The sequence below is a fragment of the Pongo pygmaeus genome, chromosome 8 (assembly GCF_028885625.2).
Source record: "Pongo pygmaeus isolate AG05252 chromosome 8, NHGRI_mPonPyg2-v2.0_pri, whole genome shotgun sequence".
Classification (NCBI taxonomy): Eukaryota; Metazoa; Chordata; class Mammalia; order Primates; family Hominidae; genus Pongo; species Pongo pygmaeus.
This window is the reverse complement of record NC_072381.2, coordinates 54,124,194-54,195,450: the sequence shown is the minus strand read 5'-3', so window position 1 is coordinate 54,195,450 and position 71,257 is coordinate 54,124,194. Positions and strand designations below refer to the sequence as shown.

Below are 71,257 nucleotides of genomic sequence, written 5' to 3'. Positions count from 1 at the left end.
TCATTCAGGAGCAGGTTGTTCAGTTTCCATGCAGTTGAGCGGTTTTGAGTGAGATTCTTAATCCTGAGTTCTAGCTTGATTGCACTGTGATCTGAGAGACAGTTTGTTACAATTTCTGTTCTTTTACATTTATTGAGGAGAGCTTTACTTCCAAGTATATGGTCAATTTTGGAATAGGTGTGGTGTGGTGCTGAAAAAAATGTATATTCTGTTGATTTGGGGTGGAGAGTTCTGTAGATGTCTATTAGGTCCGCTTGGTGCAGAGCTGAGTTCAATTCCTGGGTATCCTTGTTGACTTTCTGTCTCGTTGATCTGTCTAATGTTGATAGTGGGGTGTTAAAGTCTCCCATTATTAATGTGTGGGAGTCTAAGTCTCTTTGTAGGTCACTCAGGACTTGCTTTATGAATCTGGGTGCTCCTGTATTGGGTGCATATATATTTAGGATAGTTAGCTCTTCTTGTTGAATTAATCCCTTTACCATTATGTAATGGCCTTCTTTGTCTCTTTTGATCTTTGTTGGTTTAAAGTCTGTTTTATCAGAGACTAGGATTGCAACCCCTGCCTTTTTTTGTTTTCCATTTGCTTGGTAGATCTTCCTCCATCCTTTTATTTTGAGCCTATGTGTGTCTCTGCATGTGAGATGGGTTTCCTGAATACAGCACACTGATGGGTCTTGAGTCTTTATCCAGTTTGCCAGTCTGTGTCTTTTAATTGGAGCATTTAGTCCATTTACATTTAAAGTTAATATTGTTATGTGTGAATTTGATCCTGTCATTATGATGTTAGCTGGATATTTTGCTCGTTAGTTGATGCAGTCTCTTCCTAGTCTCGATGTTCTTTACATTTCGGTATGATTTTGCAGTGGCTGGTACCGGTTGTGCCTTTCCATGTTTAGCGCTTCCTTCAGGAGCTCTTTTAGGGCAGGCCTGGTGGTGACAAAATCTCTCAGCATTTGCTTGTCTGTAAAGTATTTTATTTCTCCTTCACTTATGAAGCTTAGTTTGGCAGGATATGAAATTCTGGGTTGAAAATTCTTTTCTTTAAGAATGTTGAATATTGGCCCCCGCTCTCTTCTGGCTTGTAGGGTTTCTGCCGAGAGGTCCGCTGTTAGTCTGATGGGCTTCCCTTTGATGGTAACCCGACCTTTCTCTCTGGCTGCCCTTAACATTTTTTCCTTCATTTCAACTTTGGTGAATCTGACAATTATGTGTCTTGGAGTTGCTCTTCTCGAGGAGTATCTTTGTGGCGTTCTCTGTATTTCCTGAATCTGAATGTTGGCCTGCCTTGCTAGATTGGGGAAGTTCTCCTGGATAATATCCTGCAGAGTGTTTTCCAACTTGTTTCCATTCTCGCCGTCACTTTCAGGTACACCAATCAGACGTAGATTTGGTCTTTTCACATAGTCCCACATTTCTTGGAGGCTTTGCTCGTTTCTTTTGATTCTTTTTTCTCTAAACTTCCCTTCTCGCTTCATTTCATTCATTTCATCTTCCAGGGCTGATACCCTTTCTTCCATTTGATCGCATCGGCTCCTGAGGCTTCTGCATTCTTCACGTAGTTCTCGAGCCTTGGTTTTCAGCTCCATCAGCTCCTTTAAGCACTTCTCTGTATTGGTTATTCTAGTTATACATTCTTCTAAATTTTTTTCAAAGTTTTCAACTTCTTTGCCTTTGGTTTGAATATCCTCCCGTAGCTCGGAGTAATTTGATCGTCTGAAGCCTTCTTCTCTCAGCTCGTCAAAGTCATTCTCCGTCCAGCTTTGTTCCGTTGCTGGTGAGGAACTGCGTTCCTTTGGAGGAGGAGAGGTACTCTGGTTTTTAGAGTTTCCAGTTTTTCTGCTCTGTTTTTTCCCCATCTTTGTGGTTTTATCTACTTTTGGTCTTTGATGATGGTGATGTACAGATGGGTTTTTGGTGTGGATGTCGTTTCTGTTAGTTTTCCTTCTAACAGACAGAACCCTCAGCTGCAGGTCTGTTGGAGTACCTGGCCGGCTGTGTGAGGTGTCAGTCTGCCCCTGCTGGGGGGTGCCTCCCAGTTAGGCTGCTCGGGGGTCAGGGGTCAGGGACCCACTTGAAGAGGCAGTCAGCCCGTTCTCAGATCTCCAGCTGCGTGCTGGGAGAACCACTGCTCTCCTCACAGCTGTCAGACAGGGACATTTAAGTCTGCAGAGGTTACTGCTGTCTTTTTGTTTGTCTGTGCCCTGCCCCCAGAGGTGGAGCCTACAGAGGCAGGCAGGCCTCCTTGAGCTGTGGTGGGCTCCACCCAGTTCAAGCTTCCAGGCTGCTTTATTTACCTAAGCGAGCCTGGGCAATGGCGGGCGCCCCTCCCCCAGCCTCGCTGCCGACTTGCTGTTTGATCTCAGACTGCTGTGCTAGCAATCAGCGAGACTCCGTGGGCATAGGACCCTCTGAGCCAGGTGCGGGCTATACTCTCCTGGGGCACCGTTTCCTAAGCCCGTCGGAAAAGCACAGTATTCGGGTGGGAGTGGCCTGATTTTCCAGGTGCCGTCTGTCACCCCTGGAAAGGGAACTCCCTGACCCCTTGCGCTTCCCGAGTGAGGCAATGCCTCGCCCCTGCTTCGGCTGGCGCACGGTGCGCTCACCCACTGACCTGCGCCCACTGTCTGGTACTCCCTAGTGAGATGAACACGGTACCTCAGATGGAAATGCAGAAATCACCCGTCTTCTGCGTCGCTCGCGCTGGGAGCTGTAGACCGGAGCTGTTCCTATTCGGCCATCTTGGCTCCTCCCCCGGTTAATGGTGTTTTTCAAGTCTTCTATATCATTACTGACTTTCTGTCTGCTTGTATCAATTATTAAGAGACTGATGTTGAAATCTTTGTGATATGGTTTGGATCTGTGTTCCCACCAAATCTTATGTCGAGTTGTAATCGCCAGTGTTGGAGGTGGGGCCTGGTGGAAGGTGATTGGATCCTGGGGGCAGTTTCTCATGAACAGTTTAGCACTACCTTGATGCTGTTCTTGGGATAGTGAGTGAATTCTTATGGTGTCTGATTGTTTAAAGGTGTGTAGTACCTACCCCCAACCTTTCTATTGCTCCTCTCCTGCCATGTGAGACATTTGTTCCCCTTTGCCTTCTACTGTAACTGGAAGCTTCCTGAGGCCTCTCCAGAAGCAGAAGCTGCTATGCTTCCTGTACAGCCTACAGAACCATGAGCCAATTGAAGCTCTTTTTTTAAAAAATAAATTACCCAGTCTCAGGTATATCTTTTTTTTTTTTTTTTTTCTGTTTTTTTGAGATGGAATCTTACTCTGTCATTCAGGCTGGAGTGCAGTGGCACAATCTCGGTGCACTGCAACCTCTGCCTCCTGGGTTCAAGCGATTCTTGTGCTTCAGCCTTCTGAGTAGCTGGGATTACAGGCACATGCCACCACACCCAGCTAATTTTTGCATTTTTTTTTAGTAGAGATGGAGTTTGGCCATGTTGCCCAGGCTGGTCTTGAACTCGTGGCCTCAAGTTATCTGCCTGCCTCGGCCTCCCAAAGTGCTGGGATTACAGGTGTGAGCCACTGTGCCCAGCCTTCAGGTATTTCTTTATAGCAGTGCAAGAATGGACTAATACACTTTGACTACACTTTTTAAAATTTATCCTTGTCATTCCATAAGTTTTCACCTCATGTATTTTGAAGCTTTGTTTTTACTTAGGACCTCTATAACTATATTATCACCTTCACTCTTTGTAATATTTGTTTCTCTGAAGCCTGTTTGTTCAATTCTGATGTAGGCAAGTTAGTTTTATTTTTATTGGTTTTAGCATAATATGTCTTTTTCTATGCTTTTACTTTTAAAACTGTTTGTGACTTTACATTGAATTTGAATGTCTATTGACAGGTTATAATTGGGTTTTTCTTTTTCAATCTAATCTGACCATCTCTGTCTCTCATTTATATTTAATATAGTTGTCTATTTTGGATTTAAATCTACCATCTTGATATTTGTCTCATATCCTCTTTGTTTCTTTTTTCTGTCTTTCCCTCTCTTCTTTTGGAAACATTATTTTCTATAATTTCATTTCACTCCACTGTTGGTTTAATCTCATGTTTTTTTTTTTTTTGTAGTTTCTGTAGAATTTACAATTTAATCCTTAATTTAAAACAACCTTCCAATATTATCATACTTCTTATAGAAACCTTACAACAATATTTTTGTCTACCTCCTTTTATCCCTTGTGCTATTGTTGACATATATTTTGTTTCTGTTTACATAAATCCCACATGCGTTGACATTATTTTTGCTTTAAACAAATATCTTTAAATATGCTAAATGTAAAAAATGGCTGTTTTACTTATCCACATATTTCGCATTTTTATGGTTCATTAATCTCTAGAGTATATTCAGATTCTCAGCTTGCCATCAGATATCATTTTCCTTCTGCCTGAACAACTTACTTTTATATTTCTTGAGGTACATATCTTCCAGAGATAAGTTGTCCTAGAATTTTTTGTCTGATTTTATTTAATCTTTATTTTTGGATGACATTTTTGCTGGCCAAACAATTACACATTGGCAGAGTATTTCTTTTAATACTCTAAAGATGTTGCTACACTGTCTTCTTACTTGCATAGATTCTGGTGATAGGTCCGTTGTGATTCTTATCTTTGATCTTTTGAACGCAACATGTCTTCTTTTCCTAGAGCCGCTTTAAAATTTTTCTCTTAATCACTGGTTAGCATGGTTGTCTTCAGATTTATTCTGCATAGCATTTGTCGAACTTCTTGGATTTCTGGATATATATTTATTACCAAATTTGTGTTATGCCATTCTTACATCACTATAAAGAAATACCTAAGACTGGGTAATTTATAAAGAAAAGAAGTTTATTTGGCTCACAGTCCTGCATGCTGTAAAGGAAGCATGGCACCAGCATCTGCAGGGCTTCTGGGGAGGCCTAAGGAAGCTTATAATTGTGGTGGAAAACAAAAGGTAAGCAGGCACATCACATGGCGAGAGCAGCAGCAAGAGCGAGTGGGGGAGGAAAGGTGCCACAAACTTAAACAACCAGATCCCATGAGTACTCACTCACACTACTGTGAGGATGGCACCAAGCCATGAGGGATCTGCCCCATGATCCAATCACCTCCCAGCAGGCCTCACTTCCAACACTGGGGATTACAATTTAACATGAGATTTGGAGGGGACATCCAAACTATATCACCAAATCTGGAAAAAATCAACCATTATTTCTTGAATTTTTTTCCTTATCTCTTTCTTCCTCGCTTTGATTCCAATTAAGTGTATATTAAACCCATTGACATTGTCCCACAAGCCACTAATGCTATTAACTTTTTAAAAGTTCTTTTCTATGTGTCTTATTTTATATCGTTTCTCTTGCTATATCTTCTAGTTCACTGGCATTTTCTTCTAATTGTCTAATCTGCTGTTAATTTGATCCAGTATATTCTTCATTTCAGATATTGTAATATTTATCTCCAGAAGTTACATTTGGATTATTTCTTGTATCTTACATTTGTCTCCTTACCATGCTCATGTTTTTCTCTACGTTCTGGAATGTATAGAACATGTTTATTATAGTTGTTTGAATGCCTTTGTCTGGTTGTTTATTATTTCTTTCATTTAGGGTATGTTTCTATAGAGTGAATTCTTTTACCTGATTATGAGTTGTGTTTTTCTGCTTTTTGCATGCCTGGTAATATTTGATTGTCTACTGAAAATTGCTGGATTTTGTTGTATTTTTCTAAATGGAGTCATATTTTGTATGGTGAACAACTAAGTTACTTGAAGTTAGTTGGATCCTTTAGAACATATTTTGATAAATGTTCTATAAACTGTCCAGAAGGATAGCCACTACTCACATGTGTCTTGTGAACACTTTTTATTTAGCTAGTACAACTGAGTAACTAAACTTTGAATTTCATTTAATTTAAAACAGCCACATTTGGCTAGTGGCTACCCTATAGGACACTGCAGATTTCAAGCTTGCTTTCAAGCTTTCTAAAAGGTAGAGCCAGTGAGCCTTTATTCTAAGACTTCTTTAGCTTCATTCCAAAGTGATACCCTTCTGAAGATTCTAGCCAATGACCTGTGTCTTGTGAGGTATTTCCACTCTGATGGGTGGGACGTGAACTATTCCCAGCTTTGTATGAGCCCTGGGGATTATTCTGCATATGCATTACTGGTACTTCACTTCCTAGCAGTTTCTTCTCACATATATGTATAACACTACTAAGCCCAAGACTTGAGAAGACCCCTCTGCACATTTCCAAGGCTTTCCTTCTGGGACGCTTCCTTCTCCCCAGTATTCTGCCCTGCAGATTCTGGCTTTTTGGGTCTCTTCAAACTCTGATCTCTGTGGTTACAAAGACAAACCACCAGGCTCTTGTTGGGTTTCCCCTCCCTGCATCGCAGCCTGAAAATTTCCTTCAGATAATAAGCTGGTAAAATCCTGGGACTCACCTTGTGCTTGTGCCCTCTCTTCAGGATTCCAGTCCTATGCTGCCTATTGCCCAATATATAAAAATTGTTTAGTTTTTTCATGCAGAAGGAAGGGAAGACAGAAGAGACATGCCTTTATGATGTATAGTTCAGTTAGTTTTGGTGGTTAATTTTAGTGACTGGTAAATTCAGCTAAGAGCTTATTCATGGAGTATGATAAAATTATTCATATCCTTTTGATACAAAATTCCCATTAAAAATTGAAAAGGCTTTTGGTGTAAATCAGAATGACCCAATTTTATGGGTCTACTGATGATGATACCTTGAAAGGACACATCTCACCTGGGTTGCTGGAGTCCCTGCCTAAGTGGCAGAGAGGAAAGACTCATACCTAGTAAATCCTCTCTACAGCCATCAACATGGGGCTCAGGTTAACTTAGAAAAACCCTTACCCTTAGCTTCTTAGTCCATTTTGTGCTGCTATAACAAAATACCACAGATTTGATAATTTATAAACAATAGAGTTTATTTGGCTCATAGTTCTGGAGGCTAGGAAGTTCAAGATCAAGGGGCTGCATCTGCTGAGGGCCTTCTTGCAACATCACAGCATAGCAGAAGGCATCACCTGGCTCAGGGGGCATGTATGTAAGAGAGGAGAGGGGGCCACACTCATCCTTTAATCAGGAACCCACTCCTGAGGTAACAGTATTAATCCATTCATGAGGGTAGAGCCCTCATGACCTAATCACTTCCTAAATATCCCACCTTTCAACATAGTTGCATTGGGCAATAAGTTGCCAACACATGGACTTTGGGGGCCATAATCAAACCGTAGCCTTTAGCATCTTCTGCCAAATCCTGGGGGACTGAGACTAGATTCTAATATGATGTGGGCATTTTTTGGAGGGAATTTCTTCCTACCTTCTCCTCGCTTCTGGTGGCTTCTGCCCCACCCCTGTCCCTTGCAGAGTGTGGGAGCTGGGTAGGCCATCCCTGTCAGCAATGATAATATGCTGTAGGAACACAGAGTGGTCTGGGTTCCTTCAACAAATTCATTTAGCTGGGTCAGCTGGTTTAAAGTTTTTGGAGCCTCAAGAACATGCTCAAAGGAAGCTGTTGGAATTTTCTGGGACATTAAAAAACTCTTAGTGGCTAATTTGACTTCCTAAAAGCCACCCGATTTGACCTTTAAAGCCACCTGTTTCAAAAACTCATAGAAAAATTGATTGAGATATGAACATGTAAAGCATCCTTTAGATGCTCTAGAAGTTTTGAAAGCTCCTTTGTGCTTCATAATGTTCAAATTCTACCCACAGATTTAAACATGTATGTGTGGATGTTTTGGGTAGTGATGCTGTTTGCCTTTTGGAGCCATTTTTCCTGTGGTAATATTTATTTCTCCATCTATGAAACTAAAATTAGACAGATTCTTTGGATTGAATGCAAAGAGAAATAAAATAACTATCTTAATTTACCCTCCTGGTCCTGAAGAATAGCACTCCTATTTTTTCTTAGGTGACTTAAAAGTTAAAAGCACATCTGTACTAACTTGGCTTTCCCACTTGGTAAACAAACACAATGAAGACTGTAGTCTGAACCTGAATTATCCCTGTGGTAATAAACACAGAATTCAGGCATATCCACCACTTTCACTTAATACAATTTGCCTAATGTCTTCATCATTTCATCATAACAAAACCAAATAATACTTTAGTTTTAATTAGAGCTTTGGATGTTGTTGTGAGTGCTGGGCAAGACTTTTGGCTTCCTTTTCTTGGCAGCCATGACATTTCTCATCAAAGAACATTAGTTAGATGTAAGCACTTACGTAGGGGTTACATTGCAGGACGCCTGTTCTTGGATACCTGAGATCCCATCTGTGGGGTTCAGTCTAGAAACCACATGGGGGTTTGGGGGAAAGCACTCACTGTGACTTGGAACCAGAGCTCATCTACATGGTGTCCAACAGCTAGTTGGGAAAAGTGAAGAAACACAATCAACATGGCATTGGTTGCTCTTCCAAAAAATTCTTTTTACTGGCTTCAACCCAACAATTTAAAATAAGAAAATAAAAACTCAACATAAGAGTTGAAAGATGTTTACTAGTTGCCTACCTTGTACCTGGCACTGTGTTAGCCTCTGGGGATACAACATGATGTGGATAGGCAAGATTTCTCCCTCCAAAACTGACCATTGCCTGAGTTAGGAAGACAAACAGTTAAATAGGCAATGACAATATGTCCAATGATGGGAGAAGTACACAGTGCTGGTGGACTAAGAAAGTGAGGTGCATGGTTTGGAGTTAGGGCATCAGAGACAGCCTCCTAGAGGGACATGGCATCTAATTAGGGTACTTTAAGGTACATAATAGATATACAAGAGAAGGTTATCTGTTTTGGGTCTCTAGAAATTAGAAAAGACTACAAGGTTAAACTCTGGAGGAATTAGACAAGAGAAGGTTATAAGGTCGGGATCTGTAAGAATTAGACCAGAGAGGGCTGTAAGATTAGGATCTGTAGAAATAAGACATTAAAGACTGTAAGGTTAGGATGTGTAGAAATTAGACAAAAGGAAGCTGTAGGGTTAGGATCCACAGGAGGTAGAAAAGAGAGGGCTATAAAATTAGGATCCTTAGGAAGTAAATAAGAGAAAGAAAGTTGTAAGATTAGGATCCATAGAATTTAGAAAAAAGAAGGCTGTAGGTTAGAATCCAGAGGGAGTAGACAAGAGAAGGCTGTATGTTAGAACCTACAAAAAGTGAACGAAAGAAGGCTGTAAGTCATGACCCACAGGAAGTAGTCAAGAGAATGTTGTAGGTCAGGATCCACAGGAAGTAGTCAAGAGAAGGCTGTAGGTCAGGACCTACAGGAAGTAATCAAGAGAAGGCTGTAGGTCAGAACCCACAGGAAGTAGTCAAGAGAAGGCTGTATGTAGGTCAGGACCCAAGGGAAACAGTCAGGAGAAGGCTCTATGTAGGTCAGGACCCACAGGAAATAGTCAAGGGAATGCTGTAGGTCAGGACCCACAGGAAGTAGTCAAGAGAAGGTTGTAGGTCAGGACCCACAGGAAGTGGACAAGAGGAGGCTGCAGGTCAGGACCCACAGGAAGCAGACAAGAGAAGGCTGTAGGTCAGGACCCACAGGAAGTAGTCAAGAGAAGGCTGTAGGTCAGGACCCACAGGGAGTGGACAAGAGAAGGCTGGAAGAGGGTGAGGTTTCAGGGCCTGTGTGAGGGTAGAGAGGGAAGGGAGACTGGGAGAAAGAGAGGGCTCTGGTTATCTGTGGTTATCTGTTGCTGTGTCATAAGGCACTCCAAAAACCTAGTGGCTTAAAATAAAAATAACAACAATCTTCATTGCTTTTCACAGCTTTGTGAGTCAGGAACCTGGTCTCTGTCAGCCCATGGATGGAGCTGAAACAGTATGGATGAGAATGCCAAACTGGCTGGCCACCTCTCCTTCTGATATGCTTTGAATATATGTCCCCACCCAAATCTCATGTTGCATTTTAATCCTCAGTGTTGGAGGTGGGGCCTGGTGGGAAGTGTTTGGGTCATGGGGGCAGATCCCTCTTGGCTTGGTGTTGTCTTCATGATAGTGAGGTCTTGTGAGATCTGGTCACTTAAATGTGTGTGGCATCTCCCCCTCCACTCTCTCTCTTGCTTCTGCATTTGCCATGTGACGTGCCTGCCCCTGCTTTGCCTTCTGCCATGATTGGAAGCTTCCTTAGATCCCACACCCCGCTGTCCAGAAGCAGAAACCACTATGCTTCCTGTATAGCCTGCAGAACTGTGAGCCAATTAAACCTCTTTTCTTTATAAATGACCCAGCCCCAGGTATTTCTTTATAGCAATGATCACACCTATAATCCCAGCAATTTGGGAGGGTGAAGCAGGCAGATCACTTGAGATCAGGAGTTCAAGACCAGCTTGGCCAACATGGTGAAACTCTGTCTTTACTAAAAATACAAAACTTACCTGGCCATCGTGGCTCCTGCCCGTAGTCCCAGCTACTCGGGAAGCTGAGGCAGAAGAATTGTTTGAACCCAGGAGGCGGAGGTTGCAATAAGCCAAGATTGCACCACTGCACTCCAGTCTGGGCAAAGAATGAGACTCCTTTTCAAAACAAAAACAAAAACGAAAACAGAAAACCGAAAAACCAAAAAAAACACACACATAAAACCAGCCTAGTATAACCTCTCGTACATACAGTCCCAGGGTCCCTCCAGACCATCTCTCCATATGGGCCGATGTGGCTTTCCTTATGGTGGAGTGACCTAGGATACACAGACTGCCTCTGTGGCCACTGGGACTTCAGGAGTGTGTATCCCAGAGGACCAGCAGAAGTGGCATGGTGTTTTCTCACCTTTGACGGAGGGGGTCAAAGTTTCTCACCTTCTGAGGCAGGGGGAGTTTAACACAGCCGCAGAAGAAAGGGCATGTGGAAAGGGCTGGAAATGGTCTGTTTGGTCATCTCAGAGAACTGGGAAGCTGAGGTGTAAAGAAGCTGTAGGGACAAGCAGGCGATGAGGCTGGAGAGGTTGGAGACTCCAATGCATGATGACCTTGCACGCTGTGCCCTGGAGCCCAGCTCTATCCTGAGGTGAGCAGGAACATTTTGGTGCTTCCTGGATCAGGAAGGTGCATTAATCAGGACCTCAGGCTACCCTGTGGGAGCAGTTGGGAAGGAGGTCATAATAGAAGAGGGAGCAGTGAAGAGATGCCAGCAACAGTCCTGTGAGGGATGATGGTGGGTGCAGATGGATGATGGACTGATAAATACCTGGAGGTATAATTGACAGGTTTGGGGCCTGACTGAATTGGGAGCAAGAGATTGGGAGCAGGTGGGATGGCAACCAGGACTATGGCTTGGACCACCAGGCAGTGTACAATTTCTCTACACTCTCGCCAACACTTGCTATTTTCCATTTTCTTTTTGATAGTAGCCATCCATTGGGTATAAGGTGGTATTTTATTGTGGTTTTGATTTACATTTCCCTAATGATTAGTGATGTGGAGCATTGGTCAAAAGGTTTCAATCAAGAGGTATCTGCCTTTTGGGAAACCAGCACATTGGACAGTGGAGATGTGGTAACTGTGTGTGGGTCAGAACAGATGGGGACGCCCACTGAGATCAACTTGCCCTCTGCATGGAGATGTAGTAACTGTGTGTGAGTCAGGACAGATGGGGGGTGGGGGCACTGCAATCGCCTTGCCCTGTGCAGGGGTCACTCCTCACACAAGTACATGAGGACTACAAGTGCAAGAAAGCAGCAACGAGGTCTCCACTTCTGTCAGCACTGGCTGGCAGTCTCTGCTAGAAGCCAACTGTTCGATTAACTATTGACTTGGCCTGCTGACTCTTTCAGGCTACATCAGTGAGGAGGAATGGGCTGGTGAAAGCACGGGAATGCCGAAGGAGACCGACGACATATATGGCCTTTGTAAATGGGAAAGAGGACCACATGAGCCAAAAGTTTCCAAATTCGGAGGAAAATAGAAGAATGATCACGAATGACAGGAAGGCAAGTGCTGACAATGTTCTCATGAAGGGGCCTAAGGGAGGGCTCTAAAGCTCAGGAAGGATGGCCACAAGTGATAGGAGTTGAGGCTGGGACCCAGGAGCAGGAGTGATACCAGACAAGGACCCAGGGAAATGGCATCCATGTGACAGTGCCTGGAGCTAGCTGAGGCTCGAGAAAAATTCTGAGACAGTGCAAAGACTTAAAAACTAAACCACAGTTTGGCAAATGATAAGCACAAGAAGGTTAACTCCCTGTTTGGGGATGGTGGTCAGTGGAGCACCTTCATCCTCGGACATCTACTTGCATTGGTCAGAGCCCCAGGCTTCACCCAGTTTAAAGTGTTACCCTAAAGTGTGGTGCATCGACATGCTGAATACTTTGAACTGAAGAAGCAGCCCCAGAACCAAGGTCCCTCTGACCTTCTCTAGACCCTGTCCCACACCTCTTTGCCTCTCCCGAAGGGCAAGGAGGGGCTTTCTTGACTAAGGGAAGTTCCTCCAGAAAGAATGCAATTGTCTTGAACTCCCCTCCCTAGCTTGTCAAACAGAGATGAACTTACAGGAAAGAAGGCTTGGAAAGAAGACTGGAGTGGATACCACACCCAGGACCCAGGGGAACTTTGCTCTAGGCCATTGTCTGTTCTTTGGGCCCATTTATCTTCCCTAAAAAGTCATTTACTCTTCCTCAGAATTGCAACCCCCAACTCCCTCTCCTCTACGAAGAAGATATTTAAGTTTCAACCATCTGGTTCTTCTTAGAGTTGCACACTTTGTGCAACTCCCCTGGGCTTACATGTTAATAAATTTGTAGGCCTTTTCTCTGGTTAATCTGTCTATTGTCAGTTTATCTCAGCAGATTCAATTATGGAACCTTCAGAGGGAAAGTTTGAACTTTCCTTCAAAGGGAAGTCTTTATTTCTAACAATGCCCCTCCTCCCTTCTGTGGAAGAGTAGCCTCCTGATAGAGCTTTGGGGCACACCTGGAGGAGGAAATGAAGGTGTGGCAGCAGGAAACAGGCCAGGTGGCTCTGGGCAGGGCTGGAGGCTGCACTGGCTGGCCCTCGAGGGCTGTCATGCCTTTCCGCGTTCACCGCTTCCACATGGAGAAAGTAGTGCCTCTGAGTTCTTGCCCCAGGTCCTACCTCCACATAACCTTCCACAGGAGGGTGTCCCCTGAGCAGAACTCTGGGCCTGGCAGCGCCTGGCCAGTATGTGGGGCCCAGAGGTGGAACTCTGCTCTGGAGTGGCATTTGTGAGACTGGTTGAACCAGAAACTCCCGGGAACTTGCACCTCTACAGTGACTCTTTCCCATACTTGGAGAATCTGATGAGGTGAATTGGAAATAGGGCTGGGATGAATAACAAGTGTTAACAAGTGCACAGATGATTCTGAGGCCCAGGCAGGCTGGAGCATTCTGCTAGAAGCCAGCAGCTAAGGGAGGAGCCCACCCATCCACCTGGTGGAAGGGAAGAGCCCTCTGCTCGGGCGGCTCTGTGAGGTGACACTGAGGAAGCCTAAACAAGATTCTGGTGGTGACAAGCTCGGGGATGTGGCTCCGAGTTTGCTCCACTCACTTTGGACTTCACATCTGAATGATTTGGAAGACCTGTACAAACAGGTGTGTTCAACTTCATGCATGGTGTATCTGGGCCAAAATGTTTCCTAAATGCACAGAGTTCAGGTTTTGCCACAGAGCTCCCCTTTTGTATGCAAATGTTTTCCATCGTGTGCCTATGGCCACCCCTTGTTGAGACCTTGCATCCTTGCCGGTGGCATACTGGAGCCCCAAAATCAGCCTGGGGTCCCAAAAGATAGTTAGGTCCCTTCTAATACCTGAATCCATCCTTGTCTTAGGAAAGGGGTCATCAGCTTCCATTGTACATTTCCACTGGCAGGGAGCTCAGCTATCCCTAGCAGTTGACGTAATGTCAAGACGATGCTAGTGGCTGGATGTGGTGGCTCATGCCTGTAATCCCAGCACTTAGGGTGGCCAATGTGGGCGGATCACTTGAGGTCAGGAGTTCGAGACCAGCCTGGCAACACGGCAAAACCTCGTCACTACTAGAAATACAAAAATTAGCTGGGTGCGGTAGTGCACACCTGTAATCTCAACTACTCAGGAAGCTGAGGCAGGAGAATTGCTTGAATCCAGGAGGCAGAGGTTGCAGTGAGCTGAGATCGAGCCACTGCACTTCAGCCTGGGCAACAGAGTGAGACTCTGTCTCAAATAAAAAAAAAAAAAAGATGATGCTCGTCCTCAGAGATGCCTTTCTCACATTGAGTGTCAATCAGCTCCATGAAACTCCCCCACCTAGATGTGCTGCTCTCTTCGTTTGCACAAGACATTGCTGTGGAGACATGAAGACATCCAATGCACCTCCCCAAAATTTATACAGGCTAAGCAGAGGCTGACAGCACCTAGAATTCAATGCACAAATGGATCAACCACCCAGGGAAGCTTGTGAAGATGGCGATAGGGATTCTGGACTTCTCACAAGCCCCTGGTGATGTGGAGGCTGCTGCTCCAGGGATCACACTTATGAAGTACTGGTTGAGTATTAAAGAGTCCACCTAGAAGTAAGAGGGGCCCAAGCCCCTGGCATGGCCCCTCATTTAGTGGCTCTGTGACCGTGGGCAGTTACATCCCATCCTGGCACCTTTGTTTCCTTTACAATAAAATGAGGCTAATGAGGGCCTCTCTCAAGGGTTTGCTGGGAGGACCAAGTCCAGGCTCAAGCTCCCCACTCATGGGCCAGTGCATGGTACATGCTTGACAATGTGAGCCCTTGGTCATGTTTAGCTGAACAACCCGGGACCTTCAACTGTTTCCTGGAGGTACTCCACCCCCATGTCCTCTCCCCAGGAGACATTTAGAGGGGTCATACTCATAGAAAAGGGCCAGGGTACTACACAGTTGATGCAGACAAATCTGTAATTTCCACAAACAACATGTTCTCATAAATCTCACCACTGTCCTACTAAACACAATGGCAGAAATAGTGGTTTTGCTGGGCAACCCCTGTGAGTGAAATATCAATTCAGAAGCTGAAGGACATATCAACCAAGGTGTATCCTGTGAGGCTACACTGGTTCAGCTTTTGTGCTGATTAGAAATGCTGATGAACAATTAGCTAAATTAATACACTTTGATATGGCAAGACAAATCTATTAGTATTTAATCAATGTCATCTTTGATAGATTAAAGCTGGGGAAATTCTGAATTTTTTCATAAATTAATGCACAGCTTTGTGTTTCTTGACTTGGCTCAGGTGCCAACCCCTGAAGCCAGAGCAAGTTAGGTGTTCCTCAGAGAAACCTATTAAATTACGTAACATGTGGGATTGTAATTGTCTTTCTTCTCTGTTAGATTTTAACTCCTTGAGTGCAGAGACCAGATCTTATTGTCATGGTACCATCAGCGCCCATCGAAGTGCCTGGCACAGTGCAAATGTTTGTAAAAGGGAGGGAGGAAAGAAGAAAAGAAGAGAGAGAAGGAGAGAGGGAGGGAAACAAGGAAGGGAGAAAGAGAAGGAGGGAGTGAGGAAGGAAGGAGGCATACATGACCTCCCTCAGGAGCAAATGGAAAGAGGAAAACATCACTGGCTAGTGAGTTGGGCTTCAGTGGATGGAGATTCTCTGCTTGTGTTCCCTGGAGGCATTATCTGCTTCAGGAATACAGGCCCATTGCTGTAAGGGAGTGAGGCGTCCTTCTAGCTGACTTGCTGGGACCAAGTCTTTATGTGTTCAGTTCTACCCACAGCCCTGCCAATATCGGTTCTAAGGAAGAAGATTGCTTCCCCAAAATAAGTTCCCCAAAATAATATTTTCTCCTGTGGGGACATAGTTACTATAACCGTGGTTCTTATTGAACAGAAGGACTCTTCCTTTGTTAGACAATTCTTTTCCTCGGGCCCTGAGAATTGCAAAATGAGATATTCCTTCTCATGTTTTAGTGAGAGGAAAACAAAATGGAGAGGATGCTTGAGGTGATTTGGAGGCAGGCCAAAATGCAACTTTGTTCTTGTCGCTTGCACCCAGTGAGCGACTCATGGGAACAAGATTTTGGGATAGTGATCTGCCTGCACTCCTGGCTGGTTGCCTGGCTGGCAACAGGTGTGGCCAAATTGAATGGCATTGGTTGGGGGGAAAGGAGGGGGCGTTGTGTAGTATTTTCACAATGAAAATCAGGTGTGGCTGCACTTGTTGGGAAAACAAAAAGATATAAAATCTTGAATCCAAATCAAAGCCCCTGTATTTGTGTGAATCTGGGACTTGGTTTACTGAAAGCCTCCCCATCCTCCCAGTGTGGAAATGGCGCCTTTGCCAACAGGACAAGGACGATGCATCTTGCATAGTCCCCTGGGCCCTGGGCAGCATAGTCCTGGCAGCTGCTGAGGTTTCTAAACAAAGAGGGAGGCACGTTTTGCCCCTGTGTTTCCAGTAGAACAAGAATTAAGAGGCTTCTATAGAAGCCATGGCGTGGAAACCTATCAGTACCCTGGGTGCTGGTTTCCTTCCTAGCTGGCTGCCTGCAAGAGGGCGCCTGCTGTGAAGATCGAGCAAGGACCCCTCCCCAACCATGGAAATACAGGAAAATCTTGACTTCCTTCAACTGAAATTCCAGGCACCTAGCTAGCCCTGAGAAGCCAATGAGCAACTTGATAAGCAGGAAGGTAATAGTAACCTAAAACAACAGCTAAGGAAGCCAGAGTCCTGGGGTGCTTGGTTCCCTCTGGAAATTAAAGAGAACATCTGAACTTCTGACTCCGAGTTGTTTTTCAGAAACCCAGACCCCCACCAAACGGATCCACTGGCACAGAGACCTCAGAGAAGAGGGAGCTGAGGACTGAACTCTGAGCACGGCTCTTTGTTCTAAATTTCTTCCTGGGAGGCCTGGGGGAAGTCCCACCCACAAGCCAGAGCTAACATTCCTTTCTGCTAACCCAAATTTTAAAACAAAGCTTCTCTTTCTCAACTAATTGCAATTCAGAAAATGTTTGACTCCACCCTATGACCCGTAAGTCCCTGGTTCAAGATATCCTGCCTTTTTAGGCCAAACCAATGTGTACCCTCCATGTGTTGATTTACAATTTCACCTGTAACTTCAGCTTTCCTGAACATTTCCCTTGCCATTAAAAATCCATGCTTGCAAGCCACGGGCGAGGTCGGGTTTTAAGCGTGAGCTGCCTAATTCTCCTTGCTTGGTGCCCTGCAAATAAACACCCTCCTTTCTCCCAATGCAAACCTCAGTGTGGATTTTGGCTTTACTGTGCTGGGCCAGTGGACACGTTTCATTAGGTAAAACTCTCAAACTCTTCAGTTAATCCTGACACTTCCCCCAAATCCCCAAAGGTCAGGAACTGACGGGGGGTGAGGGTGTGAACACACTTTCTTTTTGAGTGGAGGGCACAGGTACTGGTCACTAAATCAGGGCAGTCAGGACCCACTGGAGGGCCTGGCCCTGCGAAGGCATGGACAGGTGTTGAAGGGACAAGGTGGGACGCCAGACTGTGGTAGACAGGGAGGTGGCTCTGTCAGCTCTAACCCCCACTGCCCACAGAAGGAAGACAGGAGTCCAGGGACAGAACCGTATCTGCAAACTTGTTTCACTTTTTAAAAAGTGGGCCGTTTCTTGATCAGAAAATAGCTTTCGGAGGCAAGTTTCTCCCTGTGAAGGAAACCCATTCTATGCAAATGATCATTTCTGCAAAATTGCCCTGGGCTGGTCCTTAGCTAGTCTGCCTGAGTTGACCTGAATGCCTGCTGGGTCTGAGCTGGGGGCCTCAGGGGTTTGCTCATCAAGGAGCCTACAAGTGAGTGGGTGGGTGTGGGTGCAGAGGGACCCTTGGGACCAGGCGGTGCCCTTGCCACACCCACCTGGTTGGCAGGGCCAGGAAAGAGCAGGGCAGGCCAGGAGAGGGAGGAAGGGAGGGAGGGAGAAGGGCTGGAGTAGAGTGCACCTGGCAGGGAGGGGACCCCGCCAAGCAAGCAGCGCCCCTCCATCAGAAGAGAGCCAGGGAGCCCTTTGGGTGAGGTCGTCTTAGGATCCCTACTGCCTTCTGGACTTTACGGATCTAAAAAGGCTAAGTATGTGTTGACGATCTTGTGTGTGTATGTGTGTGTGTGTGGGTGTGTGTGTGTTGCTTGTTCTGGGGGAGGGGGAAGTAAGCTCCTCTGGGTTCATCTGGGGGTGGGGGACAGCCTGCAGTAACTCAAGAAATGCCTTCTGTGGCAAAGTCCTCTAGGTCGTCAGTGGAGATGATGCCCAGGCCTGGAGCTTCTGCACCCTCCTCTCCTGGGCTCTGGGGAGGACCATGAGGGCGCTGGCCTGCAGAGTGCGGGGTGCAGTCACCGTGAGGCCCTGGGTCCAGCTGCAGTCCAGACTCGTGGACACTTTGGGGCCTGGCGCGGGCCGCGGAGGCACGAGGGCCGTGCCTGAGGAAGGTGGGCGCGGAGAGCTGAGAGGAGCAGCGCAGCGGCATCAAGGCCGTCACGGGCACTGGCTGGAAGCCGGGGTACAGCACATAGGGAGCGGCCAGGGTGTCCGGTGGGGGCGGCTCTGGGGAGGCCCCCTCGGAGGACGGGATGGAGACCTTGACATACTTGCCCGTCTCTGGGTCGTAGAAGGTCTTGATTTTCACCTGTAGTGGCAAGTCGAAGACAAAGTACTCCCCGGACTGTGGATCCTGGAGGACCTTCTGGGTGGCGGGGTACGCGGACGGGGGTGTGAGGGACTGGGGGCCCCCGGGCCGCCTCCCGACAGGCTCCGAGAAGCCGGTCACGGAGTGGCGGTGCACGGGAGGGGGCAGGGAACGGACCACGGGGAAACTGTGTCGGAGCCTCTCTCTGGGGCACAGTGGCCTTTGCTGTGTCTGCTCCAAGTCCTCCGGGCAGGGCTTTCCCTCCTGTGACTCGCCATGCTTCTCCTGAGCCTGATCGGTCTTCCTCCTCTTACTTGCCAGCTTCTTTGCCCGCCGCAGGGCTTTCTCTGTTTTGGGTGGGACTGCAGGTGGCTTGCTTGCTGTCCTCTCTAGCTGTGCAGGAAGCTCAAGTCTCCCAGGGGTGCCTGCTGGGCTGTTGGCCACATCCAGCAATGAACCTCTTGGAGAGAGGGTCCGGAGGTCTTCTGCCGACAGCTCAAGTAGGGGGTCAGAGCCGCCCTCCCACACGAGGGCGTGGGTCAGGTCCTCCCTCCGGGTGACCCTGGCAAGACTGGAGCTGGCCCAGGGGCTGGCTTGGGGAGGCTCCTCGCGCAGCAGCTCTGATCCTCGGGGGGCCTGGGAAACCTCCTCCCAAATGTTGCTGGCAGCAGGGGAGCAGGCACTGCTCTCCCCCGGGGAGCTGGGGTTGGGGGAATTCGCGGTCTCACTGGGGACCAGTCTTCTGCCAGGGGGCCCTGCTCTGGATGTGGACAAAAAGTGACTCTTGAAACCTGGTGTCTGCTCTTCCCAACAGGTTTCAGGCTGCCATGGGGGTGGCTGGTCTTCTATGTCGCCCTCGGGTAAAGCAATGGTGGGGATGTGCCATGGGGCTGCCAGCTTCCCTGGGTCTGCAGAACCGCTCTTGCAATTGCTTGCCACAAGGCCATGTGCAGCATCTGGTGGTGGCTTCACCCTGTCCCCCCCTCCCACCAGAGGCATAGATGGGAAATTCCCCTTTGGGGCTGGCTGAGAGGACTCCATCCTGGCCATGCTCGACCCCTGCCCAGGGTCCTCCATGACCTCGCTGGCCATGCACTTCACACGTGTGCCCCGTGTGTTAGTGGGTGTTGATGTACCAAGAATGTCCTGGTTTTCGGGGGCACAAAAACCAGGATCCTCACCCCATTCTTGCCTTGGCAATTCATCCTCTTTGCGGCCACTGCTGAGGGAGTCCTCCAAGGACATGGTCCTCAGGAGAGGCAGCATGATAGGTTTAATTACGGGGGTGGCTCTGAGGGTGTTGTCTTTAATCGTAAACAGCATGTGCCTGTTTGAAGCAGAAGATGGTGAGGAAGTAAGGTCTTTGGCCTGTGAAAAGGTCATACCCTTATGGTCCCCAATCCGAGAGCCTCTGAAATTAGCTTCCTCTGCTGATGCCTTCCTGGTTCTTCCTCCAGACACACTTTTCCCTTCTCTTTGCAATGCTTCCCCCTGGCTGCGGTCTTCCAGGCATGCGTGCCCATTGCTTAAGGCACAGTACTGCGGCTCATCCTTCCCCATCACGTTCTCCTTCTCATCCTTCTGACTGTCACCTGCACTCATGTCCTTCCTCCTGTCTTCCCGCTGGTTCTCAGTAAGCCACATCTTCTGCTGATCATCAAATGAGGCAAAGGATTGATCTGAAGAGCTGGTGCTGAATTTGGCCTTACCTTTGAGGCTTGGCATAAAATCGGATTGGCTGTCACTGTAAAACACATCTTCCTCCTCAGGAGAGAGGGGCCCTGGGGAGAATTTCTGGTTCAAATGTGTGTTCTGAAGTCCTGCCTCCCTCTCAGGTTCTGTCTCTTGGGACACAGATCTGGAGAGCCCATTCTCTAGCTGGTGGGTCTTCATTTTCTCTGTAGCCTCTCCAGGCTCAGGATCCCTATTGCAAAGCCTCAGGGAGAGGTGTTTCCTGGGGCGGTGTTCCCTGGAGTCTGGACAGCAGCCAGATCCGGCAGGACCCATCTCCAACTCTCCTTCCACCTCCTTGTTCTCATAACTGCTTCTCTCAGCAGCCTCCCCATTGACATAGAAGGGGGCTTTGGCGATGGTCGGAGCTGTGCTAAGAGTTAGACAGCTGTCTGCAGAGGGCTCACTGGGGTCAGCTGTAGGGTCCTTCTGGGGATTGATGTGTGATGCAGTGGGGTCATCAGCGGGTCTCTCCTTAGAAAGCTCATTTGGAGGGCTTTCCTCAAGCCCATTGGGGAGGATGACACCGTTGCTCACAGATTCTTGCTTTCCATCAACCTTACCTCTAGTTTTCTCATCAAGCCCTTTCAAGAGAGGTGAGGAACTGTATGTGCTCTTAACACGCTTCCGCACGTCCTTGAGGTTGAACAGCAGGCTAGGGGCTTTGGACTTGTAGCTGTCTCGAGACTGACATTCACTGGGCTCCTTCTCTTGGTATCCGTTTAGCTGTCCTGGGGGTGATGGGGTTCCCTCTGCCGGTTGGCTCTCTGCTGAATCCAGGGCGTGCTTGTTGGGTATGATGGGGGTCAGGAGCTTACTGATGTTAAAGGGGGGATCATAATGTTCATTGGGTTCCACAGGAAGGTCAAGAGCATCATTTTCTGAAAACTGTCCCTGGGGGTTGTGTTTTGTATACAAAGGTTGGCCTCTCCTGTTGGTCTGTGTCTTTTCTTCTGAAGTATCTTGTAGACTTTCTTTCCCTTTTTTGCCAGTCTTTGGCTTCCTCCATGGGGGCTGGGCTGGCTTCTCTTGAGAATCAGGCTGTGAGCTGGGAGCTTTTCCTTCCACAGCAAATACCTGGGCTCCTGGATCCCTGCATCCCCAGGGTACAGATGTGGACAGAGCCCCTGCTGCAAGTCTGTTCTCTTCCTGACTGCAGCTGGCCTGGACCTGGCAGGGAGAGACTGTGCACTCAGGAGGACAGGGTTCTCTTAGCAAGGTTGTGTCCCCATAGTGCTTGGGAGCTTTGCTTTCTGGGACGGTTCCAGCTGTGTCCTTTCTCTCCAGCAGCTTTGGTTGGTGGGCATTCCATGACTTGAAAGCACTATTTTCACTGTGCAGAAAGGTGCCTTTGCCTCTCCCAGGCTCACCTGTGGCTGGCTTGTGGTGTGGAGAGGGGAACTTTGACTCAGATGAGGTGGCTGTGTCATTGGCTGCTGGGAGGAAGCTGCTGGAGCCGTGACAGGCCATTTCTGGATTCTTGGAGGACTCCTGTTCTCCGTGCTTCCTGCCTGGCTGGTGGCTGTTCTGATGGGTGTTGGAAACTTCAGCGGGCACCCTCCTGACTGTCAGAAAGGCAGAATCGAAGCAGAAGTTGACACTGTTTTCTGGAAGAGGAGCGAATTTGGGGGGATTTTTCAGAGCCGGAGGCTTGCTGGCAGTGGGCCTGCTCTCACAACGTTGGCTCTCGGTCCTGTCGAAAGATTTAATTAGTGTTGATACTTTGGAGACAGGCTTGTTGCTGCTCCTTAGGCCGGAAACTGGCACCTCCAGTCTCCTCTGGACTGGCGTTGGTGGGGGGCTGGTTTTGGGGTACTTTTCCTCTCCCTGAACGTACTTGGGTAGCTGTTGGAAGGTGGCCGCCCAGCCCGAATGTTCCGTGCCCTGTGACGGTAACTGGCTCCAAATGCCACTTTTCCTCTGGGTGTGGCTTACTGTTCTCTGGCGAAGAGTCCCAAACACCTGTCGGGTGATATCCGGGGACACGGCCAGGTAGGAGTCATGGAAGGATGTGTCCTCGGAGATGCACAAACTCCGGAATGCCCGGTCTGTTAGGCTGCTCACCTCCCTGTCTGCATCATCCAACACGCTGCCGATGCTGGAGGAGTCGCTGAACCCGTCTGTGCACTTCTTGTTTCCCTGCATCATCTGTTGGCTCCAAGAAAGCTGTCCTCGTCAGCCGGCAGGTGTCTCTGGTGATGATTCTGTCAAGGTTAGGTGTTTCCCTCTTCCCCAAAACTAGAGCCTCTCATTGACCAGATGCAATTGCAAAGTGGGGATTTTTTTTTTTCTCTGCAAAAGAAAAAGGTGCAGGGTGTGAACAAAGTATATGGCTCTACGCAAGAATATGTGCTGGTCCAGGTGAAAAATGGTGCCTGTGAGGGTTAATTTTATGTGTCAAGCTTGGCAAGCTTGCTATATGTCTAGACTGTAGACCGGTCTAGCTGTTTCTGTGAAGGTATTTTTTAGATGTGATTAACACTAAAATCAGTAGACTTTAAGTAAAGCAGTTTATCTTCTATAAGGCAGGTGGCCCTCATTTAATTAGTTGAAGGCCCTAAGAGTAAAAAGACTGAGTTGACAAGCAACACAACAAAAATAGACAAGTGGGATTATATCAATTCAAAAGCTTCTGCACAGCAAGGGAAACAATCACAAAAATGAAAAGGTATTCTACGGAATGGAAGAAAATGTTTTCAAACTGCGTATCTGATAAAGGGTTAATATTCCAAAATACATGAGAAACTCCTACAACTGAATAACAAACAAAACAAAATGAAACAAAACCCCAAACCCACTGATTTAAAAATAGGTAGAGAAACTGAACAGATATTTCTCCAAAGAAGACATAGAAATGGCAAGCAGGTATATAAAAAGGGGCTCACCATCACTAACCATCAGGGAAATGCAGATCAAAGCCACAATGACATATCACATCATGCCTGTTAGGATGGCTATTATCAAAGAAAGAAAAGATGACAAGTGTTGGTAAGGATGTGGAGAAAAGGGGACCCCTGTACACTGTTGGTGGAAATGTAAATTGATGTAGTCACTTTGGAAAACAGTATAAAGATTCCTCAAAAAATTAGAACTAGAACTACTATATGATCCAACATTCCCATATCTGGGTACAGGCCCAAAGGAAATGAAATTAGGATCTTAAAGTATCTGCACCCACATGTTCATTACTCACAGTGGCCAAGACAGAGAAAGCGAACAAAATTTCCATTGATGGATGAATGGATAAAGAAAATGTGGTATATGCATACAATGGAATTATTCAACCTTAAAAAAGCAGAAAATTTTTAAATTTGTGATAACATGGGTGAACATGGAGGACATTTTGTTAAGAGAAACAACCCAGTCGCAGAAAGACAAACACTGCATAATGTCACTTACATGAGGAATCTTAGGCAGTCAAACTCATAGAAGCAGAGTAGAGTGGGGGTTGTCAGAGGCTGGGGAGCAGGGAAGGGGGGAGTTATTTGTCAAAGGACATAACGTTTCAGTTATGCAGGATGAATTAGTTCTGGAGATCTGATGTACAGCAGGTGTCTGTAGTTAACAATACTGTGTTATGTGCTTGAAATTTGTTGAGGATAGATATTATGTTAAATGCTCTTATCACACATACACAAATAATAAATAAAAAGGGTGGGAGGAAACGTTTGGAGGTGATGGATAGGTTTATGCATGGATTGTGGTGATGGCTTCACGGGGTGCATACTTATCTCCAAACTCATCAAACTGTACACGTTAAATATGTATAGCTTTTTGTATGCCAATCATACCTCAATAAAATGGCTTAAAAAAAGACAGTCCCTTGAGGAAGAGGAACTTCTGCCTTTGGATCATCTTTGGATTGGAGCTGTGTCATCAACTCTTCCTGGGTCTCCAGCTATTCCCATTTTGGACTTGCCAGCCTTCACAATCACTCCAGCCAGTTCCTTAAAATAAATCACTCCCTCTCTATAGCCACATATCCTATTGGTTCTGATCTTCTGCAGAATAAGACCCATACAGTGCCGGAAGTTCAGTGGTGTTTTTGCAGAGTCCTTCTCTGACATTCCATGGGTGTTCCCTCCTTGCTCATCTCTCTCACTGTGCATGGTACCAAGCACGATCAAAGATTAAGTTTACATCTTTGTGGCCTATCCCATGATTAGACTGTCAGCGCCAGGCATGTGGGGACTGCTGGGTTGTCTGTTTGCCAATTGCCCCTCATCCCAGAACCACCCTAAGAGGATATGATCTCCAGAGTCTGCATCACATGGGCCCCTTACCTCTGGGACCAGCCCGTGGGGATGGCCAGTAGAGGTGCTGGCAGGAGCCTGGAGGGAGGGGAAGCCAGTGTCCCTGGCATTTCTCCACCCCTCCTGCCTTGTGACATGTGGACCACAGTCCTCTAAAGCTATGGCCCCTCCCCCAGTCTCTGGGCTCTGGCGACATGCCCCTTGTGCCCAACTCTACATCCCTGGGGTCTCCCTAATTCTCTGTTACCTCTGTTATAGCCCTTTCCTTTTTTTTTTTTTTTTTAAGTGGCAAAATACACATAATATAAACATTTCATTTGAATTAATTTTTAGATACAGCTCAGTAGTGTTAAGTATATTCGTATGATCATGCAATCAATCTCCAGGACTCTTTCATCTTTCAAAACTGAAACTCTTTACCCATTAAGCAACAACTTCCCATTTCCCCTCCCTGCTGGAAGCCACCATTTGACTTTTTGTCTTTATGAATTTGATGACTCCTGGAAGCTCATAAAAGTGCAATCATATAGTATTTATCTTTCTGTGACTGGCTTAATTCTCTTAGCATAATGTCCTTGAGGTTTATCTGTGTTGTAGCGTGTGCCAGAATTTCATTTTCAAGGCTGAATAATATTCCACTATATATGTGTGTGTGTGATATACATATATATACACACACACATATGTATGTGTGTATATATATATATATATATAGTGTTTGTGTGTGTGTACATATATATACCACATTTTGCTTATCCATTCCTCCATTAATGAACACTTGGGTTGCTTCCAAATTTTGGCTATTGTGATTAATGTTGCTACAAATGTAGGTGTGCAAATATCTCTCAAAGACCCTGCTTTCAATTCTTTTGGGTATAACCCCAGAAGTGGAATTGCTGGATTATATGGTTGTTTTATTTTTAAATTTTTAAGGAACTTCTAGACTGTTTTCCATAGTGGCTGCACCAATTTTCATTTCAACCAAGAGTGTGCAAGTGTTCCAGTTTCTCCACATCCTCGCAACACTTGTTATTTTCTGCTTTTTTTCTTTCTTTTTGATAGTACCCATCCTGGTGGGTACATGGTGCTACATGGCATTCTCTTGTGGATCCTGTCTGAGGATGCTGCTTCCTTCTGGAATACTTACGGCTTCCCCTGGGACACACACCTCCCATTGCCTAGACCATTGCCTGGCCTGGGGGAGGGGATAAGAGAATGGGTACATAAAAAGTTACATAAAATAGCAAGTATTGACCCCAGAGTGGATGCAAGTGAGGGGTGTCTAGAAGAGTGGACATCTGGCAGGGTGCTGTTAAGTGTTCAGCTGGCAGATAAAACACTGCCAGAGAACTCCTATTCACAGCAGCAGAGCTGAGCAGGCTATGCTCTGCCCTCCTTGCTTGGCTGGCCTTAGTCACTGCCAGCGCTCCAGGGGATGGATGGTGAAGGCACTCCCATCAGGGAGGCCTGGCCACATGTCAGAAGCCCCAGATCCTGCCTGGCTCTACATCCCCTTGCTGAGTGACCATGGGCTGGCCACCAGCAGCCTCAGTGCATCTCTCTCATCTGTATCTGTGCTGTGAGATTGCAACCATTCTTTGTAGAGTGGGGATCATGTGGCCTCACTGCAAGGTTCCAGGAGGTTAGGGGTAGCATCCTGGCATAGGCTCAAAGCTGCTGGGCTGTCAGTAATATTTGTCTTTCATCCTGGAGGCCAGGCTTCATTGGGGTCTGTTGTTTCCATCTCTTGACCACAACACTCTGGTGAGTTAGCAATGCTGATTCATCGGCAGACTGACTGGTTTCTGTGAAAGACAGAACTAAGCTGGAGAAAGGATGGGACCTGAGTTCTAGTGGACTGAATGAGCTGATGAGTAGCTACTGACCTGCTCTGGGAAGGCCTCTCTGCACATGCTCCTCAGCCCTACCTTGAAAGGCAGGCTGCTGGCTCCCTGGAAAGTACACACTCATGACAGCATATGCTTTTTAGAAGGCTGCATACAAGGGGAGAGCATCAGCCCACGTGATGGGTGGGAGAGACCCTGAGGGCTGGCCAAGCCCACGCTTTCCCCAGTAGAAGACACACGCTCTGGTCTTCAGACTCCCATGCAACTAGCATGGCCAGAGGACATGGCTGTGGTCACAGGGATGGAAGCAGCCAGCAGTCTGTGAAAGTTTCTGCCTTTCCAACCAAAGGAGCAATTCCTGTTGTCTCCGCTCTGTCAGTGCTCTTCTTCCTGCCTTGAATGCAGACAAGAAGCCAGAAACTGCTTGATTTCTTTGCTGGGGCTGCCGTAACAAATGATGGCTCAAACATCGAAAATGTATTGCCGCACAGTTCTGGAGGCTGGAAGTCCGAAATTGAGGTGTCGCAGGGTTGGTTCCTTTTGAGGGCTATAAGGAAGAATCGATCCTAGCCTTTCTCATTGGCTTGAGGACACCCGTCTTCTCCCTGTGTCTTCACATCATCTTCCCTCTATGCTTGTCTCTCTGTCCACATTTTTCCTTTTTAAAACTTTTTAAAATTTCCAATTATTAAAAAATTTTTTTTCATTCTGTCACCCAGGCTGGAGTGTAGTGGCGTAATCATAGCTTACTGCAGCCTCAACCTTTTGGACTCAAGTGATCTTCCCACCTTGGCCTACCAAGTAGCTGGGATTACAGGTGCATTACACCATACCTGGTTAATTTTTCTATTTTTTGTATAAATGGGGTTTCACCATGTTGCTCTGGCTTGTCTTGAACTCCCAGGATCAAGTAATCTGCCCACCTTGGCCTCCCAAAGTGTTGGGATTATAGTCATAAGCCACTGCACTTTGCCCATATTTTCCCTTTTCATAAGGACACCAGTCATACTGGATTAGGGCCCACCTTAATAACCTCGTCTTTAAGTACAATATGTCTGTAACAGCCTTATTTCCAAAAGGTCATACTCTGAGGTAATGAGAGTTATGATTTTTTTTATGGGGTGCATGATTCAACCATAATATTGAATTCACTTTGCAGCCCTGAGAGACAAGCAATGGCCACTGAAGGCCGATCTGCAGAGGATGGCAGTGTGGACAGGTGAGGAGCTCAGGTCCTGGCCAGCACTGCCAAGCCATGAGCCCGTGGCTGCACCATCCCACTTGAATTCATGTTATTGAGGCTGGTGTGGGGTTTGATGGAAGCTGAGTGGCTTTGACCACTATGAGTCAGGTTTTCTGTATCCTGAGATCCTATCAAAATGGTGAGGAGTCTCCTGATGTCCTAAATGCTGGGATTCTGATCTTGGCAATGGCTGAACTCAGTAATATTGGGGGTTTCTACACTTTGAATGAAAATAAGATAGTTTTCATTAAGATGAAAATCGGTTAGTTGGAGACCTAAATTTAGAAGCTTAGATAGAGTCAACCAAGCAGTCTCTACCCAATTAAACACACCCTCGTATTAGTAGGTATTCACTATTTGTTTTTTGAATACTCAGCTTGCATCCTCTGAGAAAAAACACTTGGCACCTTGTGGGAAATTTCCTCTCCCCTTGGTTTTCAGTCTTGGTGGGGCGGAAAGTCAAGGTGCCTGCAGAGGCTCCCGAGGGCCAAGAGCAGGTGTGAGACCGAGGACAGGCCCATGGACTGTAGCAATTCTCCTGGAGCCACACGAGGATGGAAGTGTGCTCAGGCTTCCTTGCTGGTGGTAGAGCTTTCACTACGCTCTGGGACATGCCTGGCCCCTGACATTTCCTGGCCTGGAACTTTAGCCGTCACCTTGAGGCTACAAGACCTCCATTTTTCTTTTAATACATATGAATTTCTGCCTCATTTGTTGAGTTTCTGCTTCTGTTGCTTGTGGCTGAAGAACCCTACCTGATCCTGGGTTTATATCCTCATTCTAAACAGTGGTGAAGGATGTTCATTGATCTTCAGAGCATTCAGAAAATAACCACATTACTTCTGCCTCAGGAAAAAGAGAGACTCCCTCCCCACCTTGCTAGCTTTATTCAGATAATTTCTTCAGTTCTGATTTGATATACCTGGGGTCAGATGGAAAGTCACAGACTTGACCTCATTCTCCCCCAACCCCCAGCCCCCATGGTAACTTTCAGCATAATGGCCAAAAACAGAAGGTGTTTCTAGATGCCTGCTCTTAGATTAGTTCCATACCTGTTACAGCACTGGAAACTGCAGGTGCCTGCCGTGCTGGGTTTCAGGATCTGTAGTTTTAAAACGTCTTTTTATGCTTATATTTGGTGTCATCACTGCCCATCTAGAAAGAAGAAAAATAATTTCAGTGGAACCCAACTGACCAAAGGGCCAAGCGCAAGTTTATTGGAAAAAGTATCTTTTATATTTTTTGAGACAGGGTCTTGCTCTATTGCCCAGGTTGGAGTGCAATGGTGTGATCTTGGCCCATTGCAACATCTGCCTCCTGTGTTCAAGCAATTCTCCTGCCTCAGCCACCCAAGTAGCTGGGATTACAGGTGTGCACCACTATGCCCAGCTAAGTTTTGTATTTTTGGTAGAGATGGGGTTTCACCATATTGGCCAGGCTGGTCTCGAACTCCTGACCTCAAGTGATCTGTCTGCCTTGGCCTCCCAAAGTTCTGGGATTACAGGGGTGAACCATCATGCCTGACCCAAAGTATCTTTAAATGTCAGTTATACAACGATGTAGTTGGCCTTCAAAAATGAAAAACAATCCATACTTGAGCTCAACAAAGTTCCAAAAATAGGCATATTTGACCATAAGGTCAATTTATATCCCTTCTAATATCCATTCATTTGTCCATGGCCCAAGACATTTTTAGAAACCTCTTTTAAGCCTTTCAGTTTTCTAATATGATTGACCCAGTTGTGAATTATTTTTTGCAAATAAAATCTGACCCAAGGCCCTTTTCCCACTGAACTGGTAAGTTGGGTTTTGCAGCAAAGAGAACTGGAGCTGTGAAAGTCAAGTCCACTCAGCAAGTGGCAGCACAGTGTTGGATTCATTGTTGGCAGGAGGCTTGAGTCTTCTGACAGCTAAAAGAACCAAAAAGCTGCCCAGGAGGATATTCAGAATGCTCAGAATGAAGAGTGAACTAATTAAAATGAATCCGCTCTGCACATTTTAAATGCAGACCTTTGGGGTTTCCATAAGACCTTTCCCAGCTTGTAGCTCCTGGATATTAATCTAGTTCAAGGTAGTTTATTAATAATATTAATAATCATAATTGCTTGAATTTGTGGTGTCTGTTTCTTTGGAGAATCACAGAGGTGCTCTGTGTCTACCACCATACGGCGAGGCCCCATCTCTGACTCCCCAGGCTGGCTTAGATGGGCCTCCTTCGTGTTCCCAAAGCATACTGGGTTTACCTTTTCCATAGCTCAGCCGTGTTGTCACTTCATACATTGTGACCCATATGTTTCAGGAACTGATGATCGCTGCTTTCCCTCCTCACTGGAATGGAAGTTCCTTGAACCAAGGAAGGGAGTCTTGTACACTGAGCTCAATAAATAGAAGCTCAATCACTGTTTGTGGTAATGCTCTGCTCAATCACTGTTTGTGGTAATGCTCTGAATTGGGTTATCTTTATTCTGATTTTTTTCCTGGAGGGCAAACTGAGGCACAGAAAAGAAGCGAAAAGATAATAGGAATTTTGTTGAGAAAGACTCCTGGCCTTGGGTCTTATGGCCTTCTAAAAAATTCAGATCAGTCTATTTGCATCTCTAAATAATAAGGCCACTCCCCTGCCCACAGCTCCACTGAGATCTGACTTAGGCATGAGGATGAAACCCATCTGCTGCCACACATGGATGAGACGGAGGTGCAGAACGACATAATGGCATTTATTTTGTGAATGGTTAGGGCACCCCTCACCCTGTGCTTGGGCTTTCCCCCTAGGCAGTTGCCTCATGGACTCACTGACATTGCTGCTGGAATGAATTTTCCAGACGCCAGTGAAAAAACTCTCTTGCTCACCACTTTGAACCATTTGAAGGAAGCCACTCTGAACTGGTGAAAATTCTTGCTCATAGAGCACTTTGCCAGTGAAAAGGTGTGTTCCCTTCAGGCAGCATGACGGAGGATACAGTGCACATGGCAGGGCCATGCTTTAAACAAGGTCTTGGAACCTGGTCATGAATGCATAGAAATAAACATCGATATTTAATCATGACCTGGTCAGTTCCTATTTATGTCTGTGGCCTTCAAAGACTGTTCTCTTAAATGCTTCGTATCTCCTCCCCACCTCCATTATTTCCTTACCCATTTCACTCGGCCTTTAATGTCTGGCCCCCACCCCTTCCTGATGGATGTTCTGATGGCATTTTTGCTCTTCATCTGACTGAACTTCTAGGCTGCAATCTAGACTCGTGGCCACTGTCTACTTAAGATACTCTTTCACTTTGACTCTTTCCTTCTCCCCTCCCTGTCTGGATGTTTAGTCTCTTCCTCTCCTTGACTGCTGGATTTCCTCTGCTCCCAGCCCTGGAGCCTCTTCTCTTCTCACTCTACAGTCACCACGCAGGCGATTGTCCCCACACCATGGTCCCCGCAAACATCCACACACTGAGGCGGCGTCCAGGCGAGGCCATTTGCCTGGCTGCAGTCCACGCCTCTGCCCACCCACCAGGCAACTCGGTGCACCTGTCTCACAACCCTTCCAACCCACATGTTTAAAGCAGAGTCCATGAGCCTTCTGCAAGCCAGCTTTCTCCCTGGGGACCTCAGAAACCTGACGTCACGTTCGACTTCCTCCTCCTCCTCCTCCCTGTGCCTTTCCCTATGACATCCATTTCCTAGTCCCATGAGTTTCATCTCTGAGGGTCTCTTCCTTACACACCAGTCTCCATCTCCATGGTCACTGTGGACCAAGCTGCCCTCTCAAATCCTTGGGCCACTGCAGCAGCCCATTCCTGCCCTGCACCAAGAGGCAGCTTTCAACACTCAAACTTGTTCATATCAACATTTTGCTTAGAATCTCTCGATGGCTTTCCAGTTTTAAGGAATGAAGATCAATCTCCTTAACACAGATCCTCTCTTTCCAAACACACCTTGCGCCATCTTTCCCCTCATGCTTGGCTTTCCAGCCACCCTGGTCTTTTTCCAGCTTCATGCCACCCTACTTTCTGCCTCAGGGCCTCTGCTCATGGTGTTCCCTCTGCCTGGACTTTTTTACTTCCATCCTTTCATCATTACCGGGTTAACTCCAACATGTGCTTCAGAGCCCAGTTCACATGTCCCTTTGATGATGCAGCTTCTTCAGGCTATTCCAAGTCTGCCTGTTACATCCCTTTATCATAGGCTATACCCATCATTTTGTAGCACTTACAATAATTATAATTAAGCATTTAACTGGGTGATTTGTTGTTAAATGTTTGTCCCTCCTGCTAGCCTGAGTGTTTATTTGTGGCGGGGTCCATGTCTGTTTCTTTTTCACGCAGCATAGTGCACAGTGCAAGCAATATCTGTTAAATAAATGAGAAAACCCTTCCACCTGTCATGATATTACTCACACTTTTGACAGGCTTAGCAGGACTTATTTTATTGACAGTCAATTATAATCCTATAATCGCAGAATTATCACAAGTTTCAAATTAGTGAATTTGAATCCAAGTGGATTTTATTTACTTTTTGATTCAAAACCCCTCAAATATGTAAAATTCCCCCATGGTAAGAGATGGAAGCAGGTGGACGGGATTGTTCTTAGAGACTGTTGACAAGCTGGCTCCAGGGAAGGTGTCCCTCAGCAGCATGGCATGTACTGTGTATGTCCAGATTGCGTTTCTACAGGGGGAGATGAAAAGAGACTTCATCGTGACTTCGCCATTTCCCAATTGGTCTCTCACACTGCTCTCAGTGCTCTAAGTTGGGGAGTGGCTTTGATGCCTCCGGGAGGGCCAGCGTCCAGCAAACTTTTATTGAGTACATTACCTGGGGCTCTGTTTACAGCCACAGTGTGAATGGTCATTAAGTGATGCGTTATCTAAATTATAGTGTCAGTGGATGAAATGCTGGCTTTGCCCTCTGCCTCCAGGCAACTGTGCAGGACTCAACAGCGCTGTGTTCTGCAGACCTCCAGCACTTCCTCCACTGACCCAGGCCAAACTTGCATCAGGTGGAGAAGGTTCTGCAAAACACCAGAGCACACTAGGGGAAACAGGATCTCTGGGCAGGAATTTAAAAATGGACTCTCCATTTGAGCCCCTGGAGAAGAGCGAAGGGTCTGCCATGCCCACTGTGAATATGCGCACGGGTGAACTGGTAGTGCCCTGTAGCCTTGGAGCCCTGAGAATTACACTTAAGGATGTGTATTTTCTTCTCCTTATTGTAGGGTCACCTTTTTGAATCAGAATACATCAAACAAACTCAATCTGAACATGTATCCCCATGAATCAGCTTTTCCTTGATATAAGCACCGAAATACCCTTTGCACAGTCATTGCTAAATTCTAACTCTTCCAAAATGTTTTCTCACATGATGCTTTTTTTTTCCATGCCACGCCTCATGATGCTGTTATTATTGACTGGGATGTGCTGCTTTTTGCGGATGCAATTCTCTCTCCCTCCTAATCCTTTACAAATGCCTATGCGTGACCCTCAAGTCCCTCTTGGCAGGGGAGCTCTGCCTGCTCCCACACCCTCCTTCCTCCAGGCCTGTGGTGCCCTGTGCCAGGGAGGGGCAGGACCCCATGTGTCCTGGACTAGATCCCTCAAGTAGTAGTCCCCCTGCCTGGAATGTCTCTCTCTGTCCTCGGCCACAACTGCTGACAACTTCCTCCTCTGTTCTGTTCCTCGTAGAATCTTTTCTTCCCTTTTTATCACTTACATTGCTTTATTCTTCCTGCACTGCAGTGAATCTATCTCTCCCACTAGACTTTGAGATCCTTGGTGTGAGGTCCCTGACTTGGTTCATCTTTTACCTACAGGGTGCCTGGTGCACCATGGTTACTGGGAAATGTTTTCAGCTCTGGTTGTTGAGTGTACTTCTTGGACCCTGGGATGTGATGACAGAGGTTTACTGTGGTGTGCAGAGGGTCAGAGGTCAATGTTGCCCTTGTCTTCCTTGGGGCTCCTGGCTGGCAGCCAACCCAGGCCTGAGAAGGTCATGCAGTCCAACTTCTGCTGATCTATCCCGGACCCTCATGTGTCCCAGGTTGTAAGGATGGCAAGTGTACGGGAGAAGACTCACAATTCCTACATGCCAAGTTCTATTGCAGGTGTTCTCCACATAACTGAGAAGCTTGTCAGGTCCACAGGACCAGAGCCCCACTTGGTGACGCTGGAGGGCCCAACTCAGGGACCACAATCACCCATGAGGTGAGACAAAGCGCCCTCAGATGGAGGACCCAGATATTCCATGTCTCACAGCTGGTGAGTGACAGAGTGGGCTTGGGGCTGGGTCTTGGTGGTCCTGGGGACACTGCACAGAGGGAACAGTTGGTGATCTGGCATGGTCAGGCTGCTAGATTGAGCAAATTAAAAATACAGGACACTGAGTGAAATGTGAATTTCAAATAAACAATAAATACTTTTTTAGTGTAAGTGTATCCCATGCAATATGTGGGATACACTCATACTAACAAAATTATTCATTATCTGAAAATCAAATTCCACTGGACGATGACTTCTTCTTCTTCTTCATCATCATCATCATCATCATCATCATCATCATCATCATCATCACCATCATCACCTGGCTACCTGAGGGTCTCACCAACTTTTAGCACTCAAAGTGGATCACAATCAGAGGAAGCCAATGCAGTGAGTCAATACTGGGATGACACAGTGACAGTCACGGCTCATGTGTATGCATCACCCTGTAGTTCATGACACATTTCAGCATTCGTGATCTTGTTTGATTCTCATCACTCCTCTGAGGCAGGTTGAGTGGCCTTGTCACCATCTTCTAGGTTGAGAAACAAAGGCACAGAGAAGTGCAGGATGTTGCTCAGTGCCACACAGCATGTAAAGACAGGGAAGAACTGGGGATGAGTCAGCCTGGGCTCACCACCTTACCGCCTTCTGCTTTCTCCAGGATGAAACCCCGAACCTCTGGCCTGTGGACTCAGGCTTCCGTAGGCATGTCCTGGGAGGTGTTGCCAGCCCCACTTATGGCTCATGGGCTGGAGTTCATCAGAGAATTGGTGGCTCTGGGGGAGAAAACGAGGGTTTCATTTCACTTTCACGTCATGTCCTAAGGATCTTCTCAGCTGAGCTCTCCCAGACATCCACAGAAGTGAAACTTTTGATTCAGCCTTTAAACATGAGTCCTTCCTGTTTGGGGAGGGCTCTGGTGCTGTGGGAGGCTCAGGCAGCTGGGCTTTGCAGAGCTGGGGGCTCCCCTGCAGGCCCAAGGTGCACCTCTGAGCTGCTGAAGATATGTTCCATTTTCCTCCTCATCCCTGCCCGTCTTTCCACAGGAAGCCATTGGTTTTTGCTTTGTTGCTGGGTTTGACCACTTGCTGGTAGTGTGGTTTTTGAGCCCAAGATCTTCGGGTGAATTTAATTACCTTAATTGAATGGTGCTTTCACTTCTTAGAGAAGGGGAAACAGGAAGACAGTGGAGATGGCAGGGGTTGGCTTTATCACACCCAGAAGGCTCTAACAAATTGGAATTGATTCCTCTTGCTCTTCTTTCTGGGTTGGTTTTCTGAGCCATCGACTCAGGCATGTCTGATGAGCAGTTCAGTGGAGTGAAGTGTGACAACTCCTCCCTGTCTATGCACAGCCTGGAGCCCTGCTCACAGATGGTCCTCCACCCGCAGATGCAGAGCACACACAGCCTCCAACACCCCATGCCTTGCTCTGAACCTGCTCCTTGCTGGTCAGTTTTGGGCCAAGCTCTTAACCTCTCTGTGCAATTCTAACAGCCCTCTTGCTTTAGAGGGGAATGTCCTTGTCTATGGTCTATGCTTTACAAGGAGAATGTCTTAGCTTGGACTAAAATATCATAGGCTAGGAGGCTTAAAATCGACATTTACTCCTCACAGTTCTGGAGGCTGGAAAGTCCAAGATCAAGGCACTGGCAGACCTGGTTTCTGGTCAGGGCCCTCTTCCTGGATTGTAAATGGTCACTTTCTTGTTGTATTCTCATACAGCAGAGAGAGAGAGTGAGCGTGCACATGTATAAGCAAGCCCTTTTGTGTCTCTTCTTATAAGGGCACTGATCCTATCACAAGGGACCCCACCCTCATGACCTAATTACTTCCCATAGGCCCCACCTCCTAATACCATTCCACTGGGGTAATCTCAGTGGATTTTGGAGCATGCACATTCAGCCCATAGCAGCTAACAATGAAATGGCAAAATTTACTTCCTCAGTTGAAACCTTTCAGGTGAGGGCAGCAGGCCCGTATTGAGTGTCTGTGAAGCAGCAGGTCAACCCCTGCACCTGCCTGTGCTCACTTATTCCTTGATAACACTTGGCATGATAGACTCCCCTCATCATCTCACAGCTGATGAAACTGAGCTGTGACTGGCTAGGTAAATCGCTGGTCCCTTGCTTAAGGCCTGGGAGTGCTGGGCAGGGCCTCACCCAGTCCTCGGCCTCAGTGCTCTGCTCTCTGGCCCCAAGATGATGCCTCCTCAGCTCCTCCCATGTGGGGCTTGCTGTGTCTTTGTAACCCCTTTTGACTTTTGGAAATCAGAAATTATAAGTTCATTTAGACTCCTAGAAGAAAGCCTAAGATCTCGTAAGCATGACTTGAAGCTCATTTATGTATTGATCCATTCAACAACTACTCATTGAACACCTGCTTCATGTCACCAGTTTTGGTGCTGGAGATATAGCCATGTGCAGGGCTGACCCAGGCCCTCTCCTCGCGTAACTGGATGGATCCTGGGAAGTTATTGCTTTGTAAAAGCACAATTACCTCTGCCTTAGATTGGCTTCCACTGGGCAGTACCACTTATGCGTGTAAAGCAGAGATTTGATTTGCATAAGGGTCATTGTACATCCAGTCTGGCCATTTTGGCTCCACTAGCCTGATATTTGGCACATGGGAGAGGGGTGTCAGCCTGCAGCCTGGCCTGGCTTGACTGGACCCAAACTCAGGTTATAGACTGGGAAAGCCAAAGGCTCTCAAACTGACTCTGAGGCCACTGTGCCCTGGGAGAGAACAAGTTTGGCTTTGGCCAGCCCCAGGAACATGATGTGGTTGGGTGCCATGATGGCAGTGTTGGCCTGGTGGGAGTCTGAATCTTCTACAACCACATTACATGTGCAGGGGCCTCTAAATCTTGTAGCAGGTAGAAGTCCAGGATGCCCCAGAGGTTGTGATTGAAGAAACCAGCTTGCCTGGGCTTGTCAAACCCACAGAACTGGATATGAGCAGGGGATAGCAGGGGCTGCTGCCCTCTGGGGAGAGACTGGAGGAGAGATGCTTTCTCTGTGATCTCAGCCCAGCCTGAAGCTGACTTCTGGCCTGGGTAGCCAGTCTGCCGTGTCTGGATGGGTCATTCCCCAGAAGCTTCCACGTGCTGCTTAGACCCAGGGCTGTGCCTACAGTTAGAGGCCAGGGAACAAGGCACAGGGAAGGCCGGGCTTGGTCTAACCCAGGACGTGAGGGTGACCAACACCTGGCATCACAGACCCAGGGAGGGACCCTTATGGCAAGAGAAATGAGAAGTCATAGGAGAAAAGAAGAGAGGAGGAGAATGGGGCTGGGTTCAAGCAGTCTCCCACAACCTGTCCCCTCCTGGTTCCTGTTCCCTGATGACCAGGGCTGACCAAGCAATGTTTAATAACCAGCTCTCTGGGGCAAAAAGCACTGTATTTGTAGCACTGGCTAATTTCTTGCTGCTCCCCTGACATCCCAGGTAGAGTTGGGACGAGGTGTGCTCAGTGGGCCTTGCAGGGTGCAGGGGGCTCTGGTAGGCCTCTGCTTCCCAGCAGGCTCCGGAGCTCGCACTGCTTAAACTTGGGTAGAGTCTCACTCCACAAAGGCTAACCTGCGAGGTGTCAGCAGCACTTCTTCGCGCAGTTTCTGACTGCTTCTGGAGGTGGAGCATTATGGAGGATCACACCTTGGAGCTCCTGGTGGCCAGATGGGCTGGACTCAGCCAGACACAGTCTCTGGGCAGTCCCTTCCACTAGGAAGGAGCTCAGGCCTGGCACTGCCAGCTGCTCCACGACACTCTCTCAGGTGTTCTTTGCAGACCTCAAGGGGCCCAGCCTCAGCAGCCAGATGATCCCTGAGCAAAGGGCCCTTGGCTTCTCCTCGTGAGCTCAGAGGTGCCCTTGGCTTCTCCTGGCGAATTCAGAGGTACCCTTGGCGTCTCCTTGTGAGCTCAGAGATGCTTTATAGGAGCAGCCATGCTGGCATCACAGGTAAAAGTAGGAGCAGAAAGATCTGGAAGGGACAGCATGTGATCCCAAACAACTCTGTTCACCCTGTCTTCCTCTCCCAGGGCTGGGAGAGTGCCAGTCCTGCTCCACTGCCCAGGAGGGGAGTTGCCTGAGGGGCAGAGATTTTGGGAGAAAGCAGGGTCAGCCTGGCAGCCATGGTTCTGCTGCTCATCCTTCTTACCCTTGCACCTCCTTGTTGTACCCAACCCAAACTGCAGGGCCACCCCCACCGCCAGGCCAGCCAGGGCAGCTGCTGGAGGAGGGACACATGGCTCCTTCAGGAGCGCAGGGGCCATGTGAATGGTGGGTCCCCCTGGGATCTGGGCACAGGTCCTCGTGCTGCTCTGTGCTCTTTAGCCATGGTTGCTGAGTACAACCGTGCTTGAGGGACATGGCATGTGAGAGCCTGTCTCATCTGCAAGTGGACCCCACGCCATGCACCTGGCACAGGTGCTCCCAATAGACTAAGTCCCCACATCACTGGTGCTGCCCAAGTCTCTGGAGAAAATCACCCCTGGCTGAGAACTGCTGTTAGAGAATCAGGGAGGGAGCACTAGCCCAGCACTAGGCTCTTCCTGCCTTCACTCATTCATGTATTCACTTGCTCTTCCCCTCCACATTTCCTAGGAACATCTTGCCCTGGATTCTGGAAATGGCAGGAACTGACATGACAGTCATCAAATAGGCAGTACCGGCAGTGGGGAGAGCGGAGACCCAGCTCTAAAGTGCTGTTGTCATGGGTGTCACTTAACTGCTACACCTGGAAAAAAGGGATAATAAAAATCAGCCCGGCTGTGCCCACCCCTGGGACTGCCCACTCCCAAGGTTGCTCCGCATGCTGGACACAGGAATTTTCATGGAATTGGTCCCTGTGGCAGGCACTGCTTGAGAGTCTCTCGATGCTGGAGTCAGCCAAACCACCAGGTCCTGGATCCCCACCACAGCAAGGAGGACGCCTGGACTAGAAGGAGGTTCAGAAAGCCCTGACCATTGAAGCCCCATGCCTCACCTGCCAGGTCGACAGGGAGCGAGTGAATGGCATGCACATCCTCCTCTCCGTGTCTCCACAGAGCAGAGGTTTCTCCTCTACACGTAGTAAGAAATGCATTTACATCATGGCACAGAACATGCTTGGAGACATATGTATCATGGAAAACTGGACAAAGCAAAGCTTACCCTTCTTATATGTACTGCTCCATCCTAATCTAATCTATTCTAGTCTTTCATTTAAAAATCCTCTTCACAACTTAGTAAGTGATTTCAAGACTCAATAATGACTTATGATCTATAGTGATTTAAAAAAAACTCTCTGAGACCAGAAATTTTAGGCATCCCTAATTATGCCCATCTTATGGGTGCCCTGTTTCTGGTAATGCTAGATTTTCATCGGGATGGAGAATTGGAGACCCAAGGCCCAAACACAGTGACTGATCAGATTCACTTGGGGAGGGGAGGAGACCCCACCCCCTGGTGGCGGGTCCATGGGCTGGGCCTTGCCTTTCTGCTCTAGGTTATGTTTCCAGTCTCCACACAGTGCCTGTTCCTAGCATGGGGCCATTTATTTGCTAAACAAGTGAGTGAATGAGTAGGTGAGAGAAATTTCTCTTATCCACTGAGTGGGGAATGAGCACCTGGTATAAAGGTACTTTATAACCTAGTATAATTAATATTTATTATTTAATTAGTATTCACAACAGCCTCATTACACAGGAGTTACTCTTGTTCTTTACAGAGGAGAAACGTGTGTAGTGCAGAATTTAATACCTGGTGGTGTGGGGCTGGAACTTAGGGCTGCCAGAGAAGTGGTCCCTTTCACCTGTCTTTAGAGAGCCTCCTCTAGCAGCTTCTAGAATGCCAGCTACAGGTTAAGAGTCTCTGTTGAGCACCACACTGTGCCTTTGGGGCCCCACCTGCCCCTGGCTACCTTGCAGCCTCCATACTCCTGGTTCTTACCCACAGGTCTCCTTAGAGCTCATCTTGAGACCTATGGCCATAGGATGTCCTTCTATTCCCCATACCACATGACACCTGGGATTCCATAGCATGGGGTGCAAAGAACTTGAAACCCTGCCCTGGCCCTTACTTACTGGGGCACATAACTCTCCAGTTAAGAGCTTCAGAATCAGACAGCTATAGGACTTGCCACTCAACTTGTGTGAGCCTCAGTCTCACTTTGGTGACCTTGGGGCAAATGGAAAGGCAGACCCAGCAGCTTATGCTTGTGGAAACCCCTTATGGATCAGGAAGTGGGTGGTGAAGGGACAACTGTAACCTATGACCAGATTCCACCTTGGAGAGCCTTGTCTAGACAGAAGCCCACCTGAGGGCTCCTGGAGGAAGAGACATTTGTCTTTGCTGGGATGGGGGTATCCCCTCAGGAACCATCCTTTCTCCAGCCCCTAGGAAGGGAGCCAGGCACTAAGGGGAGGGGAACCCCCTGAAAGCAGCCCTGGAGGGTGCCATCCTTGGCAGAGAGAGGAGGTTCAGGCAGGACTCCTGAGAACTACGGGAGGGCAGGGTTTCTACAGAGTCCATCGCATTGTCTATAGACCAGGTTCTCCATATGTAAACTGGTGCCATGAGGTTGCATGACACAGGCGGAGAAGCAGAGCTGGAAGAGCTGTCACCAAATGTTAGCCCCCTGGCAGTCCCAGGCACCCATCCTGTTGATGGAGCTCCTGCCACCTGTCCCTCACTCTGTATCCATGGCCTCACTCAATGGGCGCAACAACTGGCAAATTGAGTAGGGCTGATGAAAAAGGAATTTTAGGTGGAGAAATTGAAGGTCAGAGAGGTTAAGGAACTCACTTAAGGTCACACAGCCAGAGAGCAGCAGAGCCAGGATTCAGGGCCAGGTCTCTGCAGAATGCAGTGAGGCAGAGAGTCAAGAGATGAGATGGTCTTCTATCTGCCACAGGTTCGTGCAGGGCGAGGAATGGGTAGCAACCTCTCTCCTAGCAAATTCTCAGCTATCTCCCTCTGCATCTGGTCCCGCCAGGGAGCATTTGTTTTAGTAAAGCTAGAGGAGACCTGGCTCTCCTGCAGAGGTCGTCTTCCCTGGCCTGGAAGCCACGAAGCTGCGTGCGTCTGGGATAAGGAGAAGGGGGCCTCACACAGAGCACCCCTGGGAATTCCTAAGCCTCCCACATAGGTCTGAAGCTGTGCCTGGCCTTCTCCTCATGTCTCTACTGGAGGCTGGAAAGTAGCTGGTAGATGACCGCTGTCCTTTCTCCAACCAGCACAGCAGGGGTGAGGCAGCTCGGCCAGGGGAAGGAAAGGGGAGAACAGGCTCCTGCAGTGCAGTGTAAAGAGCTGACCAGCACCCAACTGCTTCATGGAATTCCTCGTGGCAAGGAAAGCCATTCAGATGTGGCCAGCCTGGTTCTCCTTTTCAAATTTAAAGCTGAAAGATGCTCCTCTAACAATCATGTTTATTTCAACCTATGGCTGTGTTGATGTGAAAAACTTGGCTCCTTGGAGCATCTCCTGTTGTGTCTGAGAACAGTGCCAGCCCCTTGCCTCCCTTTCCCTTCTTAAGGAAGCATCCTCACACTTTTCAGAATGCCCTGGGGGCTGGCTTAACAGCGCTTGATCCTGCTCAGGACCCAGGAGATCTGCTGGCCCTGAGACCACACCTGGAGAAAGCTGATCTGGGTCTTAAGTGATGGGAGGTTGCCCCTGCTTCAGGGAGGTTGTACTAATAAGTCCTAGTCTCTTGGGCCACTCGTGTCTGATGCTTGTCAGTGGCTGTGGTTTGTGCTGTGTCTGCCCTTGTCGTGAGCCTGGTTCAGAGGTGGGAATATTACTTTCCCACTCAGGCTTGACCTCCCACCCACCCCATGTGCTGAAGGTGCTCAGATCCATGACCTCTTCTGCACAAGAGGGGAGGTGGTCACCATGTGTGGTCACCATGGGGCTGGGGTCAGTCCTGTATGGTGCCAGCTGCTCTCCCACTGAGTTGTGAGCATGAACCAGCTGAACTCTGAGGCATAGGACTTTCTCCTTGGTGACTCTGGAAGGTATAGGCCCAAGCTGGAGTTTAAGTGGGAAGGAAAAAATCTCTAAATAGGACAGTGGGGTGAGGAGAGCAGTTCTTGTATTTCTACCACGTGCTGGGAACTTTTCATACATTTGCTCAGTTAATGCTCTCAGGACTGATGTGGGAGCTGTTATTATTCCCATTTTACAGAGGAGAAAGCTGAGGTCCAGGGGGCTTGCCAAGAAGTGTCAGGGCTGACCTATGAACCCAGATTTGCCTGTCCTGTTGCCCCTTCAGAGCCACAGGCTTCCAAGCACAGTGTGGAATTCCTGCAGCACCCTGGGCAACTTCCCGAAGTCCTGAGGAGCTGGGGTGAAGCCTGTGCACCTCTCTAGGTATACTCAGCTTTCCTAAGGGAGGTTTTGTCTCTGGTGACAGGATGGCCTCCTTTCTAGAGAATCTATTGGGAGCTCTGGGTATCAGGAGGCCGTGAGTACAAGACATGGGGGTTGCATTCAGATCACAAGCCCCTCATTCACGGTGCATCTTTGAGCAAGTTACTTAACCTCTCCAAACCTTGGTGCCTGCCTCCATGAGGGGGCTCACAAGACCTATCATGCTGGATGGTTGAGAATGAGACCAGATACTCCAAAACTTTGCACACTGGAGGTTCGCAGCCAATGATTTCCACAGGGAAAATGGTGGGCAAACTGAGGGCAAGAAATGGCTCGCATCTAGGGGGTGTAGCCTAGGGGGCCTGAGCTCTTACCCCTTGACCTCTTTAGTCTTCGGCTGATCTGCCTCTGAGGGTGGCAGACAGAGCCAGGTGAAAGGATGAGCTGGTGGTGCTACTGTGGCCTGGCAACCCGGGACAGGGCAAGCCAAGGGGCAGCTCCAATGTGACCTGGCATGACCTGGCCCTTGCAGGCAGGCTCAGTGGTGCCAGGTCTGGAACCAACCTCCTGACACAGTGGGGAGTAGGGAGAGAGCCTCAGAAACTCCTTCAGAGGCTTCCCAAGCAAATTGGAGAGCCTCCCCTTCCCCCTGCCCTCCTCAAGCTTCAGGTGAAGGCTTTGAGGTGGGAGATATCCCAGATGAAATCCTTCCCTCCAGCCATCCTTGCAGCCCCTCAGCAGCTCAAGCCCACCTGGGAAGGGGGTTAGTAGTGAAAGAAGGGACCAACCGAGGCAAGGGAAGACATCCCAGAGTGGGGTGGGCCAAAGGAGCCCCTGGGATTGGCCAAGCAGAGAATGGAGGATGCAAGGAAGGCCTGCCCATCTGCCATGTGTCATGGCCCAGAACAACGTCCCTTTCCCCTTCATCTAAGACAGGGAGGTCTCTAAGTCTGGAGAGGAAGCTATTCATGGTTGATTGGTTGTTGGGATTTTCTTTCTGTCAGACTTTCCCCAGGCTGTCTGACCTGGGCTTGGAAGGGAATGCACTTTGCACTGAGCTGGCTTCAGTTTTTCCCCTGACAACCCAGGTCAGCTGAGTTCTGCTCTTGCCTCCCCTTGACTTTAGGAGGCTGTGGGTTAATCACACTGTATTCTTCCCACAGGGAGCCCCTTCCAGGGAATGTTCCAGAGTGATACCAATAACTTACATTGGGGGTGACACATCTGAGCATCAGCATGTGCTCTACATGCTCCATGTTTGGGTCTTGATAGGCCTCCACTGATCCCTTGTCCTTCCTGCTCTGTCCCATCCACTAGCTCATGCCATGCGACCCTTGGAAACCAAGTAGAAATGAGGGGGTGTCTGAGATTTTTCCAGTTAACTAAATGAAGCATATGATTGAGTTAAAGACTATGGACTGGCTGGATTTTGTGAAATGAGGCAAACTCTCAAATGGAAATAAAACCAAAATCCACTCCAGCCTCGATGGGCCCTGTTGGGGAGCAGCAGCCCTGTGTGCCCCTGTAGCGTGGCCTTCTCTCGAAGCCCTTTGCTTCCCTCCGGTAACCCAGGGCATATGGAGTAAAATCCCAAGAGCCACTGAGGAAGACGGCCTAGTCCTGGTGCCACCAGCAGGCTTGGGTTCCTGAGATTTCTGGCAGAGACTGGAGGAATAGGGCTATTTCAAGACATGAGGCCTCCCCTCTTCAGTAAGGGTCTCCAGGGCTTCCTTAGGATCAGGAAAAGACAAAGACACTGACTTCTGTCCTGGCAAAAATAAATCAAGGTGGGAGGATGCAAGGCCATCTCTGGCCTTCTTGTCTACTCTCAACAGCTTTCTCTCCCCAGGTTCCAGACCTAAGCCGCTCTGCTCCAGGACACAGCATTCCACCAGCCCCCTTCCTACCCACTGCACACAGTTGTTCGCTTCCCAGTGAGCTTCTGGTCATCCAAGAGCAGACAAACTTGTTCCCAGAGACCCAGGGGCAGATGTGTGTTGGACTTGGGTCACCCGGGGAAGGCTATTTATAAATCACCCCGATAAGCACAATCTGCCCTGCTCGGCCCAGGCCACATGGACACGCTGTGTGTCTGGTGATTCTACTGCTAAGCTAACCCTCCCAGCACCATGACAGCAAACTGGACATTTCCTGTATCAGCCAGGCCTAAAAAGTGGGCCCTGGAAGGTGCAGGAGGCTCAGGAGCCAGCCACTGGTCCTGAAGGGTCTGGCTTACAGCTATTCTAACAGCAAGAACTTTCACTGCTTTTTTTTTTTTTTTTTTTTTTTTTGTATTAAATTGACCCATCTCAAGAAGTGTTCTTGTAACACAGTGGTCAGCAAACTTTTTCTGTAAAGGGCCACATTGTAAGCGTTTTCAGTTTTGCAGGCCATATGGTCTCTGCTGATATAGTGTAGAAGCAGCCTTAGACAATATGCAAATGAATGAGCGTGGCTGTGTGCCAATAAAACTTTATTTACAAAACCAGGTGCTCAGACCACAGACCAGAGTTACCAGCCACTTCTGTAAAGGGAACTCAAATGCTGGGAAAACAGGACCTCTTTTACTACGCACATCTATTTAATCTGCTCCCCAGGTTCCTATACTTAACGGAGCTACCCGAAAGGCCTACACAATGATTCTTCTTAAGGCTATCTAGCTTTCCACACACATTGACCACTGCCGTTCTCACTGTTCAATTCTTCTCCACCAGAAAATAAAAGAGGTAATTTTAGACTCAGTCAAGCCTACCCTGTGGGAGTCTGGTGGGGGCCCTCCCAGGGTGTGTAAGAACAGGCAGCCTGTGGCGGGCTTTGTTTTGGGGACACACATGCTCGCAGAGCCCACAGGCCAAAACGTCTCAGTCACCAGTTTTTCTCTTTGTTACAGCTGGTGTGACCCTGCCTGGCCCAGCGCTGGGGGAGCTAAGAAAGCCAGCCTCCCTCAGCCCTGAATGCTGAAAACCTGGGACCATGGGGTGCCTCCCATTTGACAGCGCAGTGGCCTGGGCACATCTGTGCACTCACTCAGCCATGTGGGAGCAGACATCCCTGACAGATGACACCTAAGGACAAAGTCACACATGTACACGGTTCCGGGTACGTGGTCCCCGAGGCCCATCCAGCACACCAAGAACCTCAGCCCCAACACCAATGGGCTCCCGGCACACACATACCACCCTGCACAGCACCCTGGCGCCGAACTACTTCCCCAGCACAGCATCGGCCCAGCGGGAACGTCCCTTCCGCCATGAGCTTGAGCCTCCCTGCCCACGCTAAGGAGCCAGACAAGTGTCTGGGCTGTACCTTCCGCTCTCTGCGTGTCCAGCTGCTCGGGCCTCCTCGGGAATGGGAGAGAACCCCGGCTCTGCCCAGCAGCCAAGACTTCTTCTTTCCTCTTTAGCCAGGCTGCCCAAAGGTGATAGGAGAGTGGATTCAGGACCCAAGCCTCCTCTAGCTCACAAACCTACCCACTGAGGAAGATCAGTGACCAGAAGCCGGCCAGACACGGGAAGTCCGCGAAGCTTACCTAAATAGAGACCCAGCCGGGGGAAACCAAATGGTGTTCTTGGTGGGGAAGAGGCAAACAGTCCGCACTGCAACACCCGCGTGGTGTCAAGTAACAGTCAGATTAAACAAACAGCCTCAGCTGCTATTTTTACTTCCAAATCAGCCACGAGTAACAGATCACTTGGGGAGTGAGAAATTGCTTGCCGCTTAGCCGGACCCTAACCACGATTCCAACTTCAATCCAGAATGATTGCTAAAGCTATTCCAGCACCTAGGGTCAAATAAAAATATCCCGAGGTGGGAAGGAAAACATTTGTTTAGGGAAACATTAAAAACAGGAGAGTGTGTGCCTTGGAGCCAGAGCTCGGAGCCCTGCTGATGTCCCGGGGCAGAAATAGCCCGTTTCATCATCGGCTCTGGACGACCGCCGCCCGCATTCCTCGAGTAAGGAGCCGTCCTCTGCCGTGCTTTTGGAGCAGAATAATATGCAGCTAGGGGAAGGCCAGGCTGGGTCTCAGGGTGAGAGTTACAGAAGGATATGAAATAATCGGGGAAGAGGCAAGGTAAGTGTCCACTTGGTGAGCTTGGCTACAGCAAGCCCAGTTGTTTGCAAAGTCCAAGCACCAGTGGACAAGTCCCGTTCTGCCAGGCTCCCCTCTCCACCTCTGGGAAGGGTTGGCCTCCCTTCAACCCTGAGGTGGGCTCATGCCTGCCTTCCCAATGGCTGCTTTCTGGGGTCTCCTGCTCCCCAAACTGCCCGCAGATGCCCCAACTTTTTCCACTGGCTTTTCCTTGGCTTGTGCCATGCCAGCTCCCAGAGTGCCTTCCTTACTCTCCCAAGCTGCTCCTAGGATAGTCTGCTTGCTACCAGGATTTAATGCAAGAGTGGTTTTTTCCCCCTTTCTCTCCAAGATTCTTTTTTATGCTGCCCTGACTGTGGCCTGAGAAAGCGGAGATGACTGGCCTCCGCTGGGTGTCCTGCTCTGTGCAGCCCTCAAAGCCTCTGCAAGTTTGCAGTGTGCTGTGTCTTTGGGTCTATTTGCAGACTGTCCCTTCTGCCCCTGTGGGCTCTTCAAGGGCAGCAACCTGTGTCCCAGCCCCAAGTTGGGGCCTGGCACCACCTCCAGCCTTGAACCTTCTGACAGCCAGGGCCACAGGGACCCAGGTCTATGTACTTTTGTCTAAACCAAGTCACAAAGAACAGCTCCTCCTTGCCCTGCAGACTAAGGTATGAGATCCCAACCAGCAGGAGCATTCAGACCCGCCTCCTCCTGGGAGCCTCAGGACTTGCCTTTTGCCCTGAGAGCTTCAGAACCTCGCTGTGGGGATGACTACTCGCTGCTCCGCACTCAGAGATGCTTTGAGGGAGGCCCAAAGTGAACCCCTCAATTTTATCCACCCACCTCCCTACCTCTCCTGTTTGCCAAAACAAACGCATGCCAAAAGGGCAGATAAAAACCATCAACTTGAGATGGGAGCCAACATTTAAAAAGTACACAGGATTTTGAGCCCTGGCTCCATTATTTCCCAGTCAGTTGACATGTCACATACTTACCCTTCCCGAGCCTCAGTTTACCCATCTCTAAAGTGGAGAGAATGCCTGTGCTCTGTGGGGTTCAGGGTCAGAGGAGCTCATGTACATGATTATGCTCGTCTATTGCAAAGCTTCCCAAAATGTTAGTCATTTATTTGTTATTTTTTCCCATGGTTTTTGCTACACCTCAACCATCTGTATCAACATTTACTATTTTCCTTTAAAGAAAATTTAAATTGACTTACTTTTTTTTTCTTGAACAGAAGAACTTTATGGAAAACGACAATACTTAATAGATCATGGATTTGATATATTTGTTAATTTCCCTCCCTCCCAGTACGCATTGAAACAAATTTACAGTCAGTTCATATGTCATCTGTTTGACCCAAATCATTTTGTTCCAGATGTTAGAAAATGTTGCATTACTAAATCTCATTTTATGGAGGAGTTCACTTTGGGGTGTGAGTAACATGAGCTGAAAGCTTCGGCAAGGCCCCTGGTCTTCCTAATTTGCTTTCCTCCCCTCCTCAGCACCTTCCTTCCCCAGCTTACGTTTCATTCTTCACAGATGGAGAGCATGACCTCATGTCTTGTTTAGGATCCTAGGAACAGCAAGCTTTGCTCTGCAGCAGGAGTGAATGGTGTTTGCTTGAAGTGGCTGATTGAGGAAAGAGCACCGTGGGATGGCTGGGGAATGTTCTGGGGGCCGGGCACTGGCGGGTAGCTTTGTCAATGACGTCAGCAGGAGGGGTAGGGAGAGAATAATAAAACACAGTTGACCCAGCAAGAGCTTGTCCTAGGAGCAGGCAGCCCTCAGAGCTTGGCTGGAGGCTCCATCCAGCAAGCCTGAGCATAGCTGACACCTGCAGAATCTAATTTCTCCTGGATGTCCCCCCGCCTGCCCTGTGTAATAGACTCCATGTCTGTGCCAGTTACAGCGGGTATCCTGATGCAGACCATCCCCAGCCGGAAACACAGCAGCAGGACTGAGCCCAAGCTCCAGACCAAAAACACTCAGGGTCTGCATGGCCCAGAGCTGGCATCTGTCCGGGGAACTGGCCCAGGCAAGGTGACCACTGTCATCCAGTCCAGGAGCTGTGAGCTGCATGGAAAGAATGTGAATGAAGACACAACTCTAAATGTGGAACCATGGACGCTATGTGAGCCAGTGTGCTCCCTAGCCATCCAGAAAAACAAGGCCCACTTGTACATTCTGCAAGAGCATAAATAAAGCTGTCCTCAGGCAGTGTGCTGTGGTGGCCCATCCTTGCAGTGGCTTCACTGGCTGCACCCCTCAGCAAGGCCTCTGGAACACTGTGAGGGCAGCACACCCACCCAACGGCGTGGGTAAAAAACGGTCTAGCTATGGCCTTGCCGCACATGGTGATCGCTAACTTAATTTTGCAGCAAATTTAATCTGCTCTGTATTGGTATTAATTAGAAATGTTCAAAAGCTGGTAATAAGGGCAGTGCAGAATGGGTCCTTCAGGCCAATTTCTGGTTCTGGGTATTTGAAGCTTATATCCCTGCAAATAACAGGAAGCCACTCACCTGATTCTTTTAACTTTGCATCCTGGTTATACGTGACTTCCTGTCGGGGAACGTTTCTTCATTATCACCCAGCTTTCCTTTAGGAGTCATTTCCGTAAAGTTCTTCAGGAAGGTGGTGCATTTCCATGGCTTAATAATAATAGCAAAGTGAAAATGCTAGCCAGCACATATAGAATGCTTACTTTGTGCGCCACATGGTTGTAAGTCCTCACATCAATTAACCCACACCCTATACACTCCTGATCATAGGTCCCTGCATGATTTTGTCCCATCCCCATGAATCACTATCCATTGGGGAGCTAGGGAAGGATGAGATATGGAGAACTGATATTTCCTGAGCACTCATTATGTGCCAGGAAAACACTTTCTGTGCTTTGTTCCACAAAATACTCAGTCTCTCCGTATGATGGCAGCTAATGTTTCCTTTTTAAGGATGAGGAAACTGAGGCTTGCAGAGGTCCCAGGATGCCACAGCTAATAGCAGCACAGAAGATGCAGATGAGGGCTCACCTTCCCACCTATCCAGTTAGTACTCTCCCAGCCCAAGTGCAGGACACAGCCACCTGTTCTCCTTGCCTCTCCCTGCAGACAGGGCAATGCCTGCAGGGCACCTCCTTAGCTACCGATTTGTGAGCTAAGCACACTGTGAGCACAGCACGAGTGTGTTTCCAAGGCTGATGGCAAGATGGTGCCTCACTGGAGGAGCCCTCACTTCAGGGGCTCAGGCCCAGCTGGGCTGGCTGCCTGCTGAGGAGCCTGAGCAGGAGGACCTCTCTTGCAGGAGCAATGGGTTGGTGGGGTGTTGCCTGCTAATGTGTAGCTCAGAGGGGCTAGAGTTATGGGGGCAGGGCCCTGTTTGTAGCTCAGAGCTTGAAAGAGCCCAGGTTGCCAAGGCCCCTTCTACAGGGCTGCCCTTCTCCCTATCTGACCAGCCTGGTGCTGGGATGGCGATAGTCACATTCAGCTGAGAGTCACCCTGGCTGACGCCTCTCCTCAAGGCTGTTCCTTTAGGATTCTTTGCTTAGGACTTTACGATGGAAGACTTAGACATAAGAAACAGAATCTGTGAAGGAAATCCAGTTTATTAAAGTGCTACCAAGTCTCACAACAAAGCCATGGCAACCAGCTGGGAGGTCGGCTTCCTGGTGGATCTGGGTGTAGTTGCTCATCTGTCCACACTCAGAGAGATCTGGAAGCCCAGCGTTAAGAGGAGCTACTCCCTAGAGGACGGGTTGACAAACTTTTTCTGCAAAAGGCCAGATGGTAAATATTTTCAGCTTTGCAGGCCAGCGGGTCTTTGTCAAAAGAGCCCAGTTAGGCCATGAAAGCAATTAGAGACACTCTACACAAATAGGAGTGACTAACACAGTAAATAAAACTTCGGTTTCAGAGTTTAAAAGAAGAAAGTTGATTTTCATACAATTCCATGTATTACAAATATTCTTATTTTGACATTTTCCCTCCAATTATTGAAGTGTGTACAACCACTCTTAGCTCACAGGGCTGTCCAGAACAGACAGCAGAGGGATTTGGCTCATGGACAGTTTGCCAACCTCTGCCCTAGAGCCACTTTGTCCACTTGAGTGGCCACCAACCCTATGTGGCTAATGAGCACTTGAAACATGGCTGGTCTGAACCAAGATGTTCTGTGAGTGTAAAATGCACACTGGATTTCCTTAGTACAAAGAAAACTTCGGAAAATATCTTAACAATATTCTGTATTGATTACATGTTGACATGACAATACCTTGGACATTCTGGGTTTAATAAAATATATTGTTAAAATTTACTTTCACACATTTCTACTTTTGGAATGTGGCTCTAGAAGATTTGAAATGACATATGTGGTGTGGGCTGTATTTCCACTGGACAGTGCTGGGCTCCGCTCCTGGTCATGGACCCTCACCCTCATTGCCTGGTATGTCCATTAGGCCAGACTCGATTTGGGATCAGGGCTGAGCTGCTCATGGTGAAAGAGTTTCAATTTCTCCACTGTGATTGCTCTGAGTTCAGTTGTTAAGCAGAAACTTTCGCAAGTGTATTCCTAGATCATGGGTATTGTTCCCATTTGCTTCCACCATTGTCTCTAAAATTTATTGGGCCTTAAAATGAGACTTTAAATGCATGAAGAAAAATATGGTGAGCATTGCCATTTTCCAGGCACCTCCAGAAGCTGCATGCTGGGTTAGTGGTCTCATACGCAGTGTGGATTGGATCTTCACAACCATTCTGGGAGGGAGGCATTCTTACCTCCATTTCCAGATGCAGAAGGAGGTCAAAGAGGTGAAGTCCCTCACCCCAAATGATGTACTTGGCAGCAGAGCTGGTGTCAAAGTCAGGGTTCCCTTTCTCCTCAGACCACTCTTTTCCCTGGTGCCATGTCACTAACACGCTGGTGGAAGCAGGGCCTTCTTGGAAGAGGTGCTTCCCCCTCCAGTGCAGAGGCAGAGGAGGGATTCCGTAGAGCAGCCTGGCTGAGGGGAAAGGGACTGTCAAGGCAGGACTGGAATGCAAAGCCCAAGCGTGCTGTTGCTACTCTGCACCCCAGGTGCCACCTGTTCTCTTTCCCGTAACGAGAACAGGGAGCAGGGAGAGGAAGACCACTGTCTACCTGTCCCACACCCACTGTGGCTGCAGGGTTTAGTGCAGGATTGTTTTAGCCTCAGAGGTGGACCAAGGTAAGAGTCACCAGCTCCAGCCTTACTTGCTCCTTGCCCCTCTCTGCATGCAGCTCCACCCTGCCCCAGGGCCTTTGCACCTGCCTATCGGATCCTCTGTTTGGAGCGCTCTGCCCCGATCCTGACATGGCTGCTTCCTTCTCACTGTTCAAGCCTCAGCTCAAGTGTCACTTCCTCAGAGAGACTTTTCCTGGCTGTTCCATCTAGAGACCCTCACCCCGACCCCAGCTGACCTCTGTCACACCCCTCACTCTATTCTTCATGGTCATGATCACTAACAGAAACCATCCCACTTCTTTGTTCCTGGGCTGTGCTCTGTCTATGCACTCCCTTCTTCCAGAAAGCAATTCCAAGACGACATCTACTTTGCCTGCCTCATGTTCTTCCATGCACTTCATGTGCAATGAATGAGTGTGAGCAGTGGTTCTCAAGTCCCCCGAAGGAGGAAGCACCGATTGCTGGGGCCCTCCCTCAGAGTTCCTGCTTCAGTGGGTCCTCTGTGGGGCCTGGGTGTGTGCATTTCTAATAAGTCCTCAGGTGATGCTGATGCTGCTGGTCCAGGGGCCACCCTTGGAGAAGAAAGAGCGCCTGTTCCTGGACAGGCTGCACCGACTCTCTTCCACACTTGCTGTGGATGATTTCTTGGGAGCTGCTGTTCAAGAGTGGCTTTCTACTTAACTTGACTCAACAAATATTTACTGAGCACTTCCTGTGGATTAGGCACTTCTGGTTGCTTTCTCATTTGTAACCTCCTTTTCTCCTCACTACATTTCTGAGGTGATTTACTGGCAAGAGAGCTAAGGCTTAAGAGGTTGAATAAATGGTTCAAGGTCACAGAACTAGGCATAGGTGGGGCTTGGGCTGGTTGCAGGGGGTTCTGGCACCTGGCTCAGGTGGGTTCCCATCCTGCACTGTTGCTCTCTGAGGTCTGGCCTCCCAGGAGCCTTTGGTTATGGCTCACAGGTGCCAGGTATGTCCAGCTATCTATTTCCACTTCTCTGTGTGCTGCTGGGCAGAGCCACACAGAACTCCAGGTGGTACAGCCAGGAGAGTCTGTAGCTGAGCTGCTAAGTTTGTGAATTTTGGCCACAGGGTCTTAAGCACTGCACTCTCAGATCTACCTCACACCAGCTGTGTGACCTTGGACATATGCCTTGATTTCTCCAAACCTCCATTTGGTACCTACGTCATATGACTGTTGCAAATATTAAATGGGATGATGCAAGTGCTTAGCATGGGTAGGTACAATAAGCCAATGAAGTCATTTTGTCATAACTGTGATTGGCTTGGCTCTCTCGTGGTTGGGTTGGAGGGCAATAGCAGGTCTGAAATGATTGAGAACTTGGGAGCTTGGGGCTGAGGAGGCGGTGAGTGGAGGACCAAGAAGCTGGGTACCTCCCTGCCATGCAGCATTATGCAGCTGTAGAAAGGAATGAAGACCATCTCTCCATCCTGGCAGGAAGTAATAATTCCCAGGACAAGGGGGAGAAACATGGGTACAGTGTGTTTACCATTCACTGAAGGAGAGATTATAGATATATGCCTATTTATATGGATTTCCTGATATTAAAAGAAAACCATAGAATAATTAAAAAATGATTATGGGGAAGAAAGAAAACAGGCTGGTGGGATAAGGAAAAGGAGCTAGGTCTCCCTGAATCTGCCCTTTTTTTGGGTAGATTTGACTTTGACCCATGACATACCTTCCAGAATTTTAAAACTAGATTAAATCAAAAAATTTAAAAAAGAAGCACCTAAAAACTGGGAGCAAAATGAAACAAATGAACCTAATGCATAGGTGGAATGATTTCACAAAAGGAAATTATATCAAATGCTTTTCAAATAAGTAATTTGATTTAACCCATAATGGGAATATACCTGAACACAAAATTATGAACTTTTAAATAAAATCTTAAACTGTTCTTAGAAATATTGATAGATGTCAGATAGAGCAAATAGGTAAGTCTGGGTTTTTTTTCTTAGAAATATTTAATAGGGACTTATAAACAGAAGGCATGTCTGTGTCTCGGGTGGTGCCAAGACAAGATGATGGATCCCTGTGCCCCTACCCCCAGACCCAGGGCTCATATACCACAGGGGAGGGGTGGCTCAGGAGGGATGTGTAAGACAATTGAAGTGTGACAACATCAATGTTATTTGACCTAAGGGCAGGATTTACAGTCAGCTCCCGCTCTAACTCAAGGAATAACAGATAAATGGGAAATCTTAGAGAACTTCCTGGAACAGGGGTTTGTCAGAAGCCAATGTGGTGGATTAGCTTAAATTGGTAAGTATGTTCATGTCGTTCAAAGCCAGATTTTTTAGCGTTAGAGAAAGAAGATGCAAATATAAAACCAAAATATTAAGTAACACTCTATGCATATATTTGAAAATCAGTATGAACTCTTAATTACTTTCTCTTAAAAAATTATTTCTTAACTGATAAGATCTAGAAGCCATAACCAACACAATAGCAATGAGCATCATTTATACCTAGATTCTTGTCTCTAAATACCATTTCTCATTAAAAAGAACAGAAAATATGTAAGAAGAGTCTGGAACTTTGGCCTCACCAAAAAGGCAAGCAGACTGTGAAAATCTCCTGGGATCACGTGATGAGAGCCAAGGAGCTGACTTTGAGAGGCTCCCACTAGGAAAGATGACGGAACAGTGTGTACATCAGTAGGGATGAAAACTGGAATGGATAGAAAACACATGCAATGTGTTTAACTCATGAGTTCATAACACTACTAAGAAAAATAACAGCTCAGACAGCATTCCATGGTCCCTTAGCAAGACTCAGGGAGCAGCTTCATTCTCCTGAGAAGTGGGCCAGGGTTGGGAACTTAGCCTGACTCTACTATGTGAACTGTACCAAATAGTCCAAGCCAGTAAGTGATTGATGAAGGAGGGTTTCTCTAAAAGTAAAGACAAAGATGGAAGGCAAACTAGAATATTATAACTTTTCAAGGCTCTCATGAAATCACAGCTTGATACAATAATTGCTACTGGGTTACCTATGAAAATATACAGGAAGTGTTCTTGCCAAAACGCCAAATCTCAACAAGCCTCTAAACCTTGATTTAACTCCCAGATGACAGGAAGAACAGGAACAGAGGAAACAGGTAAATGACACCATAAGGGAGTAATTGGCAGGATCCAGGAAAATTGGAAAAATCTGTGGAAAATTCTGCAGGACAAGAGCCAATATGTATAACGAACATGTTGTTGAATATAAGGCAGGTGAGATCTATTGATTAAAAAACGCTAGAGATACATTGACCAACTGCCATATATAGACCCTCTCTGCATCCTGATTCCAGCAAAAATTTATAAGACAACCAGGGATATGTGAAGGCTGCCTAGGTATTTGATTATATTAAGGAATTGCTGCTAATTGTTTAGAAGTGATAGTAGCGTTATGTTGATAAAAGAGGCTTTACCGTACAGCGAGACCTACACTAATACTTATCAATGAAAGCCAACGCCTGGGACCTCTTCAAGGTAATGCAGTGTACGGAGAAGTGGTTTGAGGTATAGTTGAAGCAATTTTTCTGAAGTTGGGCATTTGTAGTACTATCTTCTTTACTTTTGTGTACATTTGAAATGTTCCATAATTTAAAAAATGAAAAATTCCCTTGGGCAGCGAGGACAGAGAGGGTCAGAGGGAGCTGATGAGGAGGCGGGAGCTCCTGGGAAGGAGAAAGACGCAGCCAGGGAATCAGAGAACGTGGGTGGGGCCCTGCGGGAGCCAGGGTGAGATCTGAGACTGTCCCTCAGGTCACATGGCAGAGGAGGTGGCCTGTCCTGCAGACTCCAGTCTGTCTGGCCACCTCACTTAGGGTTATTTGATATAAAGTGGCTTCAGGGAGGCCAACAGCCCTACAAACATTGGCAAGTACAAAAAACATCAGAAACAATTAAACATCCAACTTTAGAGATTGGTTGCCTGGGGCTGCCCTTATAAATTAAAAACTTTTTAAAAAGGAGAAAGTATTTATGGTAGATTGTTGAGTAACCAAGTAAAAAATGGAGGTCATATATTAATGTAAAAACATGAATATTCATGCAAAAATGTATTCATATATTAAGATAGTCTCAAATACTGTATCACCAGGCATTAGAGAAAAAATGCCTAAACAACAAATAGTGAAGAAAAATATGTGTGTGTGTTGATTTCTTCTTTAAAAAACAATGCATTTTTCATTGAGGTGACTTGCAGCAGAGTGAACACCTGGTCTTACTTTGGATGAGGGACACTTTCCATTTCCCCACCCCACAAGAGTCCCTGAGGTTTTTCCTGCTGGACCCACATGAAGGTGAGTGGCTAATTTCACCTGTGATGTTAATGCCCCTAGAATGGATGTATGGGATGGTGGGGATAAAAATACCCCAGTGCAGGTGGAGTTTCTCTAGAAAGCCCAGAGCTATCTACTTTCTCCCAAAGGCTGGTCACTGGACTTTCCCCAGGGGCCAGTGCTGTGGCCTGGTGACCTGTGTCTGGGGCAGGGAGATGCTTCTTGGAGCCTTGCAGGTCCCAAGTTTCCTTTATGGCATTGTCTTTGCTTCAAAGGATCACCTCGGCCCCAGCAGGGAGGCAGAGGTGCTTGTGTCCACAGATGGGCGGCCCAGCTCCTGCACCTTCCACTTTGTCAGAGCTGTGGGGCTTCCTGCTGGGGAAAGCAGTATGGCAATACCCCTGCCCTCACACTCTAGAGGAGGTTCCTTTGCATTCTTCAGGCCAGAGCCTTTTAGAGCACAGAGTAGGAAACAGATACTCACAGTGGGATGGACCTTGCATGCTGTGCAAGGTCAGGGCAGAGCCAGACTGTGCGCCCTCTGATGAGCAGGTTTTTAGGCCACAGTCTTCTCTCTGGGGTCGCTATCTGACATTCCGGTCTCAACTCCTCCAGACTAGCTCTGCTTCTTGAAGTTTTGAGAGGCTTCCAGAGGCCAGAATTCAGGGAGCTCTGAGGCTTCCATGTAAGTTTCTGGGCATCCACTTGTCGCTGTTCCTCGGTGTGGTGCTGTCAGGTCTGCAGAGGGCTTCCTGTCACTGTCTCTCTTGCATTGGTTCTTGACACAGCCCCAGCAGCCTCATCACCCTCCACTTTCCAGCCTTGGGAGCATGGGCTTGGAGACTTATGGAGAGTCACATGGTGAGTCCAGTGAATAACAGCTGGTGCCAGAGCCCACAGCTGGGTGCCCAGCCCCTTGGCCAGGGGCTTTTCCCTCGGTTTCCCACTCCTGGCCTTCATGGAGGGTCCTGCACATGCCTTTCTTGCATACCCCTGGCTCTGAGCTCCAGACATGCCTAGTATAGCCCAGGGCCAGAGGAGGCCCAAAATGCCACAGGTGTGTTTTGTCCTAAAATAATTTGGATTGATAAGCAGCATTTAAAAATCAAGAGATTTTTGTGTTGATTGCATCATTTCTGGCTCATTTTAATGGGAGATCAGGCACCACAGGGTGGCATTCTCATATAGGGGCAGGGGCTGAGCTGAGCAGAGCTGTCCTTCAGACAGGGCCTGTGCCTTCCTGCGAACCACCTGCTACCTTCACTCATTTACAGAACCTGCCAGGCCAGAAGACTTCTGCTTTTGAGGCTCTATTCTTGGGCTTCGGCTGTGTTGGAGACAATCGCTGGATCACAACAAAGCTAACCTGCCTCCCGGTCTCACCTCAAGCCAACTGCGGTGCCAGATGCCCTGACACCTAGTCCTGTCTTCCTCCCGACACTGCCTGTGGCTGTCCCTGAACACGGGGAGCACGGGATGCCACATCGACTTGAATTAAGTTCCAAGAGGACATAGAACAGGAAACCAGGAACTCTTCTGCTCACATTAATACTACATAAGGCTTATCTTCAGAAACGTTTACCTGCTGTGAGCAGATACGTCTTCATGAAATATGAAATCCACCCAAATTTATTAAGACTGCCTGTGTAGTAAGTAATGGGAACTCAAACTGAGCAGCCCTCCGTTAGAGTCTCATTATTATTATCGCGTTATTTATTTATATCCTACCCTAAGACAGACATGATGTAATCCAGTAATTAAGATTGTTATGATTTAATATTTATTAAGCACCTACAATAAGCCAGCCACTGATCCACATAAAATGAGTGTTTGCCCTCAAGAGCTCTCATCTTGCTGCCAAGGGGAGCTCAGCGCCTCGTGGAGGGGAGCAGGGGGGTGTTTAATGGATTTGTCTTCCCCGAGCAAGCCTAAGAAATGAAGCTGATCAGAAATTGATCTGAGTTTAGTCTCGCTGTTCAATTTGAATGAAATGAAAACGATCTACCGCTGGCTTAGGAGAGGACTGGGTGTGCGGAGGGGCTGTCCCCAAATTGCCCCAGCCAAAGATGGAGGCCTCCAAGACACAGGTGGGTGGCAGCTGGGTGAAGGTCTGAGCTTTAAATTTATCCTCAGGCTGAGATTGGGCTGCTCTTTTGTACTTCTTATAAACAGACGTGTTTTGGCATGTTGCAAGCTAACACTTGCTGGGTCCCTACTGTGTGCCAGGGGCTGGGGCTACAGAGGAGAGCCAGGCATAGCCCAGGGCCTCCTGAAACCAGCTCCCCACAGGATGTCCTGCAGGCTCCTTTCTCCCTCTGCAGGCCTGCGGTGCCCCCCACAGCCTGTGGCGGCTTCCTTGGCCTCTCCTCTTTCTGGTCTCTCTTTCTATCTTCTTGCTTCTTCCTCTGCACTGGGCCACTTCTCCTTAAAGGGACCTGCCGGCTACAGCCTGCACCCTGCTCCCTCTGTCTCTCCTTGGCCTGGCACACTTTTTTTATTCTACACTAGAGTGAAGAATAAACAAATGAATGAAGCACGAAGGAGTCAATGAATAGGCACAATCGTAAATGTGTACCCAGCATTGATACAAGAATTTCTGTGACCAACGTTCTTTGCTTACAATTGTTTCCTAGATTATTTCTGTGTTTGGGAAGAGAGTGGAATGTCCGCTAGGTTCTTGGGTGCCTTTGCAAGGAGATGTTTTGAAAACTGACACAGACATGCCATGCTTCCCTTAGCACCAGCCCTGACTCCAGCATTTGGTTCAAATAAAATCTACTTTTTTTTTTTTTGGAGACAGTATCTCGCTCTGTTGCCCAGGCTGGGGTGCACTAGCATGATCAGAGCTCACTGCAGCCTCAAACTCCTGGACTCAAGGGATCCTCCCACGTCAGCCTCCTGGATAGCTGGGATTACAGGTGCACATCATCATGCCTGGCTCATTTATTTTTATTATTTTTATTTTTTGTAGAGGGAGGGTGTCACTTTCTTGCCCAGAAGGGGCTCAAACTCCTGGCTTCAAGCGATCCTCTCGCTTGGACCTCCCTAAATGTTGGGATTACGGGCGTGAGCCATCGCACCTGGCCTGATAAAAATCTACTTTATCCTGAAAGTTGCCTTAGTCATTTCCACAAAATATCAATTTTGTAAAAATGTTATGATTTTCTTTTTAAATTGTGGTAAAATACATGTAACATAAAATCTACCATCTTAACCATTTTTATTTATCTTATTTTTATTTTTTGAGACAGAGTCTTGCTCTGTCACTCAGGCGTGTCGCTCAGTGGCACGATCTCCGCTCACTGAAACCTCTGCCTCCCAGGTTCAAGTGATTCTTCTGCCTCAGCCTCCCGAGTAGCTGGGATTACAGGCACCCGCCGCCACGCCCAGCTAATTTTTGTATTTTTAGCAGAGACGGGGTTTCACCATGTTGGCCAGACTGGTCTCGAACTCCTGACCACATGTGATCCACCCGCCTCGGCCTCCCAAAGTGCTGGGATTACAGGTGTGAGCCACCGCACCTGGCCCTTAACCATTTTTAAGTATACAGTTCTGTAGTGTTAGGTACATTCTCATTGCTGTGCAGAACTCCTTTCACCTTGCAAAACTGAAACTCTGTATCCATGAACAACTCCCCATCCTCCTTCCCCCAGGCCCTGCAACCACATTCTACTTTCTGTCTCTACGATTTTGATGACTCTATGTTCCTCACATCAGTGGAATTACACAGTATTTGTCTCGTGGTTGGCCTCTTACTCTTTGCGTAACATGCTTAAGGTTCACCCATGTTGTAGCATGTGTCAGAACTTCCTTCCTTTTACAGGCTGAGTAGTATTCCATTGTATGGGCGAACCACATTTTGTTTCTCCATTCATCTGTTGATGGACACTGCAGTTGCCTCCCCTTTTGGCTATTGTGAATAATGCTGCTACAAGCACCGGTGTACAAATGTCTGTTCAAGTCTCTGATTTCGTTTCTTTTGTGTAAATACCCAGAAGTGGGATTGCTGGATCAGATGGTAATTCTGTGTTTAATTGTTTTAGTAACCACCATACACAGTGACTGCACCATTTTTCATCCCCACCAGCAGTGCACAAGGCGTCCAATTTCTCCACATCTCACCAACCCTTGTTATTTTCTGTTCTTTTGATAATGGCCATCCTAGTGGGTGGGAGGTGGTATCTCATGGAGGTTTTGATTTGCATTTCCCTGATGATTAGTGATGTGGAGCATCTTTTAAAAAATAGTTTAAACAGGCATCTAAACACAACTTAAAAGAGAGTCCTCATGCTAGGACATGCTGTGTGGTCAGGAACTGTCTTGTCTCACTCTGTGTAGATAAGATGGACACAGATGGCCAAGGGCGAGAGCCTGGGTGACCCACTGTGTAGCCTCTTCCCTTTTACTCAGTGCAGAGCTTCCCAGCTTCAGGGTGTGCTCTGTCACCCGTGGAACACTCAGCACTATAGAGGCTGTGCTCACCCCTGGCGTTTCTGCCTGAATGGGACTGGAATGGTGCTCAGCCATATAGGGAGAAGGTTCCAAACCCTCCCAGGGGAGTCTGAGATGCAGCCAGGCAGGGGTCCGTGTGGGATCCTTGGGGTCAAAGAGGAGACACAGGCCCCCGTGGAGAGGCGGGTGAATACCTTGCCTGTGGGCAGGTTTTTCCTGGTGCCGGCAATGAGGCCACTCTGGGCAGCCCACTTAGGATCCTGCTTCCTGATACCATCAAAAACCCTCAACAGAGGCCCCAGTTCCAGACCTTATGAGGTTTCTATTGCCAGGCTGCAGCGTGCCTCTTCCTCATGGAAATTGAGCTGTCACTGTTATCCATGTCCCCACTTGGGGGGGTGGGACATTTGCTTTCCTATACTATTTTTTCGATTGGAACTAGTGAAGCTGCAGCATCTCCCAAATGCCTTTGAAGACAGGACTCACCTGGAGGCTTGGTACAAAACAGATGACCAGGTCTCTCCCAGGAATGTCTAATTTGGTAAGTCTGGGTTGGGGCCCAACAGTCTGTTGTTTTGTTTTTAAGCAAGCATCCAGCTTATCTGGAGACAGGAAAGACTACCCTGAAGTGTGCAGAATGGCAGTGTGGTCTCGGCTTCCCTTGGGTGGTGACCCACTGCCCTGTGTCCCCATAACAAGTACCACATACATGGTACTTCACTCTTCACCAGAAGTTCTCTAAGTTCTACATTCTAAAAAGTTCTAAGAGGTTCTCTCAGTGTGGGCCCTAGGCTGATAGCATCAGCACCTTGCAGCTTGTTAGAAATGCAGATTCTCAGGCTCCACTGCATCAGAGACTCTAGGGGTGGGCCCAGAAAGCTATGTTTTTACCAGCCAGAGGGTTTTCTATAACCTTTGGTCTTCACAGTACATTTCCACACATTGCCTCCTGCCACCGTCACACTTCATAGGTGGGGAGACTGGGTCCAAGGGGCCACGTGGCTTGTCCAGAGTCAGACAGCCAATGGGAGACACAGCTGGAACCCAGGCTGAAGTCCAGACTCCAGATCAGATGCCCCATGAGCCCCTTCCCCGGAGATCACAGGGGCCTGTAAAGACAAGGGCCTGGAGCCGAGGGGATCCAAAAGGGTCTGATCCCTGGTTCTGACTTCACTGCAAGGGACATGAGGAGCCAAGAATGAAAGCAATGACATATATACCATACAGGTATGCCTTTCATATAAACTAGATTTATCCAATAAACATATAAACAACCTCCCACCTAGGACACCCCTCCCCCTCAAACAAAACCCCAATTAACTAGGGTGTAAGAGTTTCAATTACATCGAAGAGGAAGAACTCTTAAAGGATGGCCTCGCTAGGCAGGCCAGACATGGATGTGATGTCACCACCACCAAGGGCATCAGGGAGAATGACATCTGCCAGAAAATGAGACTGCCATTGACCATCGTTTTAATTTAGAGCAAGATAAAGCCACTAAACCCAGGCCACATCCTTGGGGAACTATTTTAATAGCCATTGCTGTCGAAATGCCGGGCCTGCCCGGAGTGGAGAGGAAACCTCCAGCGCGGCTGGGCTTGAAAGAGAGCAAGACTTAACGCAGAGCCGTGACCTCAGGGAATGTTTTCCACCTCCTCTAAGGAATGCTGGCCACCCCAGTACTCCCTCCCCACCCTCCCGGATGGTGGGACGGAGAGGCAATCAGAGAAGAGAGCTGGCATCTGGCATCAAATTCCAGTTTGGCCTCTTACTAGCTGTGTGGGTGTGGGCAAGTTATTTATCCACCCTGTACCTCAGTTGTCTTGTCTAGGAAGCAGGCACAATATGGCCCTGGTATTTTCGTGTTATATTAAGCAAAGACAATGTGTAGGGAACCTTTAGCTCCATACTTGATCTGAGGTTGGCGGCTCAGTCAGGAGAGTGATTTGTTTGTGCTCCTTGAAAGAGGCTTTTTTTGCACAGACCCTGCCTCTCTGGGTCCAGGCTGATGGGTTAGCAACAGAGAGCAGTGCCAGGAGGCTTCTTTGCCTCCAGTGAGTCCACTGGACCCAAAGTCATCACTACTGCCTCTCAATGCATCCCTCCACAGAAAGGTGAACATGGCCTGGTCTTTGATCTCGTTTAAGTCACAACACAAAGCTTGTTGTCTCCATTTTCCTAGTGTCATTTCCTCCTAATTCAGACCTGACCATCATCTTTTCCTTTTAAAATTCTGTTGGGTCATCCCATTCTTAAAAATTTTCCATGTGACCTTACAATTCAGTCATTTGAGCAGTGGTGGTGATAAGGGAAATGCTTACAGGTGTGTGTGAGTGTGTGCATGTGTGAAAGTGTGAGTGTGCGAGAGTGTGTGTGTGCATGTGTGTCTGAGAGTGTGTGTGTGTGCACTTGTGTGACATGGGCAGTTTTGTGGGTTAGACTTTTCATGTCATCTTACCAAAAAGATACGAAGCTGATTTCTACTATTGGGGCTTAATTTTCTAAGGCCTTTACCCTGAATTCTCTGTAGATGTCATTATGTATGCCATAAAAAATAAATGTATCCTCTAAAATGTCCCGTATTTTGGAAATGCTTCAACACTGAGAGTTCGTCGTACACACAAGGGTCTCGGATGGAGCCATAGGCAGCTTCATGGATGCCCCTAGGAGGTCATCGCGTCTCGTCACTCCATACCCAGGGAGACCAACGCCCTGAGGGGAAGGAGTCCCATCCAACGTAACCTGGAGGTGGAAGGCAAGCCAGGCGTCTTTTCTCTGCAGCACAATTGAGTGGGACTGGCCCTTAGAATGACCTACAAAGAGACCACAGCAGGTGGATATCGGCCACTCTTTCTCCGGGGCTGTCTAGTGCACGCGAACTCCATCACTGCCCAGAAAAACCCACTCCCCAGTTTAAAGCTCCTGAGAGTGCTGAACATAGCCTGCGGACCCAGCCACTCATCCAGACCGTGTTCCTGCGCCCCCCGGATTCTGGGTACCGGGGACCCTGAGATGCACAGGCACAGGCGGCCCCCACCAGGCTCAGCACGCTGCCCCCTGTTGGCCGCTGGCCGACCCTGCAGGTTGTGTTGTATTACTAGGGACCCTGCAGGCCTGGGCACTGGGGCAAGGCAGTCTTCTCCGGCTGTGGCTGCAGGTGGGAAGGGCTTGGCATCCAAGGGAGAGATTGCCTAAAGTTCAGGGAGCCGAAGAGGGAGCCAGGAGGTTTCCCTAGGCGGTGGGCTGGAATTTGGCGGGTTCAGGAGGTTTGGGGTGTTGGAAAAGCATTGTCATGACCTGCCCTCACTGGGGGAATATGCTTGGGTCACACACTTAAAATGGTGAGGAATTCCTACAGCTGGTGAAATAAAAATGTGTACTGGCAAGTTAAAAGGGCCAGGAACCTCTTTGTGTCCTTCTCTGTGTTGAAGGACTCCTCTTCTTGCATTTCCTTTCTCTCTTCTTTCCTGATAAAATGTATTTTTCTCATCATAGGCAATTTTGGGGGAAAAAACGGGAAAGTGGGGAAAAAACCGCACCCAGGAATGTTGCTAATGGGGAAGGCTATGAACGTGTGTGGGGCAGGGGTATAGATGGGGACATCTCTGAACCCTCGGCTCAACTTTGCTGTGAATCTAAAACTGCTCTAAAAATAAAGTTTATTGATAAAAAACAAGCAAAAACTCCACCCATAGTCCTGTATGCCACTTAAATGCAATTCATTTATAGTTTTTACTTCCTTTTTCCCTATAGTTATGATCTGGATAATTTCATAGCCTTTTTTGTCTTGAAACTTTATAACAAAAGCATGATCATGTTACTATGAATTCTTCTGAAACACATTTTTTTTTCTTTTTTGAGATGGAGTCTCACTCTGTCACCCAGGCTGGAGTGCAGTGGTGTGATCTTGGCTCACTGCAACCACTTTCTCCCTGGTTCAAATGATTCTCCTGCCTCAGCTTCCCAAGTAGCTGGGACTAGAAGGGAACATCAACACACCTGGCTAATTTTGATGTTATGTGGCTCTTTACAAAATGTCACGATGAAGATGTTTATAGGTAAAACTTACTTAGACTTATTACCTTATATGTTTGCAGATATGTAATTACTGGGTCAAAGAGACACACATTATTAAGCTCTCTATGCATACATATTGCAAAATCGCTTTCCACTACCACCACCAGCAATGAGTAAGCCTTCCTGTTTGAGCCCATCTTTGGCAGCATTAGGTATTTTCATTTTACCAGTCCTTGCTAGTATGGAGCCTCAGGTCCACAGAGACACCCCTGGTGATGTCAGAGGCCAGATGTAGAGTGCTGAGTAGGGTGCCTGGTGAGCACATGGCATGTGGATTGGGGGAAGTGGTCTTTTAGTCACCCCCAGGGCACAGCACCCTTCTTGGGTTCCTGGTTACTGATAGGGAGACCAAATGGAACAAGCCTGGGTGGACACAGACCCTGAGCTTCTCTTAGAAGGCAGCACAGGGTGCCCTGTGGCAGCGATGTGTAATGCGGAGTGCCGCTTAGGTCATAGTCCTAGGTTTGAATCCCTTCTCTGCTATGCTCCTGGCCATATGATTGTGGGCAGGAGGTCATCTCCTGAGTCCCTGTTTTTTTAATTTACTGTGAGGCTAAAAAGCTCCCAAGTAGAGCTATTTGGGGAAATGAAAAGGTGACATTCCCACAGGAGCACTGCATGTCAGGCTAGCTCTTTTCTTTGCTTTGTTTCCAAGTCCCCCAGCAACCAGGTCACAGCCTACACCCAGATGCTCGACCTAAAAAGCACTGGGTGGCCTGGCCTTGCCTGCATGTGCCATGTTCTGAGGTCTTTATGTGCTGGGAGCTCTGCAGCAAGCAGGAGCTGTCGTTGTGGGAGGTGAGGGACAGCTGTGTCTTCCTTTCCAGCTCTGACAGGGCCTCGAATCTGGGAAAGTGTCAGGTGGTGAGCCTTGCATCATTCTTCCTCCTCATCTTTGGGATAAGATCGTGAGATGCAGGCTGGTAATTGCTCAGGAAAATAAAGCCTCCTTTTTAATCAGGTGCTAAAAGTGCTTTCAGCAGCCTCGTGCAGGGCTGCTGACAGAAGTAGTCTCGGGCCAATTTTGTACCACTTCAAACTGCAGAGGTAAGATTGCTTCTGGAAAATTAGTGCCCCCTGCCTTGATTCGCTTGAACCACTTAGCACAAGTCAACCCCAGAGATGGGAAACACTGATGCATCTGTAACTCAAATATTGCTGCAGTCCCGGCTGAGAACTTAGGCAAACCACCTTCTTGGAGTGTTGCTTTCAGTTTCTTCATCTGTAGAATGGGGATAAATCGACAAAAACTACAACTCTTTGATTAGGAGGATGGAGGGAGGAGGAGAAAAAGTCATGGCATTTATTGTGCTGCATGCTTCTCCTGTTCTATTTGGTTTGATTTTTCCAAAATTTCTAAGGCAGGAGGCATCATTATCTAGGATTTGAGTCCATCCTGCTGAACAGCCCAAGTTCCCTTCCCAAAAAAGAACTCTGTAAATGCCAATGCACACAAACTCCCTGATAATGCCGTAATTACTCAGGGATGCTAAAGGAAAACTGGCTTTGCCACCCACAGCCGATGTGTTTCTTAATCCCCTTGGGCTCAAATTCCTCCTGCTGCAAGCAAAGCTGATTGATTTTAGATTCTGCCTCCTAACAAGTTTGCTGTGCTGCCTGTTTCTCTCAGGTGAAAAGCACTAAGCAGATTACAAAACCTCCCTAACATTGGAAGCAAAAATGTGTTCAGAAAATTGAAACTTGCCCGGAGCAGCCAACTGAGGCTGCATAACTGGGGCGGCATGGGAGTGAGGGCGGCAACTCTCTGCCACCTCCCTCCTGCTCCCCAGTGCTATGGTTCTGCTGCTCATAGATAGCATCTTAGGTCAAGCAAATGGCTAAATATAGCCAGTCTCCCAGCTAGGCTGTCATCGGGGCTGTCAGCAGCACTGTCCCAGGTTTTCAGACTTAGTTTCAGGATTCAGCTTGACAGCCAAGCTCAGTTACGGGGTGGGGCTTTTGTTTTCAAGATTAATCCCACCTCCCCTCCACTCCAATTTTAGGCTAAGGGACAGACCCCACAGAGTGCCTGGAAGGCAGATGGGGAGTGGAGTGGGGATGGAGAGAGTGTTGGTCCCCGATATCCACATGTGGCTGAGTCTTGAAGATAAAAGTCTCTGACTCCCATGCCCCACAGGCCTCAGGGAAACACTGCTGCCCACTGGGAGCTGTTGGGTCCATCTGCAGAGCCAGCATTGCCATTGTCTTACCACCAGCAGCTTGGGATCTTGGGCAGCCACTGAAACTCTTTGGGCCACCAGTGGCCTCATCTGCAGGAAGGAGTAGCGGTAGCTTCACACTGGCTGTTATGGTGCGTAAGGGGAAGTGAGGCCAAGTCCTTGTGGGCGAACCGAAGGGCCTCACACCGGTGGAATTCGTGTATACTGAGTCTGCCACACATGTGCTTTATGCTGCCACCAGAGATCCATTTCAGTGCAGCCAAAATGTTCTGAGATCTCTATGTGCTCAGAGCTCAAAGCTCAGAAAAATAGTGAGCTCGGGGTGCACAGTCAATGTAAATGGGACTGAAAGCACGTTTGATAGTATCACAGTCTCCCCCTCTCCCCATCTGCCTCCTCTCCAAAGTGATGATCAGTTGTGGTGCTCCCTGGTCTATTGGTTGAGAATTCTCAAGGAAGAAACCAGTTGAGGCAGAGATGCACAGCTGGGTCTGGGAAGGCTGAGGGCGTGGGGCTTAGCGGGGGCATTCCTTGATAGAGAGGTTGAGGGATCCAGGGCTATTGTACTTTACTGCTCCATCTAAAACTCCAGGAGTGTTCTTCCGGGCCAATGGCACATCCTGGATTTGTGCAGCCCACAGTCTGTGCAGCTGATGCAGTGGACCCTCTTGGGCCACTTGTCCCTTGCAGATACAGCCTGGGTGTATGCAAACTTCTTCTTCACTCTTCTGGGCCCACTGGCTCCCGGGTTAGGGGGAGGGACTGAAAGGAGCTGAGTTGAAGTGATTTATTTTTATTAGCATTCATTCCCTCTATCCAGTGGTGCAGTGCTGTACAGTTTGTTCACATGCATTTGAATCATCCATTTATTCTAGAAGAATTTGTTTTGTAACCACCATGAGCCAGATAATAGGGAATACAGGAGTGCACAAGAAAGTCCCTGCTTTCTTGCATTTATATCTGGGGGCTGGAGCAGGGGACTCCAGAGGAGAGCAGAGAGCAGACAGGGCCAGGCCACAAGAAGCCTCAAAGGTGAGGGCGTGGGGTGTGCATTTCATTCGGTTACAGGTGCCAATGGCGGCTCCAATCAGGGGCCAATATGACCTACTACTGCCCTTTAAAAATACTTCCCTGAATGGAAAGCAGGCTGTTGTAGGATGAGACTGAGCAGGACAGTCAGTCAGAAAAAGCTACTGCAGAGGTCTGGTGGGAGGAAAGGTGGCCCCGAGGCTCACGGAGGGCAGAGAAGGGGTCATTTGGGACAGAATTTTTTCTTTTCTTTCTTTATTTTTAATTTATTTTTATGATACTTTAAGTTCTAGGGTACATGTGCACAACGTGCAGGTTTGTTACATATTTTCCAGTTCTTCTCAATGAGTATTACTGGCCGAAGGCTTGCCTGTGAGAGATGAGGAAGATGAGCTTGAGTGAGACTCCCAGTGCTGAACCCTTACTTTCTCTGTGAATGTGGGGGTGTCACTTATGGTCTGGTGAAATTTTGGGAACTGGCACATTCTCCAGCTAGCACGTGGTGACTGGGCCCATGTGCCAGGTACAGCCCTGAGTGATTGTCACATATTGACCCTTTTTAATCATCACGGTAATCCTAAGAGCGAGGTACTACTATTGTCTAATAATTTGCTTAAGGTCGCCTGGCCAGTAGCCCGGGCATCCTGGCTCCTTTTGAAAATCAGTTTCACCAGTGGCCATTGTCCTCGCCTCAGGTCACCAGCTTAAGGGGCTTGGCTCACTCCCATTGCTGCAGGATCAGGTCCATAATTGAGAATTTGATACCTGCTTTCCCCCCTCAAACATAGGTTTGTAATTCCCCTATGAGTTGCTAGAAGCTAAATTAACTACCCCAAATCCTGTCCCTTAAACAGGACATAAGCTTTGCCCTGGAGAAGGCATGGGGTGGCTGGACTGCTTTGCACGGGCCCCTCTGCTGAGGAGAGGGTCTCGCCCTGGAGATTCTAGTGGTATCTTTGAGCCCATTTGGAAGTTTCTGTAGGACAGGAGGGCTGCCACTCACAGTGTCCCCATCCAGATGTCTCCATGCAGTGGCTCTTTCAACTGCTAAGGAGCAGGGAAGGCTTGTGGGATCAGCTGACCATTGGCTGTGGTGGCTACTCTGAGCAGCCTCACCTGAGGGCAGAAGAGGAGAGAGTACGCAGGGAGATGAACATGAATCGAGAATCTACCCAGCCCCTGTCCTTTACAGTACACTAAAACTTTGTCCCTGTATGTTTTTCCATGGACCTTCGGGCCAGCTCTCTGTTCACAAAGGCCTATTCTTCAAAAAACAGTGGGAGTGTCAGCTCAGAGCCTTGGGATGGGCAGTTCCACACGTATGTGTGTATTTGCAGTCCTCCCGTGGGCTGTCAAACAGTCTGAAGAAGGAGGGTAGCATTTGAGGCAGTGTTGGAAGAGAATGAGAATGAGCTGGCTGGTGCAACGTGGCATGCAGGTAAGGGAGAAAAAGGGTGAGAGCCAGGCACTGCACGCTTGTGAGTTAGGAACCATAGTCTTTGTCTTACAGAAGAAGAAATGGAGGCTCCAGCTCACCCCAGCACTCAGTGGCAGGGTGAGCCATGCACCCAGCTCCCAGGACGGTGCCTCCTGCCATGTGCCTCCCTTGGCTCCCACACAGCTGTCCATTGCGTTAATTGAGTGCTTCAACAGCCTTTGAAGGCCGGGTTTTGTGCTTGGATATATTGCCACATTAATAACTTCAGAACATTTCAGGCCGTGTTGAAATAGTAAATTAGGACAGGACGGGCTATATATTCAGCGCAGAGAGCTGAAGTACCATTTTATTACGTGTGCCATGGAATTAAAGGCTTAATTTTCTTTTAAAAGATGGCAATGCATCATTTCCCACAGCCAGGTAAAAACAGTTAGCAGAAATGATTTATCCTTCATTCCATTTAAACATCAGAAACCAGAATCCCTGGATCTTGCTCTCTATTATTTATCTCTGCCTGGAGGGCATTTGAGACTTTTACCTGCTGTCTAACTTGATGGACACAGCCAGGCCGCGGGCATGGTCGGGAAAGAGGGAGGCTGACGGCGGCAGCCAGTGCCTGGCTTGGGCAGCAGCCCTTGTCTTTGGGATGAGAGATGTGGCTTCCCTCACATGGGCTCTAGGAGCCAACAGGCTGCATTTGACCCTCAGGCTGGGCCATAGGCTGTCTCTGTGTTCAGACAAGTTCCTCACAGAACCTGGCCTTTTCACCTACAGAATGGAATAATGGCAGAATAGAATAATGGAACAATGGCCTCCTTTTGGGGCTGTTATAAGGCTCTCATGAGATTGCAGGTGGAAAGAAAGTGGGCTTGCAGTGACTCTTGCACAATTATGTGTTATTTGCAGGAAGAAATCATTTTAGAACAGCTCCTTTTTTTTTTTTCAAAATAAAAGTAACATATATTCATTGAGAAGCATTTGGGAAAAAAATAACAGCAAAGAAAGTAAAGAACATGGTATCGTATTGCCCAGCGGTGGTCAGTGTTTTTTTTTTCCTTTTTCAGCGTACATTTTTTTTTTTTGAAACAGTCTCACTCTGCTGCTGAAGCTGGAGTGCAATGGCGTGATCTCAGCTCACTGTAACCTCCACCTCCCAGGTTCAAGCAATTCTCCTGCCTCAGCCTCCCAAGCAGCTGGGTTACAGGTTCCCGCCACCATGCCCAGCTAATTTTTTGTATTTTTAGTAGAGACAGGGTTTTGCCATGTTGGGCAGGCTGGTCTCGAACTCCTGACCTCAGGTGATCCACCCACCTCAGCCTGCCAAAATGTCAGCATATTTTTAAAAAACAAAATTAGGTTCAGAGACATTTGCAATTTTATATTCTGATAGAACTTCATTCTATCATGATTCTGGAGGCCAGAAGTCTGAAGTCAATGTGGAAGCAGGCACCCTCTGAAGGCACTAGGGGCACATCCTTCCTGGCCTCTTCCAGCTTCCGGTGGCCCCATTTGTTCCTCAGTTTGTGGCTCACGTTTCCCCATGTGATACCAGAATGTGAACATTTGCCTGGTCACTAACTACTGTCTACAAACTTCTTCCTTGTATGGCTGCATGCTATTCCTTTATGTCAATGTGCAGATAATCTATACCTATCTCTGATGATTGGACCTTTAGATTTTTTCTTTTATGAACACTTAAAAAATCCTCCCACAAAAGTAAGAGGTACGTATTACTAGCCCATTTTGCAGGTTGTTGTATTAGTTTCCTGTGGCTTCCGTAACAAATTACCACAAATTAGGTGGCTCAGAACAACAGAAGTTTATTCCTCATGGTTCTGGAGGCCAGAAGTCTGAACTCAAGGTTTTGGCAGGACCGTGCTCCCTCTGAAGGCTCCAGGGGAGGATCCTTTCCTGCCTCTTCCAGCTTCTGGTGGCTTCCTCGGCTGTTGCCGCATTGCCCCAGTCTCCGTCCCCATCTTCACCTGGCTTCTCCTGTCCAGGCATCTCTCTCTTTTTTGTGTGTCTCTTCTTATAAGGGCAAGTTACCACTAAATTTAGGGCCCTCCTGGATAATTATGATATCCTCATTTCAAGATTCTTAGTGTAATTACATCTGCATTAGATTAGAGCTTTGGTCACATTTATTGTCTCATTTAACCTCCCTAGCAGCTCAACGAAGTAGGCCTGTTATCCCCATTTCACAGATGAGAAACAAGACTGAGTGAGGTTGAGTGACTTGCCCAATGTCACACAGCTAAGGAGGGCG

The 71,257-nt window shown here is 47.9% G+C and overlaps 1 protein-coding gene across 2 annotated transcripts; it reads right to left on the bottom strand.

The window, feature by feature from the left end:
* Positions 1–17,293: 17,293 nt before the first annotated feature.
* Positions 17,294–45,837, bottom strand: C8H10orf71 (chromosome 8 C10orf71 homolog). 2 transcript variants are annotated; one of them, XM_054436621.1, is made up of 3 exons: positions 45,774–45,837; positions 28,705–28,807; positions 17,294–22,601 (listed from the first exon to the last, which is right to left on the bottom strand). In XM_054436621.1, exon 3 carries the CDS (start codon positions 22,455–22,457, stop codon positions 18,150–18,152), a length of 4,308 nt encoding a protein of 1,435 aa, XP_054292596.1. In that variant the 5' UTR covers positions 22,458–22,601; positions 28,705–28,807; positions 45,774–45,837; the 3' UTR covers positions 17,294–18,149. The 2 variants fall into 2 exon arrangements, with proteins under 2 accessions (XP_054292596.1, XP_054292597.1); XM_054436622.2 differs by lacking the exon at positions 45,774–45,837 and adding an exon at positions 45,551–45,620 and having other exon boundaries at positions 17,829–22,601.
* Between the last annotated feature and the right edge of the window lie 25,420 nt (positions 45,838–71,257).

Excerpts from the sequence above, each read along its gene's own strand:
- C8H10orf71 (XM_054436621.1), bottom strand. The coding sequence starts at position 22,457 with ATGATGCAGGGAAACAAGAAGTGCACAGACGGGTTCAGCGACTCCTCC.